Below are 72089 nucleotides of genomic sequence, written 5' to 3' on the forward strand. Positions count from 1 at the left end.
GTGAGTCATGACCACCACTCCTCTCCATGGCATCAGCCAAAGGCTCACATTATCTCCATCAGAAAACTCCCTTTCAGTCTCCGAAAACTTGGACTTTATGAATTTTGATTTTGCATCTTCTAGTTTGAATTGCCTCAGAAAATTCTATTAATCTGAATGAAACTTTCCATTTTGGTGATTGTTATACCTAAATATATGAAGCCTTTTTCCATTTGGTTTTCCATTTCACAACAATAGTAATCTCAATAAGAAGCCTTTTTCGTATAGGTACATTATACTTTTGAGAACTATACAGGTACATACATCATGGTACATATACTTTGTACATATATTTCGACACACATGTTTCGGTACATATATTTCGGTATACATGCTTCAGTACATATATTTGGGACACATGCTTCGGTAAATATATTTCGATGCACATGTTTCGGTACTATATTTTGATACATTTATATACTTCGGTGCACATCTTTGGTGCACATATTTCGGCACATATACTTCAGGACACATGCTTCCGTACATATATTTCGGTACTTATGTTTCGGTACTATATTTCAATACATTTGTATACTTCAGTACACATACTTAGGTGCACATCTTTAGTGCACATACTTCAATACATATATTTCGGTACACATACTGCGGTACATATTTTTAGATACAATCATTTTATAATTATTTGGTACATACTCATTACTATGTAACTTGCATAATGATAGACTACGTATTTTGCAATTTTTTTCTTAACGTTTCACTAATTTTTTTGTTATGGTTTTCCATTCAAGTGTATTTATTAATAGAGGAAGTCAAGGATGATGGGAAAAAATCTGGAGCAAATCAATAAATCAAAATTTTAATTTGACAAAAAAATCAAATATTTAATATGGGCATTTTGGGAATGAAAAAACGTATTTAAGTATCTAATAACAATTAATTATTAATTTAAATATAAATGCTGATGTGGATATCTAGTCAAAGGACTATAATTAATATTTAATCTCACATTAGGTTTTAATTGAATTCCAATCTTATCAAAGGATTAATATTCAATTACCCCCAAAAGAAGTATGTCTTGTTGCTGCCGGGTGTCTCGTGGTGGAAGGGAACTGATCTGAACAAAAGGAAAAAGTGTTGTGGTTTTTTTTTTCCGCTGCTATGAAGGAAGAAAAGAAAAAGAAAAAAAAGGATGAAAAATGGTTTTAGTGCTAATTTTTTTTTTTTTTTTTTTTAAACAAAGTTGTAGTGGTAATCTTTGAGTATCACTGTGCGAGAGAAAAAAGGTAAAAAAAAAAGGTTCGGATGAAAAAGAAAAAGAATTGAAGTAAAAAAGAGATTTGGTAGTTGAGACTATTGAAAACAGGCAATAGTTCTAGATGGGTTTGCGAAAAGACTAGCCTTAGTTTCAATTAGACTTTGGAAAGGAAGCGTTAGTTCCAACATATTAAGAGATTTAGTTATCGGGCTTCCAAAAAAACAAACGTTAGTTCCACTTGGGTTTTCAAAAAGATTAGAGATAGTTTAGTTGACCTTTCGATAGGCGTTAGTTTTGAGAATTATTATTTAACATTCAAACTTTCGAAAAGAAACGTTTATTCTAGCCAAGCTTTTGAAAAGATTGGTGCTAATTCTTGTTGGGCATTCAAGAAGAGCCATTAGCTCCAATAAATTCTGATTTGTTGAACATTCAAATAGGTTGGCGTTATTTTCAACATGTCAATAAAGGATTCCTACACGTGTGGCTCACTAAAATGTGTGGTCCACGTGAGAGAAGAGGAGGTTGAATTTACTAACTTTCAAATTAGATTTAACTTTCTTCTTGGCAAACTTATTTGTATATGAACACATCGCATTAAAATTTCTATTATTCTTCATGCAGTGGATGTGAGGTGTGCCAAAAAATCTTGTGCTTTTATTTGGTCAATAAGGATCTTGTGCTAAGCCTTAGTTTGATCTTGTATACAGAGGAGGAGAAAGGTTATGTATAAAACAACTAGAATGGGATATATTTTCTTTTGATTACTGTAATCCTATAAAGTTGGTCAGAGAGAGAATATAATTAAGCATCTCGTACTATCAACATGTCGTCACAACCCATGTAAGCAATGGAGGCATCAAAATGCAGAGCTTTCCCAATTTCCAGTTTCCATACATTCTCTGCCCTTCCAGTTTTCATACATTCTCATTTTTTTCTATTTTGTGTGGTCACAGTTAAACCAAATCAACATTTTATATTAATTTTTTTATAGAGATAATAAGACAAAAAATAATAATGATATAAAATATTGACGTGGTTTAATCATAACCGCACAAATAGGAGGGGATAGGAGTGTATGGGAATGGGAGCCAGGTCCTTCCCAATATCAATCATCTTCGATGTTTCACTCTTCAAAATTGTCAAAACCTACTGGCTGCTTAACTCTATTGAGTGAACGATTGCTAAGATCTTCAGCTATGCCGAATCATCCATGAATCTTCGGAATAATCTTAAAGAGATGTATGGAAACCTGAATAATGCAGCTCGTGTGTCCGAACTCAAGAAACTTCGCTGGCGTTGAAAAGGGCTGAGGAAGATGAAATATTCCAACTATTGGCTAGCTTAAGCTTAGAATTTGAGGACCTTCGAAGTCACATTCTCATTAACCATGACCTTCCATAATTCTCGAGCATCTGTGCTACCGTTCAAAGGGAGGAAGTCCGCAGCAAGGTGATGAATAGAGGGTCAAGACCAACTTGCCTGAAGTAAGGGCCTATGCTTTCAATTATAAATTAGTTGAGGAGAGAAGTTACAAAAGAAAGCGACTGAACTTGAAATGTAGCCACTGTAATGCTGGTGGTCATTCAATAGACAGGTGTTGGATCCTCCATCCAGAATTAAAGATTTGGATCCTCTCCTGAGCTAATGGAGAGGATCCTCCTCATCAATCATCCTGGACCGTTGGATTTTTATCCAACGACTACAAATAGGGAGGTCCCTTTAAAGGTAAAAATCCAACGGCCCAAGATGATTGATGAGAAGGATCCTCTCCATTAGCTCAGGAGAGGATCCAATCCCCAGAATTAAAGCCCAAGTTTTTTAGAGATCACAAGGGTTCCTCAAAGGGCCCCTACAACTCACCTCACATATCAAACTTCGTTGCTTCTTCAACCTCTGAGGAGATGTTGAATTTCATTGCCAATCTAGCAACTCTGATCAATGAAGCAGACATGCCAACAGTAACCAGACAACATTGCTCGGGCAGTTTGCAGGCTTTCTAGCTGCGAATGAAAGCATATCACCCAAGGACATCCCAGGTATTCTGAAATCCTTCTCAACCGCTCTCCAAGTTTCAAAAAAAATTATTTGATTTGTTCCCAAAACAAAAAAAAAAAAAATATATATATATATATATATATAGGTAAAATAAATAAATTATCAAAAAAAAAAAAAAAAAAAAAAAACGCACACACACACACACAAAAAAAACAAGTTAACGCATGAAAATTAAAATTTACATCTCATTTATTTATGCATTGGCCTAAAACTAACTTTACTCTCTAAAATTATATAAGTAATTTTGCATCTCACATATACGTCTCTAAGATTAAAAATCTTTTTAGGAGGGCTCGGAGCAAGGATACAAGCAATGAAGTACACATGAAGCAACTAAAAAGGTTACGAATGGAGAGAGAGGGAGAGAGTGTGTTTTGGTTATTCTAAGTTCAAAGACTTTCCTCTAACTTCCCAAATCTCAGAGGCTGACATTAGAGGAAGAGAGCTAAATGTAGCCAAGAACAACTTGCCGGCAAGACTCTGCTGATTAGAGCAAGATACTGTAAAAGCCGGCAAGTCATCCTTGGCTGCATTCCGATCTCTTCTGCTTGATGCAAACACTCTGAGACTTTTATATACAAATACAATGCCCGAAATATGCATTCGAATACGTTTACTTCCATACATATATATAGGCAGAAACAAGATGATATAGATTCATATAATAGTGCGCGACACTCGCATTGCCGACTTGATCAGCTTTACAGTTATCAAAAGAAAACAACTTTGCGGTGTGAATATGATTATGCCTCCCAAAGGCCACAACCAAATCCTAATTTTCCATGAAAAGTATATGGTCCATATTCAATTAACTTTTGGGACCTTTTCCTGTTGAAAAAGTTAGCAATTTCCTTTTATTTTTTGTTAATTCTTATGTGCTATTTTGTGTATTAGATTTTTAAAGTCACTACTACATAAAATAGTTTTTGCGACGAAATAAAAATCGTCACGTAAAAAAGATTTTCACCGTCTAAAATGACACACGACGAATACTTCATCGCCCACAATTTGTCGCGCAAGGCTCATAAAGAAAAATATTCTGCGACAAAGAGAAAAACAATCATCGCGCAAAAGAGAATTCGTCACATTAAGTACAAGGGGACGAAGCATATTCGTCGCACAAACTTTCTTACACGAGGAACTACTAGTCGTCACATGAAGTTTAAAAGGGCGAAGGCTTTGATGGCACAAGAGAAGAGTGATGAAGGCAAGCTTTGTCGCATAAAGTTTTAAGGGATGAAGCTTCCCTTATTGTAAGATTTATCTATGTCGTCGCGCGTGTAAATAGGGACGACGAAATGTTTCATCAAGCAAACCATTTTTAAATTTAAAAAAAAAAATTGTTTATAAAATGAGTTTTAAACAGAATAAATTTCTTTGGTGAATTTAATTAGGTACAGTAATTGATAAAAGAAAAATAAAACTACAATTCTATTCCGTCGTTGGTGGTTCAGGTATTCGTTCAATTTTGCCTCACATTCAACACCAAACTTCCACTCCCAAAAAGAAGATTTGAATATGTTGTCGATGCACTTCATCAGATTTGGATCACTTTTCTCAATGTCCCAATCAGGTTGTTATGCAAAAATTAATAAATTATAAATTTCACTAATATAATATATTTAACGAAAATAATTATTATTTAACTAATAAATTAACACAAACTTCTAACTCATCGATCAAGTGTGTCTTTATCTCCTCGATTTTGTTTGATGAACAAGCACCTGAATCTACCATCATACACAAATTTAAATAACAACAAGAATTGTAATCCAGAAAAAAGTACAGTGTTTCCAAAACGAATTCTGAAGAATAGAGAGAGCAAAACTGTATATTTAAAGGAAGTTTGAGAACATTGCGCGACGAAGGGTTTGTCGTGCAAAACCCTGCACTAAATGTAGTATTGATTCCTCTCATTCAATAGCATTGATTCCTCCTAACTCAGAAAACTGACCGTTTGGTGTAAATATTCATATCTTGCGCGACGAAACCTTCGTCGTGTAATATTTACGGGGGTAAAGTTTCGTCACGCATTTGTTTGCTACCAAAAAAAGACTTACCCGCGTTTTTCTCCCACACTTTGCGCAACAAAGTCGTTATTTCGTCGTGCAAAGCCCTTTTGCAAGACAAAATGTTTCATCACGCATTGTTCGACGATTTTGCACGACGGTGGGTCATTTTCTTTGCGCAAAACACACTAGCATGACGAATTTTGCTTCGTAGCATAAAGATCTGTCATGCAAATATTTTTTTCTAATGGTGAGTAAAAAATTTAGGATTGTTTTCCTATTTTCAAATAATAAAAAATTACTCTTATCACATTTTTCATATTATATTTGTACTATATTTTTAATTGATATGTGATCCACATATGATGGTAGATCCTACCTCTATTAGAAAAATAGTATCGAAATGTAATAAACGTGGCATTACACTTTTTAGTGGGTAGGTATCATTCATAAAATTGGAAATTTCTCTTTTTACAAAAAGAGAATATTGCTAAACCCGCGTCCACCAAAGTTGACATTTCCTCATTTGGTTTGGAGAACAAAGTGAGGCCCAGCAGATGATCTTTGGTCCAACTTCACATTCACTACATGGAACAAAATCTTAATCAAGAAAGGGTGTGTGACGCCTATTTTTTCCTGACCTCACACGTCACATGGGATAACCTCGACTAACCATTGTTAACTAATACATATTGTAATATTAGTATGATAAAGAGAAAACTAATTTAGAAATTAAATTGAACTTCCACATTTGTACTCATTAAAACTTTCGATTACTTTCCCTTATCAATCTACATGTGTTTGTAAATATGAATACAAGTGATATCACGACTTTAGAGCTCATTTGAAAATACTTTTAAAATGACTGAAAACACTTTTGGTAAAATTTTGATTTTGGATCCAAAATCCATTTAGATTCATATGTGTATGTATATGAATACAACACAAGTGATATAACTTTGGAGCTCATTTGAAAGTGTTTTTTTTAAAATTACTAAAAGCGTTTTTTGTGAAATTGATTTTGGATTCAAAAATCACATTTTTTAAAGAAGCATCAGATGTATGCTTCTTGCGGGAAGCACTTAAAGTGCTTTACTAGGATCCTATCTGTTTCAAAAATATTTTCACCAAAAATGTTTTCAGTTATTTAAAAACATTTCCAAACGAACCCTTAATTTACACTAGAGGAAGGAATAAGGTTTAAACTCGGTACGTAGTGAGTTAAAAATGAAGTTCATAACCAATATAGCAATTCAACACTTGCATTTTGATTCATATATAATTACGTTGCTCACCTTGCAACCGAAAGGAGAGTTTTTATCATATATAATTAAGGTTCTCACTTCCACAGCATCTAAACGTCTCTGAAAGTGCTTATACATAGCCCCTGCCATTGCAAAAGTAGCATTATCCTCATCAGATGAGGAGTTATCACTCTATGGTTGAGCCATTACAGTTTGGTGGTTGAGCGGTTTTTGAGAATAAAGGGATTGGAAGCTTATGTATTATAATGATATTAGAGATAACGATCCAACAAGTTAGTTTGAGAAAAGAAATCTGATCTAACGGTTGGTGGAAGATGAAATCTTATCTTGTCTGATTTCCAAGAATATGCCAATCAGATAGAAAAACCAATGGATAAGATTGAGATAAGATAATCCAATCCAACGATGGTTATGAAATAAAATCTTATCTTATTTGATTTCAGAGAATGTGTCAATCAGATAAATAAACCAACGGATGAGATGGAGATAAAATAATCCAATCCAATAGTTGTCATGAAATGAAATTTTATCTTATCTGATTTCATAGAAACAAACCAATAAATGAGATTGAGATAAAAAAAAATAAAATAAAAAAAACCTAATCCAATCGTGCATAAGTGATGGAATCTAACTTTGTCAGAATTTGAATATTTTAGGTTGAAAGTTCATTAAAAAAAATTTAAGATAACACACCTAAAAATTGACTTAAGAAAAATTAAGGCAAAAATAAATTTAGTGCCTATTCAAATTACTATGTAAATAAATATATAGTGCCATATAAACCCCGAAAGGTATATAGCCCCTCATTGTGACGAATTCCTTTTTAGAGCTCCAAAGATTCCTTGAAGCTCTAAATTGGACTGTCCACCACTTTTCCAGTCCCATATAAAATCCCTCATTGGGGATGCTCTAAACATATTCATATCGCTTTCCAAAAGATTCTGGTTTTTCCCGAACGAAGTTGTCCTCTGGATAGTAGGTAGAACAATGCCTTTGCATACAGTGACACAAGGAAAGCAGGTTCTGCATTAGAACTTGTGAATTTCCTTTTTAGCATTTGAAGGTATTTGGGTAAATTTATACATGTGTTTTGCCATATTTGAAAGTTTTTATAAAATCTGGCATTTATGAAATTAAGATCAAATTTCTCCACCCGGGTACGTAAGAGCAGCTCAATCCAGGCCCTGCCCCTGGGTCTTCCCTTGTCTGATCAATAAAAGCCAAGAAAAACTCTTACTCTTGGCGGAGTACATAATTTCCAAATTTTCTTAAACATCTTATTAGTACAAGAATGAGGAAGCGGCTCATTTAACAATAAACTTAGTAGAAGGATTTGGAGTCTCGGACCCAAACATAATAATCCTTCTTTCTTTCAAAGGGATATGAATAACAAAAATAATATCAACAACATGAACCAGAACCAGAGACGGAAGTTTAGGAATGTCCCAGCAACGATCTCTAATCACATTATTTACCGTTAACGACCAATCAATCAATACATTGACGCTCTTGATCAGACAAACAAGGAAAAGCTCCATAACATTGTCGACAATCTAGCGGATGCCTCGAAGCAAAATGTCTCATGACTTAAGAATACCTTTCCAAACTATAGAATGATTAACCCTTGGAGAGGCCAAGAAAAATGAATTGTGTCTAAGATACTCAAGGGTTGGTTTGGTACAGTTGTTGTTTGAATAAAAAAATATAAAAAAAAAAAAAAAAATTGCTTCTACTGTGCTGTGAGAATAAATAATTGCAAAATAAAACAATAGAGTGTTTGATAAATTTTTTTGTAAAAGTGTTTTTAGCAAAAAAAAAACAGTGTTATAATGTTTGGTAAATTTTTATGTAAAACAGTAATGACTATTAAATGATCAAAAAAGGTACAATACTGGATGTGCTATTAGTTTAATTTTCTTAACAAATAAAGGTCAATTACTAAATATATTGTACTTTTTTTTAAATATTTATAGACTTAAACTTAAATATTATTTAGTACGAAAAATTACTTGAAAATATGAAATATTTTAGGCTAAATAGCTAGGATTCATTAGTACAATATTGTTGATGTACTTGAAAGCAGTGTAACTAGATATTCATCAAACTTGCTGCTATTCTATTTCTTAATACTTCTATCTTATGTGATTCTTCAACTTGATAATTTTGGTATTCTTCATCTTCATCATTACTATCGCTCTCTTCACAAAAGTCACTGGAGCCATAAAAATGGTGACCACGTTCAGAATACCTCCGTATGTCGTTATGAAGAGCCATTGTAGCAATGACAATCTTCACTTGCTTATTGAACGAGTAATTAGGCATATCCATTAAAATTGCCCATCTTTTGTTCCATACCCCAAATGTTCGTTCAATGATGCTCCTAAGAAAAGAATTCATGTGGTTGAATACCTCTTTATGACCTCTTGGTTCGGCACCCCTACCAAGGCCAGGATATGATATCTTTCACCTTTATAAGGTCCCAAATTACCTCTCATTTGTGGGTACCCTGTATTTGCCAATAATATTTTTTTGACAATTGAAAATTTTTGTTTTGTAATAATGTAATAATTATACAAAGCGTGCATGTAAAATGTTACTATGAAGATTCTGGTAAAACAACAAGTATGAAGATTACCATTTGGAGGCTTAAAAAAATTTAAATTTGGGTTTCGTAGCACGGATAAAAATACTCTTGTATCATGTGCAGTGCTTTCCCATCCGGCACAAGCAAATGTGAATTACATGTTAAAATTACATGTAGCCATAACATTTTGAGTCGACCTTCCTTTCCTACCAATGTATGGAACTTGATCCAGAGGTGGTATTGAAGCATCAACATGTACTCCATCTATGGCACAAATACAATCCTAAAAATAATAGTATAGAAGAAAACCGTCAACCTACACTTATAGTTTGCAAAAAAGTTAGAAGAAGAGTCAAACTTTACGTTAAAATGAGGCATGTATCTTGTATCTTTCCTTATTTCTTGAGGAATACCATGAACCTCTGAATCCATCGGTGTGATAATATCTATTGCCATCTTACACATAATATCCAATATAACATCAAAATATCTACTAACAGCCTCACCAGAATGTTAAAATCTCTCTTGCGATGATCTATTTTTTATATCATGTCCCAACATATGCAAGAACATTCCTAATATTTCTAGTGCATTCATTCTCCTCGAACCTCTCACTCAGTAATTAGTTTGCAAGTCATTGGATAATCAATAAAAGACATCTTTGTTCATCCTAAACATTCTATAGCATTGCATGTAATTCCCTTGTAGTACTTCTATTAATCAAATATTACATGTTTGGGAAAAATTCATACACGGAGTTTTGTGACATATTTTAAATAAATAATATGTTTTAACAACTCTCGCTACAACACATATAATTAGTCTATCCTTCAAATCCTCCTCATCATCATCATCATCAGAGGTGTTCATATTGAATATACAGCTGCAACCTAATACATAATTCAACATTCCACAAGTCATAATCCAACAATCAATAAGAAGTCATAATCCCACATTCAAGAACAAGTCATAATCTAGCGGTCAACAAGAAATCATAATCCAACATTCAATAAACACAAAATAAAAGCAACATTCAACACATAGTTGTAATTCATAGTTTCAGTTCATTGTTTTTTGTTAAACATAAATTTCAACCAAGTAAGCCAGACTTCGGGATGTTTTATGGTAGCGAACATCTCTCGCTTCTCTGCACTACAAAACAAACAAGTAGCAAACAATCATAACTAGCTAGGTGGTTCACAACCAAGTAATTGTGCAACAACTGCAACCACTTTCGGAATACTACTGCCTATATGAAATTGCCTCATCAATGAGTTTGCAAAAGTAATCAATTTTCCCTAATTCTCACTCAGTAAAGGTGAAACCAGCCACTGCAAGCACCCAGACCTCATTCCCCAATTTATTTTGTCGACCCTCCTTCCACAATTTCTTTTTCCGACACCATTCCTCCAAACCTTATCCCTTTATTGCTGGAATTTACCCACTGAATCAAACCCATAAACATGTCTCGTTCCAAACCTCATCCCTTCACTCTTCCCTCTCCTCTTTCACTCAGACTCTCCCATTCCCAAATTAAAAAACCCAAACAAATAAATAATAAAATTTCAAACAAGTGAAGCTTACCAGAGGAAGGTTGCCGAGTCGAGAGAACGCGACCTGGAGAACGAGAGAGATTGATGAGTCAATATTATATTATATATTTTACCCTACTCTTAGTATAATTTGGTAATTATTTTGGTAGAATTTTGATATTTTGCTTTATATTTTCAAAAAACATTCGACTTCCTCTGGAGAAAAATATGATGAAACTGACGAATTTTGGATTGATTCGAATTGGCAGACGTTCGTGTGTCTCTTGGTTTATTCATATCAAAATTTTGGATTTTTCTACCAAACGGTTATTTTCTAATGATTTAATAAAGGAGCAATACGAGTTGTTGGAAAGTGACGTTTCTGGGCTTAAACTGTGATTTTGGAGCCCAAGATGAACCCAGATGGGTTCGTGGCCTTCTGGAAAAGTGTTCAGAATAGTCCAAGCTTTAAATCCAGCTATATTGGGTCAGTTTTGAAGCTGATTTGGATCCAAAACGAGGCTATATAAATTTCTAGGCGAATTTATCAAGTCAATTTAAGATTATGTTTCTTATTTTATTTCAATTTATTTAGTTTCCTAGTCTTATTCTAAGACCTTTTACTAGAAGGATTTTATTTAGAATAGTATAAATAAGCCTTTTTGGCCAGCCCTAGGGAGAACACACGCACTAGTTGGAGAATTGCTTTCGACAATTCAAGTTTATTTTCAAGGTGTTTTCTATCCATGGTTTTGATAATATTTTGTTTTATGATTGTTCGTAACTAATTTATGTTTGCTAGGGCGATGCTTGAGCCTTAGCATGAATATGTAGTTTTTATTTAATTGTTTATGATATTATGAATGTATACTTTGAATTATTAATCACTGTGCTTTAAACTATCTTTGTGTCTAAATGATTCGCAACCATTAGGATGTTTAGATAAGTAATTGGATGCAATTCAGTCGAAATGCCACCGAAGGATTGAGTATTGCTTCTTGTGATTGATAGTTGTAAGTTCACCTAGGTCGAATGCCACGTCTTAGGGGTTGCATAGTTTTTTAAAGGATTTTAAAAAAGCGTAATGAGTCATGCATGTTTATATTTGATATGAATGCCACAGACAAATTGCATGTTTAATATACGTTCTAGCTTGAATGCCACAGGTAGAATATGCATTAAGAAAACCTAACCTTCCAAGTTGCATGGGTAATTCATAAGTAATCGGTAAATCTATATAGAATTGTTAAGGGGACGGCGAAACCCTAGATTTTTACAATTTGGCTTTCAAAATGTTTACTTTTGTTTTCTTTACTTTGCTAATTTCTTTAATCATTTTAATTAAATTCGTTTTTATTATTTTTAAATTCAAAATTAACCTTTTTCAATCTTTATTTTCAAATAATGAATTAAGATTTGGTATTTACATAAATTATATTTTATACCTTTTTAGTTCCGAAACTGAGGATCTCGTGAAATCCACCAGTTTTTTGTCCGCCAGATTTCCAGTTTGTTGTGCCTCGTATTCTTCATCTTTGCTATCACCGTCACTTGCAAGACTCTGGCACAGAGAGCAAGCATGCATGAGAAATCCTGGCATACATTTTTACCTAATCTATGATTTGGGGATGAAATTGTAGGACGATGGAGTGGAGTTTTACCTTGTGGGTTTTGGCTCTGAGTACTGGATTTCTGATTTGGGAGCCAACCTGAGACTATGACGAATTTGCAGCAAGGATGGCTTGAATGTGGGCAGTGATTGATCGCAGCGAGCTATATCTTGTTTTGGCTGAAGACAGAGGGCTTAGATGCAGATCGATGGATATGGATCGAGACTAAGTTTGGGGGTGGATCTATGAATTTTTGGGCTTCTGCATGACTTCTGGGTTGAACCTGCAAACACAGCATACACAAGTATCAAATCAGAGAATTTCGGCATATCAATAAGCCCATGCATCTAGTTCTAAATGGAGTTCATACAACTTTTGGTCATGAAATCCTTAAGAAATAGGAGATATTTACATTGGTGTGCACTTGTACATTGATTCGACGGATTGAAGCTTCAATTTCCAGAGACATGGAGATTTGGGAAGAAATGACAGAAATCCAGCTATGGAGGCACGGCTGGGTATTTGCTTTGGGTTGGACAAATCCAGAACCATTGGAAGAATTTAAATGACTAGAGAGCTAGGCAGAGGTTGTTTTGTTCTTAGAAAAACTAATAAAAAAATGTTTGAAAATTTTGAGTTTTAACGACAGTGACAAAATAAATAGTAAAGTAAATAGTACCAGAATTAATTTTTTTAATCTAAAATTGTAGTTTTTTGTTAAAATAAACATAACCGGAAGCTTTTTGTTAAACTTTTTTTTGTTTTTTTTGTTACAGAGAATGGAGAGACATGAGAGCTGCCGCTCTATATTCTCTGAGAGAAGCGGCCGAGAGTTTCCAAGCTTAAAATGAGAAATGGGAAATGAAAGAGGTGTGTTCTAGGTTTATTATGGTGCGCGTGTTCCCTTGCATGCCGAAGCCCGTTGGGTTGATCTATCTTTTGCTTGATCTATCTTGCAAGGTCCCATGATTTCCAAGCACCAGGGCACATTTCGAACCCAGGTGTGTCCATTCCCTTTTCTTTTCTCTTATTTTCTGTTTTATTTGTTTTATTTTATATTTTATTTTATTGTTTTCTATTTCTATTTTCTTTTCTTTTTATCTTAGGTTATTTTCTTTATCTTTGATAGTCGTTTTATGTTTTCTAGGACTTAGTAGTTTTGTTATATGTCTTTTATTTGTTTTCCACACCTTGAGGACAATGTGATTTAAGTGTGGGGGCGGGAAATAAGAATTTTTAAAATTTTAATTTTTGAATCCAATAAAAATTTTCATTCTTTTAAGTTAATATCTATAGATTATTTTAAACATTAGAACAAATGGAATTGGTGAAGGTTAATCCCATAATAGAGTCTTTTCTATTTAGCTTTGCTTAGACACTAATTCATGAGTTATACTATGAAAATTTGCACATTCACACCAACGTGGTTTGTGGGGAGTGAGATTGAAACACTTACTTTTAGTCTAAGTTCATTTTTAATTTTTGCTTAACATAAAGTAATGTTTAGTTCTTGTTACCAATAAAGTAATAATTGTTCCACCCAAGGCTTTGCCTAGTAACCGGGCCAGTCCTACCTAATCAGTAGTGATTCTCGCGTCAAACGGTAGAGCTTTGGCATGGGGCATGGTGGTTAGTTGGTTTCTTAGTCTTTTTCAGCTCGAGTTAATAAGTCCTTAGGGGTGTTCCACACCTAGTGCTCTAAAGCCTTGTGATTAGGGAGTCATTGACCTAAAGCTCGCTACATGGGTTGGATTGAAAGCTTAAGTGAATTAGCATTGCACGACCACTATTGTTACTGAAAAAAAAAAAAAATTATAAAATAGCTATCTTTAAAGTCAATGTGTGTGGAATAGAAAGGACGAGGGGTAAATGTTTTGATCGAGTCTCCTTAGCTATGTTGGTTCACTTTACACCAAAGGAAGGTTGTGAATTCTTTTCTAATTGATTCTAAATGGCTTAAACTCTATGGTGGGATTAGCTAGAACTTTTGAAAAGATTTTCTGATTTTTAACGTTTTCTATGGATTGCAACTTTGAAGGTGAAATTTTTTGTCAAAGATCACTGAGATGAAGGACACCTTCTTTCAGATCTGGTGTGAGACGAGGTTCTAAGAGAGTGGCAAGATTGATAGCGTGAGAAAGGAAGGCAGGATCGGAAAATTGAAAAATTCATTTATTTGTTATTGTTCACCTGTGTTTCTTCGACAAAAGCTAGTTTTCTAAAGCTAGTTTTTCTAGCTACGAATTTTTGACTTTTTTTCACCCAAAACTTTGAAGTAAAAAAAAATTGATTTCGAGTGTTTACCAAACACTTAAAATGCCCTGATTTTTTTTTTTACACCCATTTTCTTAAAAAGTTAAGTATTGAGTCTAACAAGATGAACCCACCAATTGGAATTATCAGTGATGAGTACCCTCCATCCAAGCTTGGTAAGAGCCGTTTTATTAAAATAGGTCTAAGTCCCAAACCACCCTTATCAACAGGTTTACAAACCTCTTTCCAAGCAACAAGGGGAGCACCAGTAGCACCCTAAAAGAAAGATCTACTTGCATGATCGATAGCTTTAGCAGTACTCGAAGAGCACGGAAGGCAAGACAAAAATGTGGTTAGGCATGCTTGAAATAGTTGATTTTAACAAGGTTAACTTACCCGCCCTGGAGAGAGAGCTACTTTTCCAACCAGCAAGCCGTTGTTGAATCTTGAGAATTAACTCTTTTGGATTAATTGTGTCTTTCAAAATGAATCCCAAGTATTTCCAATGACAATTTTCATTATGTAGAAAATTGCTTATCCCAAACATATTAGTAAAGAAATATAGTGAAGACCCATCTTTAGAAAACTTCATTTCAATCCCTAAAGAATATCATGTTTTTAATAATACTGTATGTAAGATGAAAAACTAAGAATAGTGCTTTGACCCATCTCCACGTCAGCTTATTATTCCATGTTAGATTTAATTACTTTTCTATGAATTTAGTGTTTTTTAGTTTGCCTACCCTTTTTATGGATTCAAACACACACAAAAAAGAAAAAAATGAAAAGCATTTTGTAATCATAACTAATGTACGAGGCCTAACGAATCAATAATCCAAAAATTATCGGACCTAATGAACTAAAACATAAAAAAAAACAGAACCTGTACCAAATTGATCGGGCCTAATGAACTAAAACATAAAAAATACAAACCGTACCAAATTGACTGGATCGAATCTATCGGACCTAATGAACTAAAACATAAAAAGTACAAAACATACCCAATTGACCATACCGAATCTATCAGACCTAGTGAACTAAAACATAAAAAATACAAATTGTACCACATTGACCGTACCGAATCTATCAGACCTAAACTATATAACGTACCTAATTTATCGGACATAATTTATAAGACCTAATGAACTAAAACTAAAAATACAAACCGTACCAAATTAACCATACTGAAACTATCGGATCTAAACTATATAACGTATCTAATTGACCTTACTGAAACTATCAGACCTAAATTAGTGCATTCTCCACACAAATTATGAGAGCTTTCAGAAGTATGAAAATGGACCTGGTTATACAACATTCAAACTTGAATAAATATAAAAAACAAAAAGTAGGTAGTTAAAGACAATAAAGATGACATATTTTTAGAAAATGAAGATGGAGGTTACGTTTATTGGTGATAATGAATCTACGGTTGCATTTTTCAAACTTTGATGGTGGAGGTTACATTGTAGATAATAAAGATGCATTCTTGTAAATAGTAGTAGAATTTGTGGTTTTATTATAAGTAACATGTCATGGTGCATTAAAATAAAAATCATTTAGATATATATATAGAAAACCTTTCAAGTTATATTCTAAGAAGTTTTTGAACTCATTTAACTTCTTTCTACACCCAACTTATTCTCTACACCCATATTATTTCTAATTAAAGAACTAATATCTCTTTAAACCCAAATTTATTACCTAAACTACCCTCCCAAATCCAATTCAAAATATAAAGTCATCTTTACACCCATTTAAAAAATAAATTCTCAAATTTAATAGTTTTGTTTTCAAAGAGACTCGAAAGTTAAAAAACATTATGGGTCCTTTGTCCTTTCTCCCACCGTGATCTCTTCAACTAACTAGCCCCAATTCCAATCCATGTCCAAATTCTTCAATTGTTTTCATGGCAAGTGTCAATATATCTAACAAACCCTTGAGTTTTAAACAACGATACTCTTTGTATATATACTAGTGACTAGTAAGGTTGCTGTTATTAACATTGGAGAAAAAAATTGTTGTTTAAAACTAACATTCATCTTCACAGGTTACAGTTTTTGTAATTTATACTCGTATTTTTCTAATCAAAACCTTGAGTTTTAAATATACCTGAATCTTCTGAGGGTTAAAGTTTTTGTGAGCATATTCAAGTACAGTAGCTGTTATTTTGGGCCATAAACCAAATTGTTTTGTTTGCAATCTAATTGATGTGGAGATCTCCTATAAACAAAGATTAAAAAACTTATATTCATAGAAAGGGTTTCATATATAGAAAAGAGATCATCTCCGGATCTTTCCCTCCAAAGCCTAAGAATCAAGTGATTCGGGCTTTTAAAATTTGATCAAATGACTAAAAACATAGAAGTTAGTAAAAACTTTTTAAAAGCTATAATAATTTTTTACCGTTGGATCAAATTTTAAATGCCCGGATCATTTGATCCCTGGACTTTGGAGAGAAAGATCTGGAGAGGATCTCTTTCCTCATATATATCCCAGAAATTTGGTGTGTGCAACAGTTTTTTAATACTTTCACTTCGACGGTGTAAAAAGTTTAAACTATGAGCAATCGCAGATTGACGAAAAAAAATTAAAAATCAAATACTCATCTTCAAACTCTATAAAAAAAAAAATTGAAACCAAACAAACAAAAAATTTCCATAAGTCGAGTCATAACTTAGTTGGAGGATTGATCAAAACTTTATTATGGAAACTTTAAAGGGAGCTTGAATGACATTATTTAATGAAAATCATGTAACGAAAAAAAACTTTATTAACAAAAAAACCATGTAATGACATTATTTAATGAAAGGATAGTGTTAGGGAAACTTTTTAAAACTAAATAATGTGGTTATTGATGATTAGATTATTACTTAAGTGCTAATTGACGTGCTTATTTTATATTGGTGACATATCATTTAGTTTAAAATTTTGATCTCCTTAGTATAGTTGAAAGACAACATAGTTGAATATTAAAAAAATAAAAAAATAACAAAAACTGACGTATAGTCTCACGCATCACGTCACACACTCTATCTCTTTCTCCCTCATTCCACATGTTTTATTTTTAACTCTCTTTCTTGTTTTCTCCTCTTTCATATATTCTCATAACCTTTCTCTCTCCACTCACCTCTCTCCTCACCTATCCACATCAACTTTCTCTCTCCTATCTCCTTTCACTTCTCCCACTCTCATGTCACTCTACTCTCACTCCATAAACAATATATATATATATATATATATATATATATATATATATATAATTTTTTTTTATTTGACCATTGTTACATAATTTTTTTAGAACAAATTAAGTAATAATATTATAAGATAAAAAATGAAGAAATTTTTTATTTTTTAGTTTTATAAAAAGTGTTTATTTTAATTGCAAAACAATGCTTTTAACTTTAGTTTGGACAAGTTTTTAAGTTTATATCATGTCATATGGACACTGACTATTTTTAGAACAGAACATTGATTATTTCTAAAATTAAACATTTTAGAACTGAATACTACATATCCTTATTTCTTAAAGTTAACACTAACTATTACTAAAACATAACACTGACTATCTCTTAAATTGAACACTAGTACCATCAATAATTCTTAAACTGAACACTGATTATTTCTAGAACTGAATATGGGTACTATGACTATTTCTTATATTGGACACTGGTACTATCTATATTTCTTAAACTGAACACTGGCTATTTCTTAAACTGAAAACTGAATATTTTTATAACTAAACACTGACCATTTCTAGAACTGAATACCGATACTGTCACTATTTCTTATACTGAACACTAGTATTATCACTATTTGTTAAACTGAATGCTGACTATTTCCAAATCCCCATTAAAAGTCACCTTGTTTATGCTTGGTTGGTTACATCCCACGTTGAAACAGTGAAATGTGCAGGGATGTTCTTGATTCCATTTTACCCAGAAATCATTACATTCCAAGTTGCAACATCTTTCTCGTAATATCAAAAACCACACGTGTCATATCAATTAGGCCACAAACAGAATACATGTGCCCCAATAAATTTTGAACACAAACATTGAATTCTGGACTATGAAATATTAACAGAAATTTGGTTATAAATTACAGAATTATAAAATGTAACATGGGTATTTTAAAAAGATAACGATTGTATTTCATCCATGACCTCACATTACTATGGGACCATAATTTTTTGGGGTCAGAGGAAGGCTGATCTGAATACTGTTACCTAAGAAGTCTGGTCATGGGCTCACCAGCTCCAGGTAGAGTTGGATCAGACAGAGCAGCAGTGCCACCACCATTATGTTCTAGGGTAATAGGTGGAGTCCTAACAACTTCGTTGGATGACCATGCTTGTTCCGCAAGATACGTGATCTGATCTGGATATGGACTCAATCAGATCCTTATAAACCCTAGAGTTCCTACAATCTAGGAATTGGCGAGCGCTGATGAGTGCATATTTGAATATCTATTTTATCCCGAAGCTACATTTTCTTGTTAAATTTTGGATTGAAATGAAAGGAATTACATGGTTTTGCGTTTATATAATTAAATTAATGAGTTGGAGAAAAATCATGTTATAATTCCTTGGTTTTAATTTAATAGGGTGAATTCTTCTAATTTAAGTCTTTATGCCTATAGCCTTTGGTTGAAGTATAATAGATTACTTGGCTATAGAAGATACATGTGGCTTAAATCATTTTCATTTAACTTGCCTGCAAGTAACTTATTGGAATTACTTGGTGAAATCACCAGCACATGACAAATTGTAGAATCACAAGCTTAGAGCAACTCCAGTGAGACAACCCATCCCTAACTTTACGAAATGCCCTTGAGGCAAAGGCATTGATTTTTGTTGACCGCCTTGTTGTGTCACGTAAGATTCATTTTCTTGGCGTATCCTCGTAGTATTCATTGCTACTAACGCATGGGCATAAACATAACGTAATTTGGAGCTATAACGAAATAGTTATTAACGTTTAAGGTCGGGGACATTTTAGTAAATTTAACCTTCACTCTAGAAGGTTCCATATTTTCTGGAGCAATAGTGGGGAAAAGAAAGGAGAGAGAGGGACGGATGAGAGGAGGAAGAAAGAAGAGATGGTAGGGAACGGTTCGCCCAAAAGAAAGGAGGGGAAAAGGGTGTCCAATGAGGAGAAGAGGAGAGAGGGAAGTGAGGGAACCAATCAGAAAAGAGAAAATAGGAGGGAAAGGAGAAACCCAGCCCCAATTGGATCCCCTCAACCCGTTTTTGACCTGGATTTTCTGGGCATTTTTCCAACAAAATTTCATCAAATTTTCAAGCGATTCAAAGCCTCCATCACCTGCCATCATCATCGCGTCACTTCCCATTCCATTTTCCACCCAAACCCGATGGGGTTTCACCCCAATTTCGAGAAGAACCGATCGGGAGCTGCATGCTTCATGGTGGCGGAATCTGCCATTCCTGACCAAACTCCATCAACCACCACCCTAATAGACTTCTAACAACCCCAGGAACAAGGCCCAAGCATTGGATGAGATGTCAGAGTTAGTTTAGGCGTCGAATCAAGAACACCTATTTCAAGGGTTTCTGGCCGATCGAGGCATTTTTAGGCTACTTCCCAACCGAATTAGACTTTGCCCCAAGTATGAAACTTGATCCTCTCATTGAGATCTTCATTCATGTAAAATTTGGGAATTTTTAGAGTTGTTTGATTTTCCAATGAGTCGGGGTTGCCGACCGTCGCGTGCGGCGGCTCGTGGCCAGTGGGCCGACGCTGCCTTTTTAAGTTAAATTCGATGTTTTGATTTCAATTTGATAACTGTTATTTATAGTTCGATGTTCTGACGATGCGACCATTGGATCATCACCAAATCTTAATACCTTATAGTATGTAATATTTAAGGACCATATAAGGATTGGAAATCCGATGTACGGATCCTACCAAATTGAATTTCTAAGTTTGTAAAACAAATGTTGACAGAAACCTAATTCTAGCAATTGGCAGAGATCCGACTGTTGGATTGTAAAGATATTTTAGTATGTTGATTTAGAAGCATAGTGTGGACTTTGGGAAGTTACGAATTGGAAATCCATGGGCAGATGTTCTAGATTGACTTGTATACGGTTGTGGACCCTCCTTAGTTTATTTGGACGTCCCGATTCCAAATTCACACTCTGTTTTCCCAAATTTAATTGTTTTAGTGGAGTTTTACTAATGGGTCCTAATATTATGCTTAGGTGCGATTATTATCGGTGACTTCGGCTATTCTAGTTCGAATGGGTTCGACTCGACGACATGATCTGTGAGTGGGTCTTTTCTTTGATATATACATATATACATGTTCAGTTTCCATATATACATCTAATAATGAATTTTTTTATATGAATGTCGTAGTTAAATTAATATTTATCAGAAATGACGTAATGAAGAGAATTAGGAAATCATTATGAATCTTAAGGAATGCCTTAGCTAAAATTACGGCTATGAATAATATTATGATGACTAGAATTATCGAATCATTATTGCAGGACTACATTTAGGTTATTTGCTCATCATTTGCTGCACCTGTGTTTGTACTTGCCTGGGCCTGGGCCAGGGCCAGGCTTTCATGTGTATGTGCACATCGCATCGTATGCTCACTTTAGATCCATTGTAGGTGCCAGTGCTGTCGTACAGGTTGCCATAGGCAACTCCAACTCATATGTGCTGAGCATAGCGCCAGTCTTCACGTGATTGTAGTACTAGAGCCTATATCATTATTACACCCAGTCTTGTTCATGTCAGAATACCTCTGCATGAACTCGTGTGTCAGCATGTGTCGATGAGCACTCAATATGATATGTTGTTTATGTGAGATTTTGTGATTATGGATGTCATGCCCTTATTTACGAGATATTGTGCCGCAATGAATTCTTGAGATTTTGTAGCCAACGGTAAGTATTTTCTTATTATACGTAGTATGTATATTTTGGAAACTATACTTGTTTTACAACGATGGGTTATTATGTTTTCGAAAAGGTTTTTTTTTTTTTTTTTTTTTTTTTTTTTACAAAGATTTATTTCTAGGCCCACTCACCCTTATTTCTCGCCCCTCCAGGTTTTATTCTTGGGCTTACATGTCGACGAGGATTCTTGGCAAGCTTAGTGTAGACGATTACCTTCGATGGTATAATTCTCACCCTATCTTACTGTACTGTACTTATGCTCTGACATCACGTGTGAAATGGGTTCATTCCCGCTTACAGCACACTCTTATATTTAGGCACTTTTAGGTTTATTATTAACATTTTTTACTACACTTTATGGCTTCGTCACCCTTCGGGTGTTGGCCAGCACAGGTTGATTCAAAGTCTAGGTGGACATTCCGGGTCGGGGTGTCATTTAGCCCTAAAAAATGCGCCAGCACCCAGCCCATTTAATCCACTCAGTGAACAGTAATAGACCCAATGAACAGTAATTGGTCAAAAGCATCTCCACTCCAAAAAAATGCGCTGGCACAAAGTCTACAAAATGCTCTAGCACTCAGCCCATTTAAAATATTATTAATTTTTTTTAATAAAATAATAAAAAAATTAGTTTTAATTTCGGATAAGATTTTTAACCAATCTTGTCACGCAAAGGAAGAAAAAGCTGCATAATTCTCTCCCATTTTCCGTCGTCAACCAGTCACACAAATCAAGAGAAAGAGAAGTTTTAGCAAAGTTAAATTGGAAATAAAGATGAGGATTAAGTGGAGGACTAATTGACATAAAGGCTATGGCAGGTGAAATACTAAGAGTTTAGCAAGGAGTTAAAATTGTATTTCCATTTCCTTTCATTTATGACAGGAAGCAATAGAGGAGGAAGGGAGAAATTATGGCATTCTATTCTTTCGGTTTTATCTTCTCAAACTCATGTCTTTCTTTTAGTTTTATTTAAAGATTATATTTAACTAATTTTTAGAAGTTAGGGGCTGTTTTGAAGCCCTTAATATGATTGCAAATATGTTATAACATTTCGTTTCAATTTCTTCTATGAAATAATGAAAATTGGTTTAGTACTTATATTAGTGATGAATTCTTTATATGTTTTATATGGATGCATACTTAGTAAGCATATCTAGGATTCTAATGCTATGAATATGTTTGTGACTGCCCTTATCGAATGAGGACCTACATATGTTCTAGAGTAGTGGTTGTTAATTGAGATTAACATGTGAACCGATGTCTAGGATAAGTAAGACAACACCAGTACTTATGATGCCTTGTGATGACTCAAACTCTTTTCTTTCTTAATAATTTCTACTTGTTAAATCTATGAACACGCCATTCTAGATTGCATACTAGGGACTAAGTTAAGTTGAAAACGCCATTCTCTTACCATACTACATAAGAAAGAGTAATATGTTGAGTTCTAACATTGAGCCAACTTGAGCATCTTCATCTGGAAATAAAAGGAATTTGAATGAAACATAACATGTTTGCATGATTATTTGGTGGTGGATAGCAATTCCCCTAACTCATTTTCTTAACTTGTGAACTACAATCTATTTTTATTATTTAAAATTCACTTCTGTCCTGTTTTTGTTCGATTTAATTAAAATAGCAAATCAACCCCAAAAATCCCCAAAATTTGTGTGAGTGTACCTCTTGTGTCTAGTGTCTGTATATAATTTTTTGTTGAATTTAGATAAGTATAAGTTGGTCTAACAATTGTTTTTTGGTGACTGGTCAATAGGGACAGCATCCCAGTTTTTGTGACATTTAAAGTAGTTAGAGAAAACAATCTTCTGCAGCAAAGACCCTTATTTTCATATGCTACAATTGACAAATCTAAGTGTTAATAAGGAAAATCAATAGGACATTTGTGTGCTACTTTGTGGTATGCTTTTAATCCTATCAGGCGTAGCAAGTAATCACAACTCCTAAGAGGGTGCAATATCTACTTTTAGATATTCTCTAGGATTTTGTTAGCTTAGAACGAGGATTTTATCCTAAAAGGTCTTTCTCCCCATGGTATAAATTGTTAGATATTATATGCTTGAGGTAGTTAAGGTTGTTTAGGATATGTGAGTAGAGATTATGACAAGTGTCAAGATCTTGTGAGTCTTGTAATAGCTTAGTACCTAAGCAATGTAACTAGATATATACAACATATAACTGAAAAGCAAATTAACAATTCATTCAATACAAAAGAATAACATTCTCTCTGTGTAAGTTTTCTGCACTTCTTTCTGTTTACATGGTATCTTTCGCCTGAAAAGCTTCGTGCTTGAAGGTTTTTGATCTTGGTTCTTCTGCTTCTGCTCATCTATCTCCATTGACGGTCATTTCTCTTCTTCTGGGGATCTTGATGATCGTTCTCTGCTTCCTCGACTGGGTGCATTCTCTTTTCTGCACACCAACTGTTTGTCACAAGTTCTTAGAGAAATTTTCATCTGGGTTTTCTCCTTTTTTTGCTACAATGGTGACTTCTGATCAGTTGACGATTCTTCAGTCTCCTATAACGTCTCTTATATCAACAATTTCCTCTTCTGTCACTGTTAAACTTGATGATTCCAATTATCTCACTTGGAATTTTTCAGATCGAATTGCTACTTGAAGGCCATGGTCTCATGGGTTTTGTGGATGGGTCGCATCCTTGTCCCACTCGTTCTGTTGTGACTAGTTCTGCGGATTCCTCTATTTCTGCTGACACTGATGAGTTCAAGATTTGGAAAATGCATGATCGGGCGCTGATGCAATTGATTACAACGACCTTATCTCCTTCTGCTATTTTGTGTGCAATTGGCAGTGCTAGTGCTTCTGACTTGTGGATTCGTCTCAAGGAACAGTTTTCGATTGTTACTCGGGCCACGATTTTTCAGATGAAGTCAGAATTGCAAAACATTAAGAAGGGCACTAATTCGATATCAATGTATTTGCAAAGGATTAAAGAAGCTCATGATCATCTTGCTGCTGCTGGGGTTCACTTCGATGATGATGATATTGTCATCTTAACATTGAATGGTCTCTCCTTTGAGTATAATACCCTGTGATCCATTATTAGGGGTCGAGAGAATGTTATTTCCATGAAAGATCTTAGATCTCAGTTACTTGCTGAGGAAGCAATGGTTGAAAATATTCCTGTTACCCCTTTCTTGTCTGCGATGGTTTCCAGAAATAATAGCACTGACTCAAAATCTTGCGGTGACTCTTCCAAGGCTGAAACCTCCCTCAATGGTCATTCATACGGAGGCTCCTTTGGGTTTCGATCAAACTACAACAAGAACAAAAACAAAGGGAAATTTCAATATGGTTCTCAGAATCGGTTTGGGAACTCTAAGCCTAACTATGGGAACTATACTGTGAATCACGCTCCGGGTATTCTTGGTACATCTCCACCAAGGCAACAGAGTTTTTCTGGTATATCTTGTCAGATATGTGGGAAGTTTGGACATCTGGCTCCCAATTGCCGATTCCGGAACTCTGAAACTGCAATTTCTGAGGGGTGTCAAATCTGTGGGAAAAAGAATCACAGTGCTAAATATTGTCATTTTAGGAATTCCATTGTGTCATCTTCAACTCCTACAGCTATGCATGTTACCAATACTCAGTCAAGTGACCCAAGTGCTTCTCCTCAACAGTTCTGGCTCACTGATTCAGGAGCATCTTCACACATGACTACTGATATTAGTAATCTGTCCCTGGCTTCTCTATATCCCACTAATGAAACAATTCAGACTGCAATTGGTGCAGGTTTATCAATATCTCATATTGGTTCTTCCACACTACACACTCCATTAAAACCCTTGCAGCTTAATTCGGTTCTATATGTTCCTAGATTGTCTCAGAATCTATTATTTGTACATAGATTATGTCTGGACAATAATTGTTGGCTGATATATGATGCGTTTTGCTTTTGGATCCAAGACAAGGCCACAGGGAGAATTCTCTTTCAAGGACGTTGCAGTAATGGATTGTACCCTATTCCTCTTCCGGCTAAGAGTAATACTGTCACTACAAAGTCTTATGTTGCATATCTTGGACATCAAGTATCTTCTAGTCTCTGGCATAATAGATTAGGTCATCCCTCCAATTCAGTGGTCTCTGTCATGTTAAAGAAATGTAATCTGTCTGTATTACCTGATTCATTGTTTGTGCTCTGTCATACATGTCTGGAAGGCAAGTTTTGCAAACTGCCCTTTGTTAATTCTGTGTCTAAGTCAATTCACCCCTTTCAAGTAGTTCATAGTGATGTATGGGGTCCATCTCCTTGTAAGTTTGTAGATGGTTTTAGGTATTACGTGACATTCATTGATGAGCGCACAAGACACTGTTGGCTGTTTCCCATTCTCAATAAAAGTGATGTTTTCTCCACCTTTGTTGGTTTTTATAACTATGTTTCAAATCATTTTGCCACTTCAATTAAAACCTTACAGAGTGATGGTGGGGGTGAATACCTTAGTAAATCTTTTCAACAATTTTTGTTGACTAAAGGAGTGAAACATCAATTGTCCTACATTTATACCTCTGAGCAAAATGGTTTAGCTGAGAGAAAACATAGGCATATCATTGAAACAGCTATTACCTTGTTACAAACAGCTGCCTTACCTCCATTTTTTTGGTCCTTTGCATGCCAAACTATTGTGTACCTTATCAATAGAATGCCATCACCTACACTTCACAATCAGTCCCCATTTGAGCTATTGTTTAATGTTGTTCCCGATATTCATCATCTTAGGATTTTTGGATGTTCAGTCTTTCCATTGTTAAAACCATACAACAGTACCAAGTTACAACCCAAAACTACCAAATGTATTTTCTTAGGCTATGCTTCCAAATACAAGGGGTTCATTTGTTATGACTTTCTCCATGACAAATTTTACATTTCCAGACATGTGATATTTGAGGAGTCTGAGTTTCCATATTCCAGCTTCTCTTTAAACAGTCCTGTTCCCACCACTCCTACTTCTAAACCGGTATGTGTCTCCTCATCTCCATCTATATCCATTAATCAAGAGAATCATGTAGTTACACTTCCATTCCCTAACACCACTATTATGCCTAGCTTAGATCATCACAGTGGTTCCCACGATGCTTCCTTACAATCTATTACTGCATCCACAGATCCACAATTCCCTGTGGCTCATGAGATTCCATCTGGATCCTCCAGTAGTGAATCAGCTTCTGAAAATAATCGTGAGTATGGTATTGCGGTTCAACATGAGTTTCAACCTGATCATTTGCAGGTTATCCTTCCCATTCCTCCTATGAATACTCACTCAATGCAAACACGAGCTAAAAATGGTATTTCAAAGAAGAAAGCCTATCTTTCAGTTGTACAAGATGATTGCTCATTGGCTATGTCTCAGATTGAACCTGCAACATATAAGTCAGCTCTCAAGTCTCCTTTGTGGTTGTCTGCTATGGAAGAAGAGTTGCAAGCTCTTAAAACTCAAAATACTTGGTCTTTGGTTCCCTTGCCTCAAAATAAGAACTTGGTAGGCTGCAAATGGGTGTTTAAAATCAAGAAACATTCTGATGGCTCTATTTCCCGGTATAAGGCACGGCTTGTTGCCAAAGGGTTCAATCAAGAAAAAGGCATTGATTATGGGGAAACCTTTAGCCCTGTTGTCAAACCTACCACAGTGAGGCTGGTTCTAGCTTTGGCAACTCATTTTGGTTGGTCTCTGCAGCAACTTGATGTGAAGAATGCATTTCTTCATGGCATTCTTCAAGAGGAAGTTTATATGTCGCAACCACCAGGCTTTAGTGATCCCAATCACCCCACACATGTTTGCTGATTACATAAGTCCTTATATGGCTTAAAACAAGCTCCAAGGGCTTGGAATGAGAGATTTACCTCGTTTCTTCCTTCTCTGGGGTTCCTTTCCACATATTCAGACCCTTCATTGTTTGTTAAGCATGATGACCAGTCTGTGATTATTCTTCTCCTGTATGTTGATGACATTATAATTACTGGCAGTGATTCAAAGGCTATTACTGCAGTAATTACAGCTTTGACTAAGGAGTTTGATATTAAAGATTTGGGTCCGCTTCATTATTTTCTTGGAATTCAGATTACTCAGACTTCTAGTGGCTAGTTTCTTTCTCAATCCAAATATGTTTCAGACTTGCTGGTCAAGGCAGATATGGTTCATTCCAAACCTTGTTCCACACCTTGTTTACCATATAATAGGTTACTCAAGGATGATGGTTACCATTTCAATAATCATTCTTTATATAGAAGTATTGTAGGTGCTCTTCAGTACCTTACTTTCACTAGACCTGATATAGCTTTCTCAGTTCATCAGGTGTGTTAGTTCATGCACTGTCCTATGGATTCTCATTATGCTGCTGTGAAACGCATTCTCAGATATTTGAAAAGTACTGCGGAGCTTGGCATTCAGTTCGCACAAGGGGAATTGGATTTACATGCATTTAGTGATGCTAACTGGGCTGGCGATCCCAATGACAGGAGATCCACAACTGGTTCAGTGGTGTATTTAGGGCCTAATCCTATTTCTTGGTCTTCGAAGAAACAAAATACAATCTCTCGGTCCTCAACCGAAGCTGAATATAGGGCACTCTCCAGCACTACTTCTGAAATTGATTGGATCAAACAGCTTCTTCATTTTATGAAGATTGATGTTCCTTGTCCGACTACATTGTTTTGTGATAATATGTCCGCAATAGCTCTTGCTTATAATCCAGTTATGCATTAGCGGACGAAACATATTGAGATCGATGTCCCCTTTGTGCGTGAAAGGGTTGCAAACAGGCTTCTGCAAGTGCATTTTGTTTCTTCGAATGAACAGTTTGCTGATGTCCTAACCAATGGTTTGTCTACTCCCTTATTTCAAACGCACTGTTACAATCTCAGACTTGGCAAGCCTCATCCTGAGATTGAGGAAGGATGTTAGATATTATATGCTTGAGGTAGTTAAGGTTGTTTAGGATATGTGAGTAGAGATTATGACAAGTGTCAAGATCTTGTGAGTCTTGTAATAGCTTAGTACCTAAGCAATGTAACTAGATATATACAACATATAACTGAAAAGCAAATTAACAATTCATTCAATACAAAAGAATAACTTTCTCTCTGTGTAAGTTTTCTGCACTTCTTTCTGTTTACATAAATACACCCATTTAGGGTTTATCTCTGGTATTCAATCTAAACACTTGAATTCTCTAGCCCACTGCTTGAGTCTAAAACTGTTCACTAACTTAACTGTCGGAGAACCTTTAGCTGGCACACACACCCCCTCCCGATCTTAGGCTTGATCACAATCGTATATTGTTTTGCAGGTATAAGAGTTCAAAGCACTTTCTCCTCACACGGTGAAGCAAAAATTTGGTCCCAACAATTGGTGCTTTCATTGAGAATGAACTCTTATTTCTCTCGACTCGATCACTTTACTCTATGGAAACTTTACTCAGACAGTGATCTTACAGTCAGGCCATAGACCCGAATAATGAACATGCACATTTCATGGATTAAGTTTGGGATGGTGTGGTAAAGATACGTGCAATAGTGAAAGATCTCCAGAAAAATATGCAATCCATGGAATAGGCAAGACTCTCCAAGCTAGACAAGAAGATGAAAAACATCAAAGACACCGTCACCTGCTTCAAAAATCTAGTCGACGGAGCAACCTCAAAAATGATCAGTCAAGGTCCAAGCATGTTGACCCGAGAACTCGTTGCAAAAATATACCCTGGAAAGCTGCAGAGAAGCTAAGGTTTACCCCCGACTTGATATTTTAGAAGGAGGTCGTTTCCCAGAGTCAACCGCATAGAAGAAAGCAGGAACGTTTCCAAAAAGCACATAAGGGAAGGAAGACGATGCATGAAAGACACCAAAGAAAGATTCCCTCGATGGCCCTCTCATCATTAAGTTGCAAATCTTTAATGCCATGGTAAGCTAAGTTTTGATAGATAATGGATCATAAGGTGACTTCCTCTTCAGGGGCACGACTAAGAGGATGGGCATCTTCGAGGGTCAACTTTAAAAGGCCCACTACGTAAACCTATGATAAGACTCCACTCAATATTATGGGGACAATACTGCTTTATTACAAGCAAAACCGTCTGAACATTTAATGACCTTCCATGTCATGGATTACCCATCTCCTTACAACGCCATCTTCGATTGAGAATGGATGCATGGCATGAGTAAGATTCCCTCAGGTGATAATCTCTTGCATTGTTATCTAGCCATAAGGGCAAACAATAGAAGATAAAACACTAGGGAAAATGAAGGACCAATATTGGGAGGAAGATCCATTCGAATACAGACTTCTCCAAGTGGTCTAGGTAAGGCACCATTCGAATGCAAGTCTAAAATTCAAAGTAGCACTGTCAGATGAGTCTCTTTTAGCCCATTCTGTTTTGAACATTTAGCAGCTTATGAGACTCGAGCCCTAATAAGTGCGATAATGATAAGCAGGCTATGGTCACGGGCACATGGCACCCTAACCCGGAAGTTTAATGCACCCTCCAGCCTCTGGAAAGGTTATACAACTAACAAAGTTGTAGGTTATAACATTCAAATTGGGCTCTACACCATTCAAAGGAATAGTCAAAGGGTAATCCGAAAATCATTCGAAATTGACTTTGAACTTCGACCCCAAGTACAACTACTTCTATGTCGGACCAACATACAAAGACAAATATATTTTGGAACATCATCTGTTAGCAGTCCGAATGGGGCATCCAAACTAGGTAATCCCAAAGAGGAATTTTATTCCATCGGAGCTCCGATACACACAAATGCTTTGACCAGGCCAGTCAAGGTAGTTTGGCTCAGGTCCAATACGTAAGGCCTGACAAAAAGATTCAAAAACTATTTCCGACCCACATGCCGATGACCAAGTCTCCAAAGAAATGTTGTTTAAGATTTATTGGAAACAGACACATAACTTAGGCTAGGGAATAACCCTTTCTTTGGCTCCACATTGCAAATATTGAAGCCTTTGGCCCAAAAATTAGGGCAAGGCATAGAAGAATTAGCCTTTATCTACAAGTTACTTTCTAGTACGATTCAAAACTCTGAATCCCATAAATGTGTTTCAATGAGTTCATAGAAAAAGTTTTCTCATGGGTTTAATGTTTAATTCTTGGTAACGTAGTAATGTGGTACTTTGGATATTGCGATGAGAATACCTTATGAATGCTACGTCTGTGGCCCACAAGCTTAACTTTTTTCCGCTCTGTCACTTAATTCTCCTATAAAGTTTGTCTACTTTAGAGAGATTTATCGAATTGAAACCTTTCAATACATGAATAAGAAACAAAAAATAGAAGTGTAGTACGATGAAACGCAAAACTTGAATCACGGAAGAGACAAGCCCCCATCTTGACTAGGAAACTTCAAGGCTGGATTCCTTTTGCGACTTTTTTTTCCCTTTTTGGTGGTTGAAGACTATCAGAGTGTATCGGGTGCTGGGTGACTATCGAATCAGACTCTTACTCTTGTTCTGTTTCCAAGTCTGTAATTTCGTTCAACAGATGCTCTAGAACAGGAAAGTCTATGTGTTTGATCTCATCCAAGATCTTGAAGATGTGCCAACCCTTGAGGTGATCTCACTAAGCATAACCAATAAAATACTCGAGGTTATAACCTTCCTTATATTCCTCTACAAACATCTTCTAGAGGTCATCCCGGAGAATTGAAATTTCAGAGATGTGCACATTAGTGAGCAGTTGGAGGTCCGCGATGCTAGTTTTTTCTTTCTGGTTAACCTCTTGGCAAAGTTGCTTAACTTTCAACTGAATAGCAGCCCGCTTTGTTGCCCAATCACTTCGCTTCAAAGTCAATACACGTTCCGATTCCTCCCTCAAATTTGCCAAGGTCCTATCGACTTTGGCCATAGGTCGCCGCTCTAACCTCAATTTCTCCTTTGCCTTTGTAAGGTCTTTCAAGTAGTCCTGACCTTCATCTCCTCGAATGTAGCAGTATCAGTGTATTTCTGATTTTTGCCTCGTGGGTGTCCTCAAAGCTTGCTTCTCAGCCTGCATTTTCTTAAGTCTTTTGACAATCGTTGTTCTAACTCTATTCAAGCTCTCAGATTTGCCTCACTTGAAGGAATATGGCCACCTCTGTCTATACATAGCCTAATAAACAAAAGCTATATAAAAAAAGGATAGCTATATTGAAACATGAAGTACAAAGGAAATAAGGGAATGAAAAATCATCTTGTAGTGACTTCCATAACATTGCATCAGGACGTCCTCAAGAGACGTGCATACTTGTTTGTAGTTCGTGTGGACAATTGTGGCTTTGAGGAAGGCTCGAGTGTAGTCCATATTTCGAATGCTGCTAGCATAAAAAGGAATGCCAACATGATCGACTGAAGGCTTAATCACTAGAGGAGGTCGCGTCGTTCCTTCAGACCTTGTTGGGGCTAAAGGTAGAGGATTGTCGTTCTTGGGAAGCACCTCCATGAGTATTTTTTTATGGAAGGATGGGGGCAAAGGATGATGCATGAACAGAAGTTTGGGCTTAGGCTTAAGTGACTGTAGTGGTTCTGGCTCTAAAAGTAAGGAATATGAAACTGGTGGTTCATTCACCAAAGGTAATAGGGTAGATGTTCTAAAAATCATGAAGGCCAAAGAAGCTATGCATATTTTCATTTAAAAGGTGATCCCTTCCTTGTCTTCGAGGCAATCGGGCATCATATCCCTAATCAGCAAGTGAAGTTGTGAAGGAACAAGCAATGGTTATGAGGATGAGCTGCTAGGTTGCTCCCGCTTTTTCAAGCCAGAAGATGGAGCAACCTTCGACTTGAAGGATTGAATCCATCTGTGGACACCCTTGGCTTCGATCCATTTCAGATCCGGTATAAGGAATTTCAAGCAGTGATTGATGGCATGATCATTTTCCTCGATTGGTGAAGCATTTAGGGGAGAACAACCACTTTTAGTTGCAATGCAGCATGAATTTTCATTGCATAACGGATCACTTCTGGATGACATACCTCAATGATTTCGAACTCATTGCTAAATTCTAAATTGTAAAAATGGAGAACTGTAACCCTAACCCCATTTATCTCTCCCTTCCAAATCCCATTGACAACCAAGACGTCCCTGAACCAGTCCTTGTCTTGATAAAGGGAATCCTGAATGTATGACTACCAAATAAGGCTAGGTCTGGCCAAGAAGTAGTAGTATTCGTCAAAACCCATCCTAAGGTTATGCAGCATTCTAACTTCTTGAATGCCCAGCTCGGCTCTACACCATTGATTTAGTAATTCGGAGTGAGTGACAAGTCTGAAGGCCGTTGGGGAAAGATTGCAATTTGCTATGTCATATCACAGTAAGATGCTTTTCAAGAAATCAGAAAGAGGGAAACCAATACTCAAGTCGCAAAACCAAGGATAAATCCTAATGCAGGGACACTAAGGATCGGACGATGTTGAGAATGTAGCATGAATATCTTGACCCAGCTACCACTTGACTTTACATTGGCCCAAGAGATCTCGATGATTTTCAATAAAGGTTTGGCTTTCCTTCTGGTTACGAACCCTCGTTAATGGAAGGTTATAGGGAAAATTTTTGGGGGATTTGGTATTTTTTCTTGAAGACACCATGGGTAAGGCTTCAACAAAATAAGGAGGGTTTTTGAATTTGTATAAGAAAAAAGTTAGAGCTTTTTTTTACAATGAATGATTTAAGGGTTCTGATAAACGAAAGGGAAAGATCTGAGATTATAAAAGCTTCATTTGACAACATCATTCAACTATTGAATACTGACTAACTTACCTTGGGATCAGTGAATCTGACGGCTAAAGACATTGGTAAAAAAATATAGGAAGAGATTTCTTGTTTTTCGTGTACACACCACAAACGCAAAGTCTCATCATTACAAACTTTATGGCACGGTACTTGAGGACACACATTTGGATCTGAAACACCTTCATTTTATCACCAAAAGTCAGATCAGCACACAAAGATAGAATACTAAACAGTACGCTTTCTAGTTTACTCCAAAAGACATGGTCTTTGGATAACAATCCATCCTCAAGGAGAATAAGTGGCCTCTTAAATGCATAGTTAGGGAAAATTGTAGGACTATAATTTTCTGGTGCCTTAGTAAGGCTAATCCAAATATTTTTACCTCAAAAGTCTGGTCACGGACACACCAACTCCACGCATGTAGTTGGATCAGACAGAGTAGTAGTGCCACTATCACTTTGTTCCAGGGCAATAGGCAGAGTCCTAGCGACTCTGGTGGATAACCATGCTTATTCCGCATGATATGTGATCTGATCCGGATATAGACTCAATCAGATCCTTATAGTTTTTGGAGTTCCTACAATCTAGGATTTGGCACGCGGCATAAGTAGTCACAACTCCTAAGAGAGTGCAATATCTACTTCTAGATATCCTATAGGATTCTACCGGCTTAGAACGAGGATTTTATCCTAAAAGGTCTCTCCCCACAGTATAAATAACCCCATCTAGGGTTCATCTTTAGTAGAGTAATCAAAACGTTTGAATATCTTTCCCATTGCTTGAGTCTAAAATTGTTCACAAACTTGACCATCGGAGAGCATTTGGCCGACACACTCCCTAGTCTTAAGCTTGCGCATGGTTGTTTACTATTTTGAAAGGTAGTCAAGTTTAGGAACCTGGTCACATGGTTTGGGGCCTCCAAATTGAAAACTATGCTAAGTGGATTAGAAGAAAGTAACAACAAATTAAAACAAGTCTAAATGGATTAGAGCATCCAAGGGTTCCTTATGTTACAAAGTGGGTCCCACCCCCTTTCCTTCTCTTTCTTTCTGTTTTTAATTTTTCTGCTCTCCAAAACAACGCCGCAAAGCGCAAACAATATTCCTTCTCTTTCCAAAGTTACAATTAATTTGTTTATATATTCACTTGGCTTTATGGATTTCCGTAGAGATGTTAGAGATAAGAGCTACCACACAGGTTGCAGCTTACCCACAGAGTTAGAAGCTACAGAGGTACGCTACGAGAAATTTTTCTAAATTTCGGGCTAATAAGCGGATCTGGAATTCCACCGATCATAATTTGCCAACTGTACACATTTAAAAACCACCCCACCATTTAACAATAAAAAAATAAAACATGGTTTGGGCCCCAACGGTCTCTTTTTCCTCTCTCCTTCTTCGAAAACTGAAAAGTCTTTTTATTTGTTGACCAACAGTCTCCGACCAAAACTTCCCCACAATCTGCATCCAAACTTCCGCTATTGCCATAGCCAAGATCACCCACTTGTCGTTAATGCCCTCCACTGAACAACCATATCACCATGAACCCACCCCGAAACTCTAGTATCGTCCAACTAAAACATGAATTTGAAAAAATTGGATAATTTTGAAATTAAATTGTTGAGTTATGATTTTAAATAATTTAAATGCCTTGATGTTTTGGTCTGAAATTGCTTGGTTGCTGGCATGCGAGACGACAAAGGGAAAGTAAGAGGGAACTTAGAGAAGGCTAGTGGTTGTTTCACATAAAAGCCTTTCAGTTTCCCGAAGAAGGAAAGAGAGAAATGAGAGCCTAGTGGAGCCCTAACCCCAATATGTTTAATTTATTTATTTTTCAAGTGGTGGGTGGTGTTAAACATGTGTACTAGTGTCAAGGTATAGTTGGTGGACCTTCACGTCAGATTATAAGCTCGGAACTTAGAAAAATTTCTCGTACGTTGCAGACTCTTTTGGTTAAGTTTTTTATGTTTTATTTTTTTTTCTTCTTTTCTTTATCTTGTCCTTATAAGTTATCAGATGACTAGCCTATTATAAGGCTTAGCCCACTCACCCACCTCCTTAGTATAAATAATATCGTTTGTTAAAAAAAAAAAAAAGTTTTGAAAACCCTTTTATTAGTTTTTCTAACTTTAAAAGGCATTACTTAATATAGTCCTAATTCAAGATATTATAGGCTTTCTCCAAGTCTAGCTTGACCACCGTAAGACCCGTTGGACCTTTCCTTTTATTGAAATTGCTAAAAATCTCATGGGCAACTAAAATATTATCCACAATAGATTTTTGTGGTGCAAAATCACATTGATTATCAGAAATGCACTACTAAGAAGTGCCTGATAAGTAATATTACAAAGATTGATATATAAGATGGATACTCCAAATTATTCACTTTAAAACCCCTAAAAACCTTTGGTACATCAATGTTTCCTTGGCTAAGATCTTACAATGCCACTAAGCTACAGTCCAACATCACTATTATGTACATCTTAGGGTATTCCATGGGTTATAAGAGTGTTATTTGTTATGACTTGAAGACAAAGAAATGTATTATTTCTAGGAATGTTATTCATGATGAGACAGTATTTCCTTTTTTAAAAAATTCACAACACACAATTAGAGAGCAAATGGTACAATTTCAATCTGGTATTTCTCAAATATTAGGTCCAATACCAGTTACTCAACCTTCAATTGGTGTTATTTCTCAAGATCTTGTGATTGATTCTGTCTCCTTATCTTTTAATCACTATGGAATGTCAGTACCTTCTACTGCTGAAAGCAATGAGAATTCTCAAGTTCAAGACTGTGAAGTACCAGTTACATCAGACCATACACTTTCCACTTCAATAGATACAACTCCTTTGCTTCCTATCTTCAATCATGCACAGTAGAAGGTACTCTTTCCACTTCAATAGATACAACTCCTTTGTATCCCAGTGTTTCTAGATATTGACAAGGGCAGGTATGGAACATTATAAGCCTACATCTACACCATCCAAACCTCGCACACATTTACTTGCTACTGAAGAAACACCTATGATTGATCCACGTCATTACAGAAGTTTGGCTGGTGCTCTGCAATACTTGACTTTTACAAGGGCATGATCTAGCTCATTTAGTTATCATGGTTTGTCCATTCATGACTAATCCTACATAATTGTATTTTTATTTGGTTAACAGAATTCTAAAGTATCTGCAAGGTACAATTGATTTTGGTTTGAGGTATACTAAGAGTGAGGATATGTCTATAACTGCTTTCTCAGATTCCGACTAGGTTGCTAATATTAACACTAGAAGATCCATCACTGGTTATGTTGTGTGTTTGGGTTCCAATCCAATATCATGGCAGTTAATTGTTTCAAGTTCAACAAAAGCAGAGTAAAAAGCATTAACCAGTGGTGTAGCTGACATTTTCTGGATTCAATCATTGCTCAGGGACATACATCAGTTTCTTCCCTTACCTTCTTGTTTGCATTGTGATGATATGTCTGCACTTGCCATATGTTCTAATCCTGTTTTTCATTCCTCAATTAGATGTCTAAAAGCTTCAAAAAATTAATAAAATAAAATAAAATAAAAAGATATCTCAAATATTTTCGATTTGGCTAATATTTTGTAAGGATAATTCATGAGGTGCAACTTGAAAAATAGACAGTTCGGATCATTGAAGTTCGATTAGGTGTGGATATATATAACTTTTTTCAGTCTGTTACATCTATTCAATTGTGATTTCTGATGAACAACCCTTAAAGCTAGAACCAATATGCCCATGACTACCACAGCATTCCTTCATGTAGCTTTTGCAGCACCCACCGACTTCTCTTTTCTCTAACACACAAGCTTGACTTGCTACTGATTCCGAGCAGCACACTTCCTTTTCCATTGTCCCTGAGCCAATGCAAGATTTCGTTGGGGCTGATTCTGCTTGGTCACAACCCGTTACAATATCAATAGTCGTATAAGGAGGCGAGTTTTCATCCAGATTACAGTGACGCTGATGATCACAGCTTGTGGCAAACGTCTCTCCTAACGCTTCATTGTGAATATGATCTTTGCCACAGTGAGTTGAGTGGCAATGACCAGTACTTGTCAATTTTTGGCATTCCTCCATTGAAAAAGCAGAATGGTTGCAGTGTTTTGGCTCGTGTATTGCATCACCTTCCTTTCTACTACGCTCCTTTCCACAGTTTCTTGAGTGGGAAATGTCACTATCTGTCAATCTTTTGCTTTCATCCAAAGAAAAGATAGAATGATTGCAGTGTTTTTCCTCATGGACTCCATCACTTTCCTTTGTGCTGTGCTCTTTGCTGCAGTGCGTTGAGTGGCAATGACCTTTACTTGTCAACTTTGGAATTTCAACCAAAGAAGAAGCAGAACCATCGCAGTGTTTTGCCTCGTGAATTTTATCACCTTCTGCACATGAGCTCAAATTATGATGACTCAAAAAACCATGATTGTGTTTATTCTGTGACTCAAGATCTTTATTGACTTTCATGCAGCTTGCTTCATCACAGTGTCTTGCCTTGCGTAAGTCATCACTGCACTTAAGCATACACGGCAAGCTTGAATTCAAGGGAGTAGGCTGGCACTGCGATGAACACTTTTGAGGTTCACAGGCTTTCACAGGTTTGCTATCTGAGCAACAATGTTGGTTTTTGTGAGAGAGGCTATGTCCATGGCTTCCATGTTTATGGACATGTGGTGCAGAAGTACTCCCTCCATGCTTTTGGGTTCCTTGTAAGAGTAGCATGCTATTGAATATAACAAGCATGCATGTCCCAACATCAGCAAGAACCGCAGCCCAAACGAGCGGATGCCCTGCAAATCCCAGTGCAAGGATACCAACCTTAGTAGTGATTGACAAAACAACATTCTCAACCACTTTTCTATTAGCCCTTCTCGCCAGTCGGACTGCTTTTGGTAGTTTCCTAATGTCATTTGACAGTAAAATTATATTCCCAGTTTCTTGAGCAAGGGCTGATCCTGAAATGCCCATTGAGATACCAATATCCGCTGTGGCTAATGCAGGGGCATCATTGATACCGTCTCCAACCATTGCTGTATTTCCTTCCGTTTTAAATTCTTTAACGATTCTTGCCTTATCTTCAGGTAGAAGTTCTGCATGTACTACCTCGAGAGCTTGCTTAAGCTGCAAGTCAGATAAATTGCTACTCTTATTAGTTCCCTTTTCCCCTGAATCTACAAAGGAAATATACATGCAGTTCTACAGCGATGTATACCAAGGCAAATCATAAATTGAATCAATAAAGTGAGCACCCGGCTTCAGGCATAGGCTAATATATTAGAAATAATGCACCTGTTCATTTGTATGCAATGAGGCAGCATTACTATCTCCAGTGAGCATAGCTGTTTTAATACCCAACTTCTTCAGCTCTCTGATAGCCTCTGCGGCCCCAGATCGACAAGCATCAGATATTGTAAAGACTCCGGTTGGGGTTCCTCCAGAGTATATGTATCCAATCGTTTTCCCACCATTAGAACCTTCAGTTGTAGGAACTGGAGTTTCAAACAGAACCAATGATGAGAGATCCAAAAGTCCATAAACAAAAGGAAAATGGATCATAACTTTGGAATCACTAGCTATCGTTTGGAAGATAAGGAGTTGATGGCATTTACCTATTTCACAAGCAGCTCGTAAAGCTATTTTTCTGTTTCCAATGTAGATATCTTGTCCATCAATTTTCCCATGGATACCTTCCCCGGGAAAATTTTGGAACTCCTCCACATTTTCAGGTTTTGGCTCAATCGAAAGCGATCTTCCATAGTCAACCAGCGCATCTGCCATTGGATGACTGGACTTCCTCTCAATGCTTGCAACCCTTCAAGAGGATAAATAAACTGTAAATTTAGTGGACAAAGGAAATTCTTCCAGTGAAGAATACGATCCAACCATTCCTTTTCCGATTTTTAAAATGCAGCCTTTAAAACTGCCTTAAATTACTCTTTAAATTAGAAGTCGCTTTCTGAATTTCATGAATTAAAAATTTTCTTTCCATCATAATTTTGGTGTGTGTTATTCAACATGTTGATGAATAGAGGAGTTCCAGTCTATACCAGTAAAGCAATGTGTTCAAGCTAATGTCATCACGAAGAGATTGAAAATCCATCACCACAAATTCACCCCTTGTTATTGTCCCAGTTTTGTCAAAAGCCATGATCTTAACTTTAGCAAGGATCTCAACGTAGTCACCTCCTTTGATTAGCAGTCCGGATGTTGCTGCCTTTGTGAGTGTGCAAAAAGTCACAACGGGTGTAGAAAGGATGAGGCCGCAAGGACATGCACTCACTAAAACAACCAATGCTAAGTGAAACCACTTGCTCCAATTGTGAACATGTAATGCTGCCGGAATCACTGCGATAGATACGGATATGACTAGGACCGCTGCAAAACAGCAGCACAAAACATATAATCTAACCGTTTGCATTCTCCTTAGTAGTAAAAGAATAGGGAAACACATGAAATGTATGGGGAAAGTAGACTAACCTGGGGTATAGAACATTGCGCATTTGTCAATGAATCTTTGAGTTCTGGTTTTGCTGTTTTGAGCCTCTTCAACGAGTTTGACCATTTTGGCGACCGCACAATCTTCAGCTAACGCTGTAGTTTTAACACTAATATAACCTTTACAAATACAAACCAAAATTTGTCAGAAATGAAAAGATAACTCTTTTATTCAAGATGAAAGAATGATGAGAGGGAGGTTTATTTTACCATTAAGATTGATAGTGCCCGCCCAAACAGTGGAGTCCTTTTCTTTGGCTACTGGATAGGATTCCCCGGTTAGTGTTTTCTCATCCACTTCGCTTTTTCCTTCAACAACTATTCCATCAATCGGTATAACTTCACCGGCCTTAACAGCAAGAATTGTGTTCAACTTAACCTCATCAACATCTACAACTTCTCCATTCTCAGCTAAGACTGCTTTTCGGGGCGCCATGCTCATCAACGACGACATCACTGCTTTCGCCTGAGTACATAAAAGCATGTCATTCTAGATTTTTGACTGTCTATGATACACATTAGCAAGTCATTCATTAATCCCTAAAATAACACTTTAATGTATTAGTACTTGGTTTATCACATAATTATGTACAAAACTGTCTTCAGCAAAACTTCTTGTTCCGAAATCTGTTCCGCATACTCAAACTTTCAAATCCACTGCTACGTTTTTCTGCCACTTATTGTTACTTGTATTTTGTTTAATTCGTTCTGAAATGTTTCATAAAAACAAGGATGAGGGTTTTATGCTAACCCTGTATCCTGCACAAGACTGAAGCCACTCTGCAATGATGAACAGAAAGACAATGGAGGCAGCTTCGGTATAGTCCTTCAAAGCAATTGTTCCAACCACTGTCAAAAGTTACACTATCTATCAGTTTATCGATACCAGTAACCAGTAAACTATATAAAAACCATAGTACCAAAAAAAAGAAAAAAGGATTTACTGATACTGCAATAAGCTAATGTTTTTCCTTCGATTTATATATATTTTTGTATTATTTTACTTAAAGATCTGAAAATACAGTCCCATTTTTTACAGCATTTTTCTCCAAAACTCCGACTGAAATCATAATTCAGTAGACTTAAAATTTTTAATTTGGTAGTGTTTTATTCTTTTACTCAATTGCTTCTTCATTTCCATGTATCTCGCATTTGAGTTGAAGAACCATTTGTTTGTTAAAGTTACATACCAACCGTCAGACGTGATGAGAGAGATGATGCCCTAATGGAATCCGTTGAGACTATAAACTATAGAAGTAGGTGTAGAGTACTAAAATAGTTAGGTAGCTTAGCCAAGCAAGTCAAAATATACGGTTCACGAAATAGTTAGGTAACTTAGCTGTAGCACCCTTATTCACAAAAAATGGAAAGCCAATGACGAGCTAGGGCAATGAAATTAGACTTTATGATGAACTAAAAAATTAGAAAACCTACCCTAAAAAGAAAAGATTTTAAATCTAAGAAGAAATGTTGAAGTACAAAAATGCCGAACATGCTATTCAAAAATGCTCGAAACCCCCGAGCGTTACTTAAGAAAGCCTCGAATAGTTAGATTTAGGAACCCTGCAAAACGGGACCTTAAGTTTTTCAAATGTTAAAACAATGGCTAGGTTTGCATTTCTCCAAAAACTATATCATCTGAGGGAAACAGATCGGGAAGCGATTTTTAACAAAATCCAAATATCCATCCAAACTTTTAGTTTAAACATGCTTATCCATTCGAACTTGCAAGAAGCCAAAGACTAATCATTTGGATCTTTTGTGTGCATAAAAAAAAATATCTTTAGTTGCGTACCGGTGACGTTTGGATTGGAACTCTTAAACCGACATGTATCCATTTAAACTTTCTAAGAAAACGTGATGTGTTGCAATTTTTCTAAACAAAAAATATAAAATAAAATTAAAAAAACAAAAGGATCAATTGTTTTGGTTAGTTCGGTGTGACGAGAAACTTTTCAGTATGGAAATACGATTTGATATATCAAGTGTTATATTATAATTGGTTTTTTTTTTTTTTTAAATTTTCAACCAATTATATTATTACCTTTAGCGTACAAGACAGTATACTCGACATACTGAAAAATCTCTCCGGTGTGAAGGTCGGCAAAGTCATTTTAAAACATCCAAAGAGCTCGGTGCCCAAAATAATCAAGTGCATATGTACAATATAACGAACAAGAATCTTATAATTTCAAAAGGAACTAAAATAAAATGTTATTCTTACTGTATTTTTATACCATATTTGTACTACATCTAATAGAAATGGATCCCATATGTGTTAGTGAATCCTACCTCTATTAAAAAGCTAGTACAAATATGATTCGGTAAATAAGATAAATATAGTATTACTCAAAACTAATCAAAGTTGTAATAAAAAACGGACGGCCGAGATTTATTACTACCATAATTTACTTGTCCAAATGATACACAACCTTTTAGTCATTTTCTTTTAACCAATTATTATAAAATAGCTTACCAAAATTTTGTAGAGCACAAATATTATTAATTTGACCAATAACTTTTTTTAATTTTTTTTTATTATTATTAACGAATTACTGCATGCGTTTTTGTCACTCCTCATGTATTGTTCCCATGATAGATGATTGACAAAAGAGGATGTGTTTTGATTGTAAGTATATGTCATCATATAATTATTGTAACACCATACGGCAGTGTAAGACCAATATTAGAGCTGGTTTGGTATTGCTATGCTTTGAAAAAAAAACTGTTTTTGTTGTGCTGTGTGAATAAGTTCATTTTTGCTGCTTCACGTTTTCAACTTTTTTTCATCCAAAACTGTGAAAATAAGTTGTTTTTAAATGTTTATCAAACGTTCTTTTGAGCTTAGCTTTTTTTAATACTCACTTTTTATAAAAGTATAACGGTACCAAACTAGTACTTAGAGTGGTAGAAAATTAACATATTGTGTAGAATAAAATGAAAAAAAGTTGAATATTAAGACCAAGTATTGACTCACCGGCAATGATAACAAGAATGTTGATGTCATGAAACCTGAAATTTCGAATCGATGCAAAACCTTTCATAGCAATGGGAAAAATGCCAAGGGCCACCGCTCCAAGGGCCAACCACCCTAATGGCCGATACGTATACTTGAGAAATGATAGAACAAGTAACACGCCACTACCAATTGCATATGGACTTGGCCACGTTTTCTTGTAACTGTCCCCTGCCCCATACACTCTCACATTTGCTTCTAACCTTGCTTGGTTTAATGCCTTAACTGTCCATAGGATAACAAATGTAAGACTGCGAATTTAAACGCACATTCAGGTAAATTAACTAATAGTACTAGAACATAGCATTATTTAATTTCTTCTTACTCAAAGAACTTCTCTCTACTTTTGGTATATAAAAGAAACATATTATGTATTTATTTTAGTTTATCAAGATCACAAGGGCATTTTCATCAAGAAAAATATATTTGCTTCTGAGCACTATCAATTTTGTGATGTCTATTCATGTGCGACCATGGTCGTATTAATTTCTTTCAACTTCCAACAAGTTTCTAAATGTCATTTGATGGGACAAAACAAAACCAATTGCATATGGACTTGGCCACGTTTTCTTGTAACTGTCCCCTGCCCCATACACTCTCACATTTGCTTCTAACCTTGCTTGGTTTAATGCCTTAACTGTCCATAGGATAACAAATGTAAGACTGCGAATTTAAACGCACATTCAGGTAAATCAACTAATAGTACTAGAACATAGCATTATTTAATTTCTTCTTACTAAAATAACTTCTCTCTACTTTTGGTATATAAAAGAAACATATTATGTACTCATTTTAGTTTATCAAGATCACAAGGGCATTTTCATCAAGAAAAATATATTTGCTTCTGAGCACAAGAAAAATATGATCACATCATATATAATACTATATAATATTTCACCCCTTTGGGATTCATAGTCAAAGAGTCCCAGGACTCACACCAAAGGGGTGAAATATTATATAGTATTATATATGATCACAAGAAAAATAAGGTAAAACGGACAAAGAATTAGCCGCCCAACAGAAAGCTAGTTTTAGGTATATTATAATAATAAACTGTGAAACCAAAGTAACGTTCAAAGAAGTTCAAAATAACAAAACAGTGAAAGGAGTTACGAAGAACAAGAGTCCGTAAGATGTTTTGGTACAATCCCATCATAAAAAATTGCAGAAAGCATCTAAAAGATACGAAATTATTTGAAGTACTTTTATATTCTATAAATTAGTGGGTGATCAAAAGCAAAGTAAAACATCTTACGAACTCTTGTTGGATTGTACACGATATGCTGATTAATAATGCCCTTTGACAACAGAAAAAGTAATGTCCACCGACTGCTATTTTTTTTTTATCTTTTCCCCAAAACTATTTGCTTTCTGTTGTGCAAGGAATAACGCCAAAAAAAAAAAAAAAACAAAAAAAAAAAACCAAAAAAAAAAAAAGCGAACAAACAAACAAACAAACAACAAATTTTTAACACAGATATTAGAGAATTAATGGAAAATATTAATAGTAACTGGTGTAATAATTTGAGAGAAAATAAAGATTGTTGGGTACTTACCAATTTGAAGCTGGGAAATGAGGAGGATATCATGGACAACAATTACAGTTCTGGAAGGCACAATCACTGAAACCTCTTTCACACCTTCAAGAGGCTTGAGGATATTCTCTATGAGTGGAACTTCTGAAGAGCAGCACAACCCCAAGACATCAAAGTAGGTCTTCTGAAACTTTTTGGCTGCTACCTTTTCTTTGACCTGGGCAGAAGCCATCCTGCTTAATTATCTCCCAACTTCTGCAAATACAGAGGACATTATGACAAATCATTAATTTTCTTAATTTTCTGTTAGCTTTTTTACGTTTTGTAAACAATCATTGTGGCTGATTTGTGAAGAGTAGAGTTCTGGAAATTATTGGATCAGAAGTTCATGTGTTTGTGTGTGTGCGAGAGAGAGAGAGGGAGAGAGAGAGAGAGAGAGACAGAGAGAGTTGTGGAAGGAATAAGTGGTGAATGAAGAGGGTGGAAGAAGAAAACCAAAATCAATAGGATGAAAAATGAAGAGTAGAAAAGGAGGCTTAAAGAAAATCACCTTGTAGGTAAGGGTAGGTCTGGGGTTTCTTCAAGCTTAATTCAGAGAGACTAATAGGCTCAGAAAAGTTTAAGTTGAAGAAGTTGTGGGAACTATATACATATATATATATAAGAAGAGGAAGGATTCTAACTTAAAGAGGGACATGTACAGAGAATATCTGAAATTAATGAAGAATTCTTTACCAAAACGACTTTCTTTTGTTGAAATAATTGGTTCACCTTTCTCTTGTTGATGAGACACAATTAGTGGAGAATCAGTAGGAGGGAAGAAGAATGGAATCCACATGTAAATCCACATAAATGCTTGTTTTTAACAGCATCTGTGCTCAAACTGATTGAGATTTTTAACTTTTCTTTAATTTACGTTAGTTTCTATTTTCACCAATTTTTATTTTTATTTTTTCCAACCCTCCTCCATCTTTGCTATCTTCCCTTTCCAACCTTTACTTTTTTGTCCAAGGGAATCATTTTTACACTCTTTTTGCCATCTCCACTTTCCCGCGTGTATTTGTCTCTTGATTTAACGTTAATTTTCAGTTCTCTAGCTGGAAATAAGAGGGGAAGTATAAAGAGATAAAGGGGGGTAATTTGGAAAATATCTTTCCCTTTTGTGTAATGTTAGATTACATTTTCTTATCACGTTAACTACCCATTATATGTCGGTTGATGTGCAAACACTAGTTTGCCATTGCAATTGATCTAGCAAGTACACATGTTGACCTTAAAAATTACAAAGCTTATATGGCGTGCAAGTCGAGTAATTAATGAGTTAACTAAGTTTTTATGTGGTTGACTACTGATGCGGGCATGGCAACTCGCTACCAAGCTTAGTCTGGCAAGTAAGATGGATGTGGTGGTGTGGTGATGATTTGCTCAGCTGACTTCTACATCGAGTGACTTCAGCAGGGGTTCTATAACCTGAAGACGAGGTTATGCATTCATTACTAAGTTCAAGATCTCCTGTACCATGTTCGGTAGCTTCAACTATATTGATGAAAATATAAGTGCGCCGAATCAGTACCAAACTGTAAGGATAAAGGTACACAAAAGAAATGAGTATCTTTGTGGTAAAAATTGTTCGGTCGTCGATATGAGAAACTCTAAATGATACTTGTGAATAATCGATCATAGAATACTCCATTTCACTAGGAAAGTTGATAAAATGACCTTTTCGGCAAAAGAATCAGAGACTCTTCGTTGGCTGGGACTTGGGATAGATAGTCAGTCGAAAGTGGAGAGTCTGTTGTTTAACCAAACTGCCAAGACTTCTGGACCAATCTAGTTATGCGACTCTAGTGTTGTTTAACCAAACTATCACCTTCGCTGATTATCAACCAATGATGTTTAACCAAACTAAATTTGTGTGGATGTATAGTAGAGTAGTTAGTATTTTCTCAAGGGCGTGATCAGAGGGTTTCGCATAAGCGTTGATTGTGTGTGGAGCTAAGGGTCGTTTTTACGTTGCAAAACTATTTATATTTATGAGGGTTAATTTCTTCATGGCCAAGTCTGCCAAGTGATAGAATGCTACTAGGACTGTGACTCTTCAACGTGCACCTGAATATTTTTTTACATTCAGATCCCTCTCCTACCTAAACTTTATCTAGATCAATTCTCAGCGTCTTTGACTTGAACTAGGATTTTGAACCTTGTCCCTTTATGCGTCCATTTCACTTCTTATCAGATCAATCACAAGGTTTTGATCCTTAGACTAATTCTAGTCTTGTCAAAACCCATCCTATCCTTAATAATCCTAATTCATCCGAAACTTGACCCAACCATCATCTAAATGTGATCCTTTAGCAGTCGTAATTCTACTAAGACTTGGTCGCACCACTAACGTTCCTTTTTCTGGCTGAGACTTTACCTCCTGGGCTAAATATTCATCATTGGGCCGAGATCTAGCAATTTTCCTCTTGACTTCTCATTTCCTCGGCCTAAATCCTAGATTTTAGGCCCAGATAGATATTGTTGAGAAAACGTCTTCATTTTGCCGCCCGATTTTGAAATAAATCGGCGAAGAAAATTAATTTTGCCGAGCAATAATTTAAGTTGTTTCTTTGTGCTAGCCAAAATCAAAGACAAGATAATTCGTTTATTAAATGTCGTTTTTATTCAGACAGCTCGGTACGTGGAGTGGTTGAAAAATATTGTGCTAGTCGAATATTGTGCCAAAATCAATGTTCTACGTTTTGAAGGGTTTCATTTTTCTTAGCACAATATTCGCCAACCACTCCACGTATCGAGCGGTCTGAATAAAATCGACATTTAAGAAATGAATTATCTCTTCTTTGATGCTGAGTTGTACTTTAGTAGAAAATTGTTGCAGTGGTTGACGAAAAGGCTTGGATGATTTCATTCTCGGCTTAGTTGTGTTTGTGTATGTTTTTACTGCTTGTGGTTTGTGTGGCCTCAAATTTTTACTGATGGCCTTATGTGTTCCTCAATTTCAAATCTGCCACTCTTAATCTATATATTGTTGGCAGATTTACACTGTTAATTCTTGTATGTTCTTTTTTTATTGTGGCTGCTATATAGGGGATATATTATTTTTGCTTGTTGTGCATTTATTCTACCCATATCAAGAATTTGATCAATGAAGAAGATGTGCTCGGTTGACACCCTTGTTATCGTGTTATAATTGTGTTTATATTTAATAGATAATCGCTATCGCTTCGATTAAACAAAATTGATACAAGAGGCCTAATTTTATGGCCCATGTGGAGCCATAAATATAGGCTTGTTTTTCCAGATAAACACTTTCACCCTTTAACTTTTTCTTTTGGAAAATATACAGTAATTCATCTAAACTATAAGAATGGAGATTGCGACTTTTTGTGTGGAAAGGTGAGTACTGATAAGTGCATTATTTCATGTTGTTTTTCCCTAGATTGTTAAGGAATTGGTCTTAAAAGAACTTTATTACTTTCTTTTTCTCAATTTCAACCAATCTAGGCACTTAGGAATTTCTTTTTTTTTTTTTTTTTGTGATAATTCAACCTTCCATAGGAGTTTTGATGCAAGGCCAATTGGAGAAGAAAGTTAAGAGGTTGAAGATTGTTATGTCTGAATTTCATAATTTTCCATGAAGCTAAACATTTTAGTTTTTCAAGTTAATCCCATGGAAATTGCAACCCCGTTAGAATTGCGCAATTGTGGGAGAGTGACGATTTGAAAGCTTTCCCGATGTTTTTCACATGACATGCGATATATGCTTGGAAAGATAAGAGATAGAGTTACAAGTTTATTATTTTTACAAAATTTTACAGAAGATAAATCGACCCCAAATTAGGCTTGCTAGTCAGATGTTGTATTTCCCAAGCCAAGAAGGATTCTTTCCTAGTTTGGTTCATTAATTGTTTTAGGAATTTGTTTTCTTTTAGACCATATCCAACCCTTGGGTTAAAACCTAAATTTTTTAACCCATAAATAGTTTTTCTGCTCCAATCATTCTTGGTTACATTTTTAGCCCGAAATTCTTAAAGAATAAATTTAGGATAAATTTTTTTTTTCTTAAAGTAACTTTAAAATAAATTATGTAGACTATCGTAATTTAATTTTATGAACATTTAACCTAAAAATATTTAAATTTCAATAAATATTAAAAAATCACTAAACCGACATCATGAAATTTGTGGAACACTATGAATAAATATGAAACATATGAAAGATTTTTTTTTTTAAAATTATTTTAGCCATTCGATTTAAATTTGGATTTTAAGGTCTTTTTTTTTTTTTTTTTTATCATTGGGTTTGATCATATTAGATCTTAGACGTTGGATTCATGAATTTAAAAATATAAAACTAAAAAAAAAACACATATATTGTGGGCCAGCTCACTAATCCAAGAGGAATTCTGGCCTAAATTTGTCCCAAAACTCAATTTTGGGTTAAAAATCATATTTGGCCCAAGGGTTGGAGCAAGTTGGGGTAGATTTAGAACCTAATGTTTGAGTTTTACTCTAAGGGTTGAAGTAGGTCTTAGGAGAGTTTCTACTAGACTTTTTAGGGTTTTCTAGCATAAATATAATGCCCAAATATCACTCAAGACAACACCTTACACACAAAATTCGGCCATCATTGTGAACTCGTTGCTAGATACTTGGATAAATCTAAGAGGATGACCAATCAATTATGTTTATTTGAACTATGATCAAGAAGAGTAGAAAAACTAGTGAGGATGACCAATATCAAGCAAGTCCTACTTGGTTGACATGATTATTTTGTGCCTAATGAGTTTTTACGTGTTTAACTGTATGTCTAACCAATAAGATATAGTTATCACGTATATACATGAATTGATGTCAGGCCACATATTAATTTCTCTCTTAGAAAGCCTTAAATATCAAGTAGACACTTAAAATTTTAGTGAAAATAAATGTTCACCATTACATTAAATTTTGACATGTTAAGGCCCACTACAGAAAAAATGAGTCTTAGGGGCGTTATATTAGATGCGAAAATAAAAATTTGCCTTCAATAGTTTTCATTAGGGGGTGAAAACATGCAATTATCTCAGTTAATTTAATAGAAACAAATAATAATTTGTCTCTATTAATTTTATTACTTTTAGGGGCAGAAAAAAATGCTTTTACTTTATTTAGCTATTAGAGGCGAATAAATTAGCCCCTAGTTCAACTAATAATTATTTAAATTTAATATTTTTTTTCATTAGGGGCAGATGTTTGTACTTATTTATTTAAACTTTTTTTTTTATATGTTTAGTTACAAATTAATGTCTACAAAGAATAAAAATAAAAGGATACTTGTGACATGCCACATCGCACAGGGGAGTGATCCTTAAATGTATATTCCCATCCCTACCTAGCACGAGGCCTTTTGGGAGCTCACTGGCTTCGGGTTCCATGGGAACTCCGAAGTTAAACGAGTAGCGCGCGAGAGCACTCCCAGGATGGGTGACCCATCGGGAAGTTCTCGTGTGAGTTCCCAAAAACAAAACCGTGAGGGCGTGGTCAGGGCCCAAAACGGACAATATCGTGCTACGGTAGTGGAGTCGGGCCCGGGAAGTGATCCACCCCGGGCCGGGATGTGACAAATTTGGTATCAGAGCCTAACCCTGGTCGTGGTGTGCCGACGAGGACGTCGGGCCCCTAAGGGGGGTGGATTGTGACATCCCACATCGCCCAGGGGAGTGATCCTTAAATGTATATTCCCATCCCTACCTAGCACGAGGCCTTTTGGGAGCTCACTGGCTTCGGGTTCCATGGGAACTCCGAAGTTAAGCGAGTAGCGCGCGAGAGCACTCCTAGGATGGGTGACCCATCGGGAAGTTCTCGTGTGAGTTCCCAAAAACAAAACCGTGAGGGCGTGGTCGGGGCCCAAAGCGGACAATATCGTGCTACGGTAGTGGAGTCGGGCCCGGGAAGTGGTCCCGCCCGGGCCAGGATGTGACAATACTATTATTTACTAGGAAAAAAACCATATATTATCTAAACCCTAATCCAACACAAACCCACTTCCCCTCATTTTTCTCTTTTCCCTTCTTCAGGCACAACTATCAATCAGTTTTCCATTTTTCCTTCATTTTTCTTCACATCTCTTTCTCTTATGCAGATCCCAATTCATCCTCTCTTTCTTTCACTCTTAATAATCTTTTGTTGTCTATTACTCCTTTGCTACTCCGGGAGGACCAAAAGAAAGGTTTGTCACAGAGAAGGTAAAACTCGTTTTATTTGGTTTGATCAAAGTTTTTCTTTTTTCTTTTTTCTTTTTTTTTTTCAACTTGAATTGTTTTGCAGGTACACTTCATGAGGTTTTGAATAATATGGAGTGGAAGAGAATCTCATGAATAGATTGGATTAGAAATATCATTTGGTTGATAGTGAGAAAGAGATTCTCAAGAACTTTTGATTTTAGAGGTAATTGCCATGTGTTAATCTTTGTTTATCGGTTTTCTTATACGTTTAATTGATTGACATTCAGGTTTGATTTTTCCTTTTTGTTACAAATTACTGTACTTTGTAATTTGGCTTTGTTGTTCATTACATTTTCTTTTTTGCTTTTATATAGACTCATGTGCTGCTGCAACATAAGAAGATGGACTTAAAGATTTGGTCTGCAAAGCTTGAGACTGAAAGAAAGGAGAAGATTGAAGGAAGAAAATGTTTTTTCACGTAATTTTTTTTAAAATTATTCTGTTTTTTCTGAGATTGGAAAGATGAAGATGAACTGTGCTGGTTTGAATATTTTGAATGATTCAAAACCAATAACTGATGTTGGGTGAATTAATGCATTTATCATCTTGCCAACGTGGCAACAAAAACAGTAAGGGCGGATATTTGATGTTTTTTGCATCTAATAATAATAACAACGGCCTTTTTAAGGACGAATCTACTTTTTGCCATTCCTTGTTATTAGGGGCGATTTTTCTATATATTTGCCCTTATTGGTGGTTTTTAGAGGCAAATATTTTTGCCTATAGTAATTCAATATCTTGTAGTGGCCTATGTGGCAAGCACCATATGTCTCAGAAATCATCTTTTTGAATCTAACAACTCTAAGACATGGTCGCCAACACTATCAAAGCACAATATGGAGGTTTTTCTCGAGATCCACTCATGTACTCCTAGCCATACACGAAGAAGCTTGATAATCTCCGAATGTCGATTGGGTTCCATTCTTCTAAATTCTTGCAATTCTATGAAAAAGGCAATCCAAACCAACACATCGCTCACTTCATCGAGACGTGCAATATTGCTAGCATTGATGGCAATTACCTCGTGAAGTAGTTCGTCTGCTCACTTCACACTGCATTCGACTAATACATAGACTTGGAACACGAGTCAACCAACAGTTGGGAACATATGGAGAGGGAATTCCTTAATTGTTCTTCAGCACACGTCGTATGGTAAGCATGATGGAACTCATCAACACAAAGTGACGAAGGGATGAACAAGTGCTCGACTACATTAGCCGTTAGGGTGCATTAAGCCTTGATTGCAAAGATCATCTCTAGGAGCTGTCTTTTGTGGAGATACGCATACAAGGAATGCATTGGAGTTTGTAATACAACCTTCAAGCGATCAAACCTGTACCTTTGAAGAACTGACCATTTGAGCTCATGACATGGAGCTAAGCATCACGAATCTCAATGAAGAAACCCATCATGGATTGCATGACGATAAGCACTGGACCATTCAGGTTCTTAGTACGAAGAAGGGTGAGAAAAAGGCCGAGTCAAGTTAAGTCCTAGAAAGGCCAGGACACACATTATAAGAAATAGAAGAGAATAAGTATTCTTTTCCCGACTTGGACGTCATTCCTATGTTGGAAGACTTGCTAAAAAAAAAAGGTGATCGAGTTGCCTGAGTGCAAGCGACTTGAATAACTAAATTGCACTAATAACCTAAGATACTGCAAGTACCATCGCGTCATCAGTCATCCGATTGAAAAATGCTTCATGCTGAAAGATCTCATCATGAAGTTGGCCCAAGAAGGAATCATTGAGCTAGATCTTTATGATGTGGTGGAGTCAAACCATACCACTTTCACTTTTGGCTATTTCACCTCAACATCTTCACCCCGATCGTTGGGGTCATGCTCCAAAACCATGCAAGTCAAGCCCAGTGAAGTTGAAGGATGGACTCGTGTCACTTCGACGAAACAGTGTAAAAAGCATATGCCTCGTCCAAATGTTAACATGGAATGGTTGAGGATGATGAAATTTTGATACAAGATCTCCATCCCTATCACGATGCATGATTTTCTTCCCCGAAGACTTCTTTAATAATCAAATGATCATATCTCCTTGTTATGAATTTTGCGAGAATCACCTCTCCAAGGATCGCTTGACAAATTCACATCAAAATCCTCCTTGTCCACACAAGCTTAAGAGGTGACGAAAAATGCTCCTCGTCCTCACGAGCCCAAAAGGTGACACAAAATGCTTCTTGTCCCCAAGCCTAAAAGGCTACACGAAATGCTCCTAGCCCACAAGAGCATAAACTGCGTACGGCACAAAAAAAAAAAAAAAAGAAGCTAGGATACGAAAAAAAAAAGCAAACACAAAAAAAAAAAAAAAAAAAAAAAAAATCCCTTTTGAACTATGATGACCTGATCCCTTTAAATCGAAGGTATGTAGGCAACTTAAACTTTCAATTTCGAGTTCAGTAACATTAACATAAAAATAAGGATTTTGTTCAAAAGTGACACTACAAAAGAAAGCGAGAATAAAAGGAAGAAGTGCAATCAAGATGCTACTCCGAAACTAAGTGAGGTTGTTGCACTAAATCTTGAGCAACCCTTCCAATGTGGAGAATGTCGCAGTCATAGCCTTCTCAACCTCCAAGATAAAATGGAATTATTGAAAATGATGAATGTGGGACCTGTTGTAAACATTCATAGTTTAAGTGTGATTGTGTAGATTTGATTCTAGTTATCATTTCCTATTGTATCTTGTATTCCTTGGGGATGAAGGAATATCTTCTCTCCTTTACTACAATAAATAAAGGCACAATGTAGGAGGGATAACAACAAACACATCTCTCTCTCTTTTTTCCTTGTCGTCGGCCCTCTCTCTCCTTGTCAGATAAAATATACTACAACATGTTATCAGCACGCTCCTACCGCTGATCTTAGGAATCTGGCGTTAGAGAATTTTTCTGCATCAAACCAGTTTATCCATATCATCATGCAATCAGGTTCTTTCAAAACAACGATTTTTATCTCGATATTTTCGCAGCCTTGATAGCATGAACATTCACCATGACACATGACCCAACTTTACGTTTTACGAATTTTAGATTCTACATAAATTGTGTATGCCTCATAATCATAATTGTTGAAATTATGTGAATTTGATGTTGGTTATGAATTGCACCAAATATTTGTACATGCATGAAATTATTTGGATTGCATATGCTTCAAATTGAATTACATATGAATTGAATTGAATTAAAAAAAAAAAAAAAAAAAAAAAAAAGAGCAAATTTTTTTTTTTGCAATCAGGAAACAAACTTGGTGCCGCTAGGGTTTTTTCTTTTGAACCCACGACCTCGCCCAGGCCTGTAGCTTGTGGGTTGAGCCGCGTCAGGCAGCAAGCCGGAGCCATGGGCTCCTCAGATAGACACCCTAAGCCCCAAATTTTTGGGCTACCTCATCTCCGCTGGCATGAAAAAAAAAAAAACCAATTTATTGGGCTTGCATGAAGCAGCCTGGGTAAAAGAAATTTTTGTTTTGTTTTTTGTTTTTTGGGCTTACCTGAAGCAGCCCGTGTTGAAAAAATAAAAAATAAAAAAAATTTAGCTTCTTGGTCTGCCTGCAGGAGACCAACCCCCTTGCCCAGTCCTCCTCGTGGGCCTGCAGTCCTACTTGAGACCCACAACCCATTTTTTTCGGCCTAGATCTCACAGACCTTTTTTTTTTAAGCCACCCATGGCCTTATTTTTTTTTCTCTTGGGCCCCGAACTTTATTTGCCTAATTACTTTAGGCCTAATGGGTTTTATATTTTTTCACCCACACTTTAATTTGGCTTGAAGTCCAAATAATTAAAATTCAATTATAATTGTAAACCTAATTTTATATTTTTGCATATTCTTGTTGCATATTTGTTTGCATATATATTTGTGTTTGCCTGCAGGAATATATGAACCTGAAGTTCATAATTATTTTGAAACCTGAAGTTTCATATAAACATGCCTTGTTTGAAAACTTGAAGTTTTCATTTAAAAACATCACTCGTGAAAACCTGAAGTTTTTCATGCAAAATTAAACCAAATCATGTCTATTAAAACCTGTATGTTCTACTCCTATGTGAATGGATTGATTTTTCTCCATTACACTCACCACATCTTGTCCATCTATTTTGTGATAGGAACATGTCGAATTTGAACAAACTCGACTTTACCACTTTGGAGGTCTCTAGAAGGAACTACCTCAAGTGGGTCCAAGATGTGAAACTCTACCCCACTGCAAAGAACTTGTGTCCTGTTATTGAAGAAGCAATGGACGCGCTTGTTGTTGAAGCTGAAAAAGCCAATGCTATGATCTTCATCCGAAGACATATTCATGACACTCTGCAAACTGAATATCTTGCTGAAAATGATCCATGTGCACTATGGGTCACTTTGGCTAATCGTTTTGATCACCAAAATGGCATATTCTTGCCTGAAGCAAGACATGATTGGCAACATTTGCGCTTCCAAGACTTTAAGTCTGTGATTGAATATAATTCCGAAGTTTGTCGAATTTGATCACTTCTTAAGTTTTGCAATGAAACTTTGACTAAAGAGAATCTCCTGGAGAAGATCTATTCGACTTTCTCTACTTGTAATATTGTCCTGCAGCAACAATATAGAGCTCAGAAGTTCACTAAGTTCTCAAATTTGATCTCTGTTTTACTTCTCACTGAAAAGCAGAACTAGCTGTTGATGAAGAATCATCAAGCTCAACCTACTGGGACGACTGATATGCCTGAAGCACATTATAGCACCAACCAACGCCCAAAACGCCAAAAAATATGTAGTAGGGGAGGCCAAAAGCTATCCCACCAAGGTCAATAGAGTCAAGGCCCATCTAAGGGAGGAAACAAAGCCCAAAAGTGCCCAAATCTCGCTCCCAAGGCCCCAAATTTCAAGAATAAGGGCAAACCACCTGAAACCATGGATGCGGACATGTGCTATTACTGTGGTTCAAAGGACCATTGGTCCTGTGTTTGTCGAGCTCCCAAGAAGGTTGTAGATGAATATCATTCTCGTCGTAAGAAGTTTGAATCAAACATCATGTAAGTGGACGACCTGGAGACTACAAAGGTAGAGGATTTTGATTTTCAGGAGGATACCACCCTTATGGAAGATTAGAATCTTAGACATAGACTTATTTTTAGTTGAAATAAGACATATGGGGCCGAATTCCACCTAGTGGCCGAACCCCTCTTTTGTTTTTGGTTGATTTTTGAACAATTTTCCTTTATGTTTGGATTATTAGTTGGTGATTTGTTTTGGATATTAAGTTTTTAATTCTTGGATAAATGAAATTATTTTGAATTGATATTTGTTTTTATAAACTTTTATGCATGTGACCGATTCAAACTAGTTTTTCATTCTAGGTATGACTAGTGGGAAAGTTAGTTGTTTGGCAGATAGTGCAACCACGCACACCATTTTGCATGAACGCATGTATTTCACTAACTTCATACCTAAGAATGCACCTCTGACAACCCTCTTAGGCCCATGCAACCTGATAGAAGGATACGGTAAGTCACGTATAATGTTGTCTAATGGTACAATCTTGACCATTTCTAAGGCACTCTGTTGGAAATGTGCCCTAAAACCAATCATATGATGATACTTTATGGACATTTCACATGTTAAACTAATCTAGTTTAATATTAAGGGCAAACATTATTGTTTGAGCCGTCTCATATAAATGTTATATGCTTAAACGATAAGTCCAAGGAATATGTGATTGGAAGAATGCGATCTAAAGAAGTTAGATTCATGAGACCATTCTTTCGTTGACACATCCTAAACGTTCCTGATCATAGGATTGTCAATTGGGCATTGACAGTCCGTTAAGATCAGTACGTGCTATGTCTTCTCTCAGGGAGAGTGACTAGTCTCGAGTCATTGGTGTGTGTGACATCAAGACAAGTACGTAGGTGCTCAATAGAGAATGAGTTCACTGAACACGATCAACGAAGAGTTCTCATATTCATGTCACATGAGAACTCATGGTTGGGATAATGCAAATTAGTCTTTTGACCTGAGGCATCACAGTTGTCTTGTGGTTAGGTCCTTAATCTTTGATTATGTCAAAGTCACTCCATCAGGAGGGTGTCCACGGCATCGTTGGGGTTAAGCCACTTAGCCATGGAGGCAAGTGAATGCGCAACAAGGGATCTCTAACCTTCAAACTGTTTGAGGGAGAATACTCTATGATATGATTAAGAATCTTTGGCCAAAGTATGAATGAGATTTAGGAATGTGTTCCAAATCACATTCAAGGTAATCATATAAGCACAAGACTCACATTGGATAGTAGACATGAATAAACTATCAAACCAAACAATGTGGTCAAGAGTATTGTATTAGAGAAAGACCGTATTGCATTTGTAATCCTAAAACTGAATAGGTTCTCCACCTCTTCTGATTTGCTTGGGTAACCATGACATGCTGCTAGGCGTCAACCATGGTTTGTGGAAGCCCTAAAAGTGTATTATCACTAACGGGAGAATTGAAAGTAAGTTTCAATTCACAATCGATTTGAAAGAGTTTGAATCGCCCACTGCCTCGCTAAAAGGAACCTAATGGATCGTACACCGTGTAAGGTAGAGATTGAAGATTCAACGGAGATGAGTAAGAATAATTAAATGGTTTAATTATTTATGGCAAGGATTAATTAATATGATTATTAATCAAACGAATAAGTTCGCTAAAAGACCTCGGGATAGTTTTGGACCTTAAGGCCCAATGGGCTTCGAACGTCAAGTCCATTGACTTAAGTTGTGTGACAACTTAATGAATAATGATTCACAAAGGCCCAAATAGCCCAATAAATCCCATGTTAAAGAAGGAGTGGTTTTGGACTTATTTACAAGTTTGCCACTCAAATGAATTAAGGAATAAGTATGACTTTATAGCCAAAATTCATTAAGGGTAATTTTTGGGGAAAGGATGAGAACACAAGCTCTCTTTTCTCTCTAAAATTTCAGCCACCTTGGAGGGATCATCTAGCAATCAAACTCCTCCAAGGTCACTCATTTCTTCTACAATATGCCTTGGTGTGGAGACTTAGAGGTTTTCAATTTTGGGAACTTGGAGAAACCTTTTCATCCATCCAAATCCATGGATCTAAGATGCAAGGAATGAAGGCCCTCTCTTTGGGTGATTAGCCTTTGCTTATGCAAAGAGGAATCTACAAAGGTATTGATTTCTCAACTCACTTTGTTTTGAGTTGAGTTTTGGTTCACCTATCTACTAGGCTTTGAAGTTCATGGGTTAAGTTTTGTTTTTGAGTGCATATAAACATGATTCCGCCTTTTAATTGTTAATTGCATGTTGTTGATGTTGCTCAAATGAACTTGTTTTTCACAAATTTTCCTTCAAGTGGTATCAAGAGCCTAAGTCTAGTAGTTGGTGAATCCTTTTGGGTTTTTTAGTTCATAGTTTGTGATTTGAATGTTGTAATTGTTACAAGCTTTATTCTTGCTTTTTTGAATGTAAATTTTGTTAGAAAATTTGCCATCTCAAATGTTGTAGATGTAGTTCATATGAGCATGAATTTTGGAGCTAAATTTTGGTGCCATGTTTTTGGGGAAATTCGGCCAAATCCAAAGGGCGGATTTTTGGGTTCTTGTTTGACTTGTTAAAAGTGTTTTAAAGTGACTTTTGGAACCCCTATGTACCCTAGTATGGTTGTATGTTATTTCCCTTAAGTTTGAGTGGTTTTGGTATGTTTTTGGGTGAAGAATGTTCATGGAGCTCTTATGGGTTTTCATGGATGTTCTTCATTGTTCTTGATATGTTCTTGCCAAGAACAAAAGGTTTGGTGTTTTGATTCAAAGTTTTGATTTATTTCATAAAGTTTTTGTTTTGAAATATTTCTTATGTTTAAATATATTAGATATTTATTTTGAAAAATTAAAGAAATTTTAGTGGGTAGGTGTGTAATGATTTATTCCATTTCACCCACCCCACTTACAAAAACTTTGAAATTTTTTTTTATTACTTTGCTTCAAAACCGGCCACCCTACTCAATTAGGGTCCTTGTGGGGCTTTTATGCAATTACATAAAGTTTTGATACTTTTGTGTATTTGTACTTTGACCCAAAAGTTTACGTTTTTACGTAAAGGTCCAAAATCACTAAAAGGACAAATTGTTTTGCTCCTTTAATGAAGTTTTAGCTTTTGTGGAAATTTTTGGGTTCTAGTTGTAATTACATGAAGTAGTGGACTTTTGTGTTTTTTTTACAAAGTGACCCCAAAAGTTTAAGTTTTTGCAAAATGGCCCAAATTAGGTAGAGAACAAAATTGTTTTGTCTCTTTAAATGAGAATTGGATTTTCATTTCATTTAGCTCCATTTAAATCAATTCTATGGATACAAAAACTAAATGAAAATGTTGCATTCAAGTTTAATTAGTTAAAGCGTTAATTAATTAAAGAAAAGGTGATTATGAACCTAAGCCTACTATAATTGAGCTATGTGAAAGGCCGTTTCAAATTTGTTTGAACTATGGGAATGTGTAGATTAAATTTTGGTTGTAATTTGATATGATCAATTGTTGTAAAAGAGCATAAGCTCTTCTTTACTTTAAAGTAATTTGATTTGATCAATTGTTGTAAAAGAGCATAAGCTCTTATTTACTTTGAAGTACTCCTTTCTTGTTTTATTCGATATGCATGAAATTGGAGTAGTTGGGTCCAACGCCCAATAAGACAACACGCCTTAATGTGATTAAACGCGTAACTAAAATCAATCACCATCCCTAGACCGAGATTCAACACTAGGCTCGTGTTGAATCGAATCAAAGGTTCATAGTCATCCTAAGGCCCTAAGGCAACTATATAGTCCATCAATGAATGCAAATCTTATGTTAGTAGTACCATATAGTCTTGCTTTAAAAACCGTTTTAAAAGCATAGTGGGAGTATTATATACTACTAAATCAATCAAATGGACCAATAGTTGTAATAGGATCAAAATTGTTTTAATTAGATTAAAATGAATATTTATGTGATGAGACCTAAAACCCTCAACCAAACCATTATTAAGTTGATAAGCGAGAGATGCTTTGAATATCTCTTCGTGGCCTTCCACTGTGGTAGGCTCCAATCGTTTGTGACTTGTACACCGGCTTCACCCTATCATGGGGGAGTACAAAGTGCATGCTTACACTCAGGAGGAGTCTATACGCATATGATGAGGTGAGTGTAGGCAACGAGGATGGCCAACATCATATCATTGTGAGGCTATTCTTGAACCCCTTCATGAACTAAGCATGGTGGGAATAACTTAACTAAGTGCAATGGCGCCGATATCATATCATTGTGAGGCAACATTCTCTAGAGGCCAAATAAGATGGGTACTTGCAAGAGATGCAAATGAGTAAGCGTACACTCTCATTATTATTAATGCTAGCCAACATCGTATCATCGTGAGGTGGGCTTGGTAATAGTGAGCCTCCCATACCCTACTAAGAGTTTCCTCCAAAAACTCTCGAATTCCGATGAGGGATATGGAATTTGCCAAAAATAGTGGGTGGTGCTATTTGATTTAAAAACCCGAATCAAATGGCTTAAAATCAATCAATTTATATTCGTTATGTATTTGTTTACCAATATATTTGCAAACGCAAAACTTGACAAAGAAAAGCCGAATGCCTTAATTTCCGAACTTAGATCTACAAACCCATAGATTGTCTTTAATGGCTTGTAAATGTAACTAAGTCGTCTCATCCTCACAATCTTCCTATTGATAATGTATCATTGGAAGAATATGTTAGATAGTCTAACATGAGAAGGACAACACTTTTAATGTCATAATTCTTCAAATACAAATTGTTGTATGAAGAAATGAGAGTTGCCTTGAACAACTCTTGAAAGTTTGTAATTATGTTTAGAACATAATGGTTGGTTGACAAAAATAGTCCATCAACATGGACTTATGATGATTTTGAATCATTGAGTGTTGAAGTGTTAAACCACTTAACGAGACGGAAATTAGGCAAGGACTCCACCTTTGTGTCCCTATCCTAATGGTTCACTAAGTTTATTGTAAACTATAAAGTGAACAATAACCACACACTCTCCAAATTGTTTGATGTGTATAACACAATTGAAATAAGTTTCAAGAGAGATAGTGGGAGTTTAGGGACCATGACTATTGTAGTCAAAGGAGAAGTCAAATGAAGAAGGCAAAATAACTCCAAGGGAACAAACTTTCTTTATGAAAGGATGGACATTGGAAGGGGTATTTGCAAGAAATGTCTTGCAAGTGTCAAGAACACACCTTTCGAAGGTGTTGTAATATGTTCTTGAAATAGTTCAAAACAGTTGGTTCTTCTACTTGAATGCTTGATTCTGTATTAGTAACTATGTTTTACAATTGTTGTAAAAGTGTGCTAATAAAAAGTAGAAGATTAATGAGAGAAGAGAAAGTATTTCACATTCGGAAAGTGAATAAAATATAGATCTCTGCGAAAGCGGATTGTACTTACTTCCTCATATGAACTACCAAAGAAATTGGAAAATACTAAAGATTGTCTTTACATTCCAATTTTAAGGAACTTAAATCCGTCACTATAGTAGAGATGGATAAATGTTTTGTTTGACAAAACATTGTTCTTTATTAATCAATAATTAGATTATTGTAATTTAATTGGTTGTCTCTATAGTAGAGATGATGTGGTAGTTTAACTGTTTAGAATACGATGATACTTAAAACCCAAAAGGTTGCAAGGTAGTGACTAATCCCAACTGAGTTGTGATACCTCTAAAACATAAGTTACGAGTTGGTCATAGATGGATGCTTTGGATCGTTAGATCCGGATCCAATACCTTCTTGTTAAAATTGTATAGAGGCGAAATGTTCGAATCTTTATTCTTTTGGAAAGAAGAAAGAATCACAAAGTTGTTGAGGTTAATTCACTTAGATGTTAGTGGCACTTGTCCACAACATAATACTACTCATGTTGTATGACATTCACCGAAGATCACTCTCGGTTGGACTATAGTTTATTTTGAATAAACACAAGTCCGAATACTTTGCAAAAGGTTTCAAAGAATTCAAGAAATGTAAGTAGATGAGTAAGACGTCTAAAGTATTTACCTCCTTAGATTTGATCCAAGGAAAAAGTAACACTTTAGATTAATTTCCTTGAAAAATATCAAGGAAAGTAGCATCGTAAGATAATGAATTTCTCCATTAGGAGAAGAATGAACATGAATAAGATTTAGTTCGTTGGACATTATCAATTACCCATATATATATGATATATACTTCTAAGACAACCTAGTTCCTATACCACAAGCTCCAAGGTAGTCCAGAAGGATTTATAAACCGTCTCAGTTGAATGGTTTGAACTTTATGACTATGTCATAGAGTTGCACCTCTTAATTCGAAAGAAATAAGAATGAAAATCCTTATGACTACATTGAGTGTATATACGATATATACTCAAGGAAATGGTAAAGTACCATTTGACCCGAAATAATGAAACCTTCACAGCTAATTGGTAGCTTAAGGTGACTACACTCAAAGAGAATGGTTGACTTTGAAGAAACCATCTTTGACGTAGTCTTGGTTTCAATTAATTCGAAAATTGCTAGCTACAACTAAATGGTGATTTAATGTTTGGACATAATATGGGTTTCCGAAACCATTATTAAGATAGTCTTGATAATATATGTCTAAAACTATAAATCACAAGACAGGTTAGTTGTAGAGATCCATCCATCATGGATCTTAGCAAGCTAGTGGGAGCTATAAGCGTCTTATGAGAAAAGATCAATTGTTTGATTTCTCATAAAGATGTAAATGAATCTTTTGTTTACTAGGTTTACAAAAGATTAGTGGGAGTTAATCGTATTCCTAAATTTAAATATATATATATATATATGATATATTAATTTTTGGAAATGAAAAGAGTACTTCTTCGTTAAAGTTATTCTATAACGATAGAATGTATATGGGAGATATAGTCTATATAATGGAATGGAAATCTATAATGATATATTTCAAGATATAATTGGATTATATCAATCCCTAAAATAGACAAGAGATGCTAGGAAGTTTCTCATTTGATGATAAACTTCAATTAGAATGACAATTCTAGTGAGACTAGGAAGTTGTTCTTCTCAAAGGGAATGTACCCTTTGACTCCCAAAGAAATAATGCGTAAATAGAATCCTTTATGCATAAGCAGAAAGGTGATTTATGTATTTCATATTGTATGAAAAACATTGATATAAGATGTACCTAGAAAGGTACAAGACAATATCAGTGCAAGCCCAGGATCAGAACCATGGCAACTGTCAAGTGAGTCCTTAAGTATTTGAGAAATACTAAAGGATATATTACTCAATAATTGAGAAAGAATTAGAGTAACGTAATGGAAGCGTAAATGTATTAGATTATGAATCTAATCCATCATTGGATATTTCTTCATTATGAATGAAGAGATAAACAGATATCTCTTTATTATGACTAAAAAGATATTTGGATGGAAACATTAAAGTAATGACTTTAGTGTGTTCCATTATGATTGCAAAATATATTGCCATATAGAAGTTTACAACAATGTTGTTTGGATGGGAAAGTTCTTTTATGAACTCTCTATTCGGTTCCAACCAGAAAGTGTATGACACTAATGGGGCGATAGCTCAAGCCAGGGAATCAAGGTCTCATCAAGGTCCGAACTCAAATGAGAGACTGAACCACATGATTGAGAATCATGTATAATGGTGACGTCGTTATTCTCAAGGTTGCTTCTATGGATAACATATAGATATCCATTGTCTAGGCTTACTACTCAGCCATTTATGAAATGACTACAGAAGAGGTATCATCACTGATGACTAAGCTGATTGGCTCTAGTGCAAGTGGGAGATTGTTGGAAATGTGCCCTAAAACCAATCATATGATGATACTTTATGGACATTTCACATGTTAAACTAATCTAGTTTAATATTAAGGGCAAACATTATTGTTTGAGCCGTCTCATATAAATGTTATATGCTTAAACGATAAGTCCAAGGAATATGTGATTGGAAGAATGCGATCTAAAGAAGTTAGATTCATGAGACCATTCTTTCGTTGACACATCCTAAACGTTCCTGATCATAGGATTGTCAATTGGGCATTGACAGTCCGTTAAGATCAGTACGTGCTATGTCTTCTCTCAGGGAGAGTGACTAGTCTCGAGTCATTGGTGTGTGTGACATCAAGACAAGTACGTAGGTGCTCAATAGAGAATGAGTTCACTGAACACGATCTACGAAGAGTTCTCATATTCATGTCACATGAGAACTCATGGTTGGGATAATGCAAATTAGTCTTTTGACCTGAGGCATCACAGTTGTCTTGTGGTTAGGTCCTTAATCTTTGATTATGTCAAAGTCACTCCATCAGGAGGGTGTCCACGACATCGTTGGGGTTAAGCCACTTAGCCATGGAGGCAAGTGAATGCGCAACAAGGGATCTCTAACCTTCAAACTGTTTGAGGGAGAATACTCTATGATATGATTAAGAATCTTTGGCCAAAGTATGAATGAGATTTAGGAATGTGTTCCAAATCACATTCAAGGTAATCATATAAGCACAAGACTCACATTGGATAGTAGACATGAATAAACTATCAAACCAAACAATGTGGTCAAGAGTATTGTATTAGAGAAAGACCGTATTGCATTTGTAATCCTAAAACTGAATAGGTTCTCCACCTCTTCTGATTTGCTTGGGTAACCATGACATGCTGCTAGGCGTCAACCATGGTTTGTGGAAGCCCTAAAAGTGTATTATAACTAACGGGAGAATTGAAAGTAAGTTTTAATTCACAATCGATTTGAAAGAGTTTGAATCGCCCACTGCCTCGCTAAAAGGAACCTAATGGATCGTACACCGTGTAAGGTAGAGATTGAAGATTCAACGGAGATGAGTAAGAATAATTAAATGGTTTAATTATTTATGGTAAGGATTAATTAATATGATTATTAATCAAACGAATAAGTTCGTTAAAAGACCTCGGGATAGTTTTGGACCTTAAGGCCCAATGGGCTTCGAACGTCAAGTCCATTGACTTAAGTTGTGTGACAACTTAATGAATAATGATTCACAAAGGCCCAAATAGCCCAATAAATCCCATGTTAAAGAAGGAGTGGTTTTGGACTTATTTACAAGTTTGCCACTCAAATGAATTAAGGAATAAGTATGACTTTATAGCCAAAATTCATTAAGGGTAATTTTTGGGGAAAGGATGAGAACACAAGCTCTCTTTTCTCTCTAAAATTTCAGCCACCTTGGAGGGATCATCTAGCAATCAAACTCCTCCAAGGTCACTCATTTCTTCTACAATATGCCTTGGTGTGGAGACTTAGAGGTTTTCAATTTTGGGAACTTGGAGAAACCTTTTCATCCATCCAAATCCATGGATCTAAGATGCAAGGAATGAAGGCCCTCTCTTTGGGTGATTAGCCTTTGCTTATGCAAAGAGGAATCTACAAAGGTATTGATTTCTCAACTCACTTTGTTTTGAGTTGAGTCTTGGTTCACCTATCTACTAGGCTTTGAAGTTCATGGGTTAAGTTTTGTTTTTGAGTGCATATAAACATGATTCCGCCTTTTAATTGTTAATTGCATGTTGTTGATGTTGCTCAAATGAACTTGTTTTTCACAAAAAATTTCCTTCACACTCTATTCTCCACGTTCCGGAAGAATGTTGTTAAGTTTCAAGGACATTAGAGATAACAATTACCATGCTGAAACCCACATAGAAAATGGAGTTGAATTTCTATGCATAACTTCCTACGAATATGGCCAGAAGTGTATTCTAGAGAAGGTGGAGCATACCCCGAGTGGTCTATATACTATGACCATACGCCCCATAGAATGCCACTATGTGGCCGGCCCTACTACTGGGACCACGTATGAAATTACACTTTGGCATGATCATTTGGGACATCCTGGACGAATAGCAATGTGCCGTATCCTCAAATCTTCACATGGTGATAGGAGCATATTTATGCGACTTAATTAGCTTGTTTTCTTGCATTTACATAGCTAGTTTCCATTTATTATAGTGTTTTAAGCTATTTTCATGTGTTTGTAGGTTTATATGGCAAAAGAAGCAAGAAAGTGCATTTTGGAGCTATTTGGAGCAGTTTTGGGCTTATTATGGATAACTTGCATATGGAGCAAGGTGGATGGACAAATTTGAAGTCAAAAGACGCCAGGAACATGCTACAAATCTAGAGAAACAAGTTTAAGACAAAGAAGATAAGGAAAGAGCAAGAAACATGGAACATTATCCAAACAACCTTATCTTATCCAAAACTTATCCTATCTTATCCTAACCTAATCTTGTTCTACCTTATTTCCAGCTGCAAGGGGACCTAAATACCTGATTTCTAGAAGTCTTATCTGCTCCTAAAAGGGTGCCGCACCCTTCCCCTTTATCCCTTCTAGAAAGACCAAAATATGCCACAAAACACATTGTTTCTAGAACCCTTAAAGAGTGCCGCACCTTGTGTCCCTTTCCCTCTTGGATTTTGAGTTGGGTTGGCCCTTTTCCTTGTGGATTTGGATTGTGCAAGTCCATATCAGAAATTAATTGGGTCATAACCCCTTTATTGAATAAGTGCCGCACCATCCAAGCCCTTTTCCATATTGTTTCTGCTAAGTCCAAGCCCTAATCTCTAGGGTTTGCCGTGCCACACAGATAATATACTTATGATGCCGCAGAAATTAGGGCACCACACACCATATACTCAGAAATATATCTTGTACCGCAGCCTTTGGAGATGAAGAAGTTTGCCGTGGCTTCCACTGGAGAAGGAGAAATTGTGCCGTAAGCCACCTGCATCCAATTGGAGACTTTCAGAGTTCTTTCTTCCCTCGTTTCGTTTCCATGTTTATTTTAATTTTCTTTTTATTTGTTATGAACATGTGTAACTAAGTTTTTCTTAGTTAGAGGTGAATTCAAATCCATGGACATATGTTTTATATGAATTGATTTCCTCTAGTTATTGTTTCTTGAATTGTGAATGCAATTTACTTAACTGATTTATTGAGAACTTGTTCTTGTGTGTTGATTAAGGATGCATACTTAGTTTTCATGCATGAATTTGATGCTAGAATATAAGGAAATTCACCTAATCGTTATGAACTTATATTCACAAGTAGTAAAAGTCACTAGTCATGATTCTGTTAAGTAAATTTTGGGCAAGAGTATCATGTAGTTCATAGTTACGAATGTCTTGTCAATGCTTATGATTTTCATAAAGCTTAATGATCTTTGATTGTATCTCTATTATGTTATTCATGTAGAGAACTTGATAAGAATAATTTGGTTGCTGATGCGTATTCCATCCAATTCAATGAAACTAGGAAAATCTGAAAGTTAATTTGTGCTTCTCACGATTAATTTGGGGCATTGTCATTCATGGTTTGAAGGAATAATAACTGGAAATCAATTTGTGTTTCATATGTGCATGTGTGGAGAAGGATCCTCTAGCTAGCCTTTACCCATTCAATTCAACCAATTTAGTGTCTAACCTGTTTAGTTTTGCAATCTGCCTAGTTTAGTTAATTTCGTCAAAATCAATCCCCCTTTAATATTTAGTGTTTTAACTTAGTTAGAATCTGTTTAAGTTTAGTTCTATTAGTGTTTTGAGTCAAGTTAAGGTCAAAATTCGTCCAAATACCCCATTAGTTCTTATTTGTGTTAGTTTTGTTTCAATTCGTCAGAATATGCCCATATTGAGTCTTTTTAGTTCAATTTTTGTCCAAATCACTTTCTAGGACCTGTTTTGAGTCAATTCAACTTAGTTTGTGTGTTTTGGGTCTATTTAGCTTGTTTTGAGTTCTTAGAGTCCAGTTTAGTGTTTTTAAGTCTTATTTGTGTTGATTAGCATCCCTAGTTAATCCCCGGTCTAGAACGATCCCTACTTGCATATATACTACAATTGTCAACAATAGGGTTTAATTTGTGTGTCACGTAAAATTTCACATCAAATTTTGGCGCTGTTGCCGGGGATTAGCAAAATTGCTATCCCTCTTTGTTTTTGGCTGTGTGTCTTCCTTTATTTCTATCCGTGTGTTTTTATTTGTTTTCTGATTTTATCTTGTTTGTTTGCTTTTTTATAGGTACTAGTTTATGACTCGTAGTTCTCAACTTGCTCCTGAGAATATATTGGAGTTTGACGACGATTTTGAACGAACGTTGAGAAGAAAGATGAGGCATTTAGAACCTAGTCCATTTGAAGAAGAAAAAGTGGAAGAAGAAGAATAAGCCATGGCTGTGGATAATCGAACAATCAAGGAACTTTTAGCCTCAGGATTATACAATGCCGTACCTTTATGCATTCACTATCCTAGGGCAGCTCAAGGTAACATCGATGAGTTTGAATTGAAGTCTAGCTTGTTGCATCACATTCCCAAATACCATGGGCTGTCCATGGAAGACCCAAATAAGCATCTTAAGGAGTTTGAAGTGGTATGTTTGAGCATGACTGATGTGAAAATTAACTTGACACACAAATTAAACCTTATTGATGACAATTGTAGTGTATATGCAAGTAGGGATTGTTCTAGACCGAGGATTAAGTAGGGATGCTAATCAACACAAATAAGACTCAAAAACACTAAACTAGACTCTATAAACTCAAAACTAACTTAAAACACTTAAAACAGCAACAAGCAATCAAAAAGACTCAATTTTAGACCTAGCAAGTGATTTTGACGAAAATAAAACTTAAATTGACTCAAAAGAGTAAAGGAAAACAGATTTTGACTCAAATAACAAGACTAAATGAAAGGGGGATTGTTTTTGAGGAATTTAAAACTTAAAACAGAAACTTTGTATAAAACACTTTGTAAAAACGAATTTGGGTGAATTAAATGGGTGAAAGGCTAGTTAGAGGGTCCTTCTCCACACATGACATATGCATATAAACTAATTTCCAGTTATTATTCCTTTAGACTATGAATGACAATGCCCCAAATTAACTCTCAGATTTTCCTTAATTCATTGAATTGGATGGGATACGCATCGCAATCAAATTATCCTTATCAAGTTCCCTAACTATGAAAAGCATGATAGAAAGACATATCAAAGGCCATTAAGTTCTTTGAAAACCATAAGCATTGACAAGGCATTCGTAACTATGAAAAGCATGATACTCATACCCAGGATTTACTTAACACAATCATGACTAGTGACTTCCACTACTTGTGAATATAAGTTCATAACGATTAGGTGAAACTCCCTTATACTCTAGCTCAAATTCATGCATGCAAATTAAGTGTCGACCCCCAATCAACATACATAAACAAGTTTTGATAACTTTAGATAAGCAAATCACATTCAAAGCTTAAGAAACAATAACTGGATTTAATCAATTCATATAGAACATATAATCATGGCTTTGAATTCACCTCTAACTAAAAAGAAATTAGTTCCATATGTTCATCATAATTAAAAACCAGATTAATATAAACATTGAACTAAAACAAAGGATAGAAAGAACCAAGAAACTCTCCACAAAATCTGAAAATATACTTACCATGCATCTTTGAAAGGTGGTAGGTGCATTGCATAAACCGAATGACATGCGACGATAGGCAAAAGTACCAAAGGGACATGTGAAAGTGGTCTTTTCTTAGTCATCTGGAGCTATGACAATTTGATTATATCCCAAATAACCATCAAGAAAACAATAAAAAGAATGATCGGCTAACTTTTCAAGCATTTGATCAATGAAGGGCAAAGGGAAGTGATCATTCCTTGTGGTGGCATTGAGCTTCCTATAATCAATGCAAACTCTCCAACCTGTTTGGATACGTGTTGGCACAAGCTCATTCTCGGCATTCTTCACCACCGTCACTCCGGATTTCTTTGGCACAACTTGAACTGGTGAAACCCAACGGCTGTTCGAGATAGGATAAATTACTCCACAATCAAGTAATTTGATAATCTCTTTCTTCACAACTTCCATCATTAGAGGGTTGAGTCAACGTTGAGCCTCTCGAATTGGTTTAGCCCCCTCCTCTAGAAGTATGCGATGCATGCATGTTGTAGGGCTAATTCCCTTAATGTCGGCTAAGGTCCATCCTATGGCTGTTTTGTGCTCTTTCAACACTCGAACCAATTTCTCCATCTCCATTGCCGTGAGTGATGAAGAAACAATGACGGGCAACATTTCTTTGTCTCCCAAATAGACATACTTCAAATGACTTGGCAATGGTTTAAGTTCAAGAATAGGTGCCTGAATCACTAAAGGTAACAACTTGTCAGTAGAAACGGGAATTGAAATTAGGATTGGGGGCTTACCTTGATATTGGGGCGATGACTCAATTGCAGCCACCATCTCGCCAACTTCATCATCATTCACGACCAGATTAGGTTTTAAGCCCAATCCTTCGGCAATTGTTGTTTCAAGGGGATCTTTGTCCAACGAATCAAGAAAGTCCTATGCCAATGAATCAAATATATCAATAGAAAAACAAGAATGATCATCTTTAGGATATTTAATAGTTTCAGAAAGATTGAAATCAATAACTTCCCCATTAAATTCCATCGTTAAAGTCCCTTTGAACACATCGATCTTGGTGCCGGCTGTTTTCATGAAAAGTTTCCCAAGTAGGATCGGCAATGGTGTAGAATGGGTTGACTTCCATGTCAAGTACATAAAAGTCCACTAGAAAGATCAAATTGTTAACCTGCACCAAAACATCTTCCAAAACTCCTTTTGGATAGGCATTAAAACGATCGGCCAATTGGATAATCACACCATTGTTTTTAAGCTCTCCTAAGTTCATAGATGCATAAATTAATTAAGGCATAACATTAATTGAAGCTCCTAAGTCTAGCATAGTATGTTCGAACTTAGTATTGCCAATAACACAAGGAATTGTAAAACTACCCGGATCTTTGCATTTAGGTGGTAGTTTTCTTTGTAACACTGCAGAAACATTCTCACTTACCTGGACCACCTCCTTGTTCGAAATCCTCTTCCTTGTTGTGCAAAGCTCTTTTAAGAATTTAGCATACTTGGGAACTTGCTTGATTGCATCAAGGAGCGGGATATTGACTTGAACTTTCCTAAAGGTTTCCAGAATGTCCTTCTCATTCTCTTCTTTCTTTGATTGCCTAAACCTGCTAGGAAAATGGAATAGAACTAGAAAAATTCGAATTTGGACTTACCTTGGTAATGTTGGATGGTTTTGGGATACTAAGGGGCTGCGGCAAGGTTTGTTCCACCCTTGGCGTGGCCTTTGCTCCTTGTTCATCCTCTTCTTGCAGCAGTTTTTCCTCCTCTTGGCTTGTTTTGGACGGTTTTGGGGTGGTTCCAACCTCCTTACCACTTCTCAACGTGATTGCCTTGGCGGTTTCAAAACCTTCCTTCGGATTGACAATTGTTGAACTAGGCAATTTACCTTCCTCTCTGAATTGGCCCATGAATTCCGCCATTTGCCCCATTTGCTTCTTCAATTCCCTTATCTCCTTGGCTTGATTTTGATAGCCCTGCGACAAGGTAATTAGTAATTGAAGAACATTATCATTATTCATTGATAAACCTAAATTTGGTTAGGTAAGTTGTGATTGAGGTTGAGATTGTGTGTATGGCTTTTGATATATCCCAGGAGGTGGTGGACGAAATCCTCCTCCATTGTCGTGAGTTTGTTGAGGTTGTTGAGGCTCCCTCCACTTGAAATTTGGGTGATCTCTCTATCCTGGATTGTATGTATTTGAGTATGGATCATTCCTTTGCGGATTTTGGCCTTGATAACTTATGGCATTGGCGCTTTCCCATCCTCCATTCTCTATCAATTGAGAACATTGATCATTGAGGTGCCTTTGCATAGAGCACCTCCCGCTAAGGCATTTAGCATTTGTCTCTCAATTGGAAGGAGTCCTTCGTAGAAATATTGAATTAAAAGTTCTTCCTTCATTTGATGTTGAGGGCATGATGCAACTAGAGTCTTGAAATATTCATAATACGCTGGAAAAGACTCCCCTTGGTTTTGTTGAATGCCATTAATTTTCTTCCTCAAAAGAATCACTCTTGAAGTTGGGAAAAATTTCTCTAAGAATGCCCGCTTCATGCTTTCCCAAGAAGCGACAGTTCCGGGTGCCAATTCGTATAGCCAATCTTTAACCTTTTCCAAAAGAGAGAATGGAAAGGCTTTCATCTTCAAAATGTTCCCATCGACATTGATGGGTGTCATGCTTGAACACACCACTTCAAACTCCTTAAGATGCTTGTTTGGATCTTCCATGGACAACCCATGATATTTGGGAATGTGATGTAACAAGCTAGACTTCAATTCGAACTCATCGGTCTTGCCTTGAGCTGCCATAGGATATTAAATGCATAAAGGCACGACATTGTCTAATCCTGAGGCCGAAAGTTCTTTGATTATTCGATTGTCCGCCGCCATGCTTTCTTCTTCTTCAAATTCAGATTCGGACTTTGAACATGAACTAGGTGGATTAGGTTCTGGTTGCTTCCTCTTTCTTCTCAAAGTTCGTTCAAAGTCATCGTCAA

The 72089-nt window shown here is 36.0% G+C and overlaps 1 protein-coding gene and 3 long non-coding RNA genes across 7 annotated transcripts; 1 reads left to right on the plus strand and 3 right to left on the minus strand.

Moving 5' to 3' along the window:
• Window positions 1-9858: 9858 nt before the first annotated feature.
• Window positions 9859-12139, minus strand: LOC148690113 (uncharacterized). The gene is made up of 2 exons (XR_015957555.1): window positions 10756-12139; window positions 9859-10061 (listed from the first exon to the last, which is right to left on the minus strand). It is a non-coding gene; the product is annotated as an uncharacterized LOC148690113 (long non-coding RNA).
• Window positions 12138-12916, minus strand: LOC137732983 (uncharacterized). The gene is made up of 3 exons (XR_011068358.2): window positions 12726-12916; window positions 12365-12596; window positions 12138-12264 (listed from the first exon to the last, which is right to left on the minus strand). It is a non-coding gene; the product is annotated as an uncharacterized LOC137732983 (long non-coding RNA).
• Window positions 12917-36902: 23986 nt separating this feature from the next.
• On the minus strand, window positions 36903-45231 carry LOC137730921 (putative inactive cadmium/zinc-transporting ATPase HMA3). Of its 4 annotated transcripts, none has more exons than XM_088687697.1 (10): window positions 45087-45231; window positions 44337-44570; window positions 42742-43005; window positions 40516-40613; window positions 39975-40230; window positions 39747-39884; window positions 39317-39644; window positions 38879-39081; window positions 38559-38758; window positions 36903-38390 (listed from the first exon to the last, which is right to left on the minus strand). In XM_088687697.1, exons 2-10 carry the CDS (start codon window positions 44545-44547, stop codon window positions 36957-36959), a joined length of 3132 nt encoding a protein of 1043 aa, XP_088543823.1. In that variant the 5' UTR covers window positions 44548-44570; window positions 45087-45231; the 3' UTR covers window positions 36903-36956. The 4 variants fall into 4 exon arrangements, with proteins under 4 accessions (XP_088543823.1, XP_068326030.2, XP_088543822.1 ...); XM_068469929.2 differs by having other exon boundaries at window positions 44866-45200; XM_088687696.1 differs by having other exon boundaries at window positions 45051-45185.
• Window positions 45232-50394: 5163 nt separating this feature from the next.
• Window positions 50395-51231, plus strand: LOC148690114 (uncharacterized). Its single transcript, XR_015957455.1, has 3 exons — window positions 50395-50544; window positions 50627-50746; window positions 50898-51231. It is a non-coding gene; the product is annotated as an uncharacterized LOC148690114 (long non-coding RNA).
• The last annotated feature ends 20858 nt before the right edge of the window (window positions 51232-72089 follow it).

Source organism: Pyrus communis, chromosome 16 (genome assembly GCF_041283825.1).
Source record: "Pyrus communis isolate YQ-2024b chromosome 16, ASM4128382v1, whole genome shotgun sequence".
In the NCBI taxonomy this organism is placed as follows: Eukaryota; Viridiplantae; Streptophyta; class Magnoliopsida; order Rosales; family Rosaceae; genus Pyrus; species Pyrus communis.

What these genes read in the sequence shown, in the direction of transcription:
- LOC137730921 (XM_088687697.1), bottom strand. Translation starts at nt 44,547, where the DNA reads ATGGCTTCTGCCCAGGTCAAAGAAAAGGTAGCAGCCAAAAAGTTTCAG. An exon ending in CATTCTTGTTATCATTGCCG is followed by an intron (nt 40,614 to 42,741) that starts GTGAGTCAATAC and finishes AACTTTTGACAG; the next exon opens with TGGTTGGAACAATTGCTTTG. An exon ending in CGCAATGTTCTATACCCCAG is followed by an intron (nt 39,645 to 39,746) that starts GTTAGTCTACTT and finishes GCTGTTTTGCAG; the next exon opens with CGGTCCTAGTCATATCCGTA.